At 37.9% G+C, this 72089-nt stretch overlaps 2 protein-coding genes and 4 pseudogenes across 2 annotated transcripts in view; all 6 read right to left on the bottom strand.

The window, feature by feature from the left end:
• Positions 1-13335: 13335 nt before the first annotated feature.
• On the bottom strand, positions 13336-19655 carry LOC139129281 (cholinesterase-like). Its single transcript, XM_070694920.1, has 8 exons — positions 18892-19655; positions 18332-18491; positions 17894-17971; positions 16919-17037; positions 15989-16162; positions 14841-15478; positions 13981-14150; positions 13336-13511 (listed from the first exon to the last, which is right to left on the bottom strand). The coding sequence occupies exons 1-8, from the start codon at positions 19375-19377 to the stop codon at positions 13411-13413; spliced, it is 1926 nt and encodes a 641-aa protein (XP_070551021.1). The 5' UTR covers positions 19378-19655; the 3' UTR covers positions 13336-13410.
• A 1217-nt stretch (positions 19656-20872) lies between these two features.
• Positions 20873-21670, bottom strand: LOC139129280 (sepiapterin reductase pseudogene; annotated as a pseudogene).
• A 13882-nt stretch (positions 21671-35552) lies between these two features.
• Positions 35553-36825, bottom strand: LOC139129279 (sepiapterin reductase pseudogene; annotated as a pseudogene).
• Positions 36826-53865: 17040 nt separating this feature from the next.
• On the bottom strand, positions 53866-54342 carry LOC139129278 (sepiapterin reductase pseudogene; annotated as a pseudogene).
• A 6246-nt stretch (positions 54343-60588) lies between these two features.
• Positions 60589-61572, bottom strand: LOC139126485 (sepiapterin reductase pseudogene; annotated as a pseudogene).
• Positions 61573-70021: 8449 nt separating this feature from the next.
• LOC139129954 (sepiapterin reductase-like) overlaps positions 70022-72089 on the bottom strand; it is a 2342-nt gene continuing 274 nt past the window's right edge. The window contains exon 1 of the mRNA XM_070695660.1: positions 70022-72089. This exon is cut by the window's right edge and continues 274 nt beyond it. Within this exon, the coding sequence (XP_070551761.1) occupies positions 71495-72089 (595 nt within the window). The 3' untranslated portion in view covers positions 70022-71494.

Genomic DNA, 72089 nt, shown 5'->3' with positions numbered 1-72089 from the left:
ATGAAGTATACAGGTTCCTTTGCTTGAATGTTTTCTCTTTCGTTTTTATGATGATGAAATTTAAACAATCCTTTCTAATTTTAGTTATAAAAGTAAAGATCTGTTTCAGTTATGTCTAAGTTTGATCTTGGGTAGATTTGACTGGTTAAGCTCTGGAAGAAATATTGTTGATTGCACTGTATATCGATTGTAATAGCCATACAAAGCAGAATCCATGAAAGTTTAATTTTTATCACTTTTTTCTATTTTCAGTATAAAATTTCTTATCAGAAACTAAACATCGGATTAAGTTGAAATTATTTTATTCGAAGGTTCACAGAAGTTTTGTGACACATGATATCTCTTAAGAATTTAATAAATGATATAAAAGTTTGAGACTAGCGAAATGTTATTTTGAGAAATGTGAGAACCTTGTAAATTCATTCGTTATCTGGTTTAAATAAATGCATTATCTGTACATAGAACCTACATACCAACAACTGTTGCAAAACATACTGAATTTTAAACCATTACTGCAAGAAAATTTGTACAGATACCTTCAAAAATCACAGAGACGAAAACTTAGAAATATATGGTAATTTGGCGAGATAAACCAGAAAAAAAATGAACTTCAAATGAGAAAATAACCATTATCTCTGATTCCCTTATTTGGTTTAAACATCAACAACGTAACTTACCATATTTGATGAATGGATGTGGCGGATCGCGCCTCCCAGCACTGCTGCTATCGGCTGCTATGATTAGAAAATCGACATTATAAGAACTAATGTGTCTGCATTCTGCGACAGTATGACTTAAACTAGCCAGCCACTGAACGCCCCAGAGAAAATGAGGTTCCGCATTTCGGAAACGCAGTTTTTCAAACGTCTCGGCGACTGTTTACACAAATCATTTTGCCAATGAGCGCCAGGTCGCGGATAGGTAAATTCACAAGGACCCTTTTGATCTTCTCAAGATTCAGTAACTGTCATTTTTTTTCGCAAAGTGGTCATCATCCATTCTCACTCATGCAGATGCACATAAACAGTTAACCTTTTCACTGGCTTTATCTTCTTACGTCGACTCTTCGTGTTTTACGGTTTATCTACCCTATACATTTAGTTGTCAAAAAAGAAACGCCCAATAAGCGGGTACAAACGTATGCATGGAAAATAAACGCTTAATGTAATCACAGACTAGAACAACATTTTATGGAAAGCAGTCAAAACATATAGCACTAACAAACTGGCTTGCCACTAATTCAGAATCGAAGCTACTTGCAATATGGAAGCCGACGAAATCACGATCACAGAAATGTTGTGTCAGCTGCATGACAAAATCAGAACACTGTATGGACGAAGTTTAAAACTTAAAGGACACGCCTTTTTTTAAGAATTCATATACCGTCTAGATAAGTGCTTACCACAGGGAGAAGTAGGAATTTCACATAGCCTCAGGTGATATCTGTTGTATGTCGAACAGCTCCATTGTAATTTTTTTGCAAACGGGAGTGCCACTTGCTTTTACTAACAACAAGAAGAGAGAGAGTCAACATTTTTTGCAAGTATATTTCGGAGAACTGGTTCAGTACCGGTCAGCTGAAGAGTCACAGTTCGGTTCTTAAGTTAGATTAATAACACCCTTAGCTCTAGCTTACAACATAGTCTGAATAAACTTGAAGTCATTTTAGGCTATTTAAAAATTGAGACTTTTCTTTGCCTAACAAATTAATTAAATTGCATCGTGAGTCCGCGTTACAAGCCACAAGGCCTATAACATTTAGCAAAAGTTATGATGATCAAGTTTATCGCTACTGAAATAAGAGCAATGGTGCAGTGAGAAACCCGAACTTCGCTCTTTTATATTTACTTTCACAAGCATTGTAATTTTTTTCAACCCTGCAGTGCGACCAGAAAATGCCGCAAGAAACTGCAAGTACCCTTCCTGTTTTCTTGCGGTTAGTAATGGCCAGCGGTACCACTGCACTAACACTTGGCCCAAGTCTGTGAATAAATTTTTTTCTGACTGCGACGAATAGGAGTTATCACTGGTTAAGGTTCATGTGATTCGGCAGAAACCATCTTTTGTTACTTCCATAGAGCATTTTACTGCCGATCAAATTCACTTCGCATATGCGCAAATACACTGCAACTTTAGATGTGGAGAGAGCGTAGTTCAGATTTTACTGTGACCAAATTTACTCAAAAGAGTTTCATACATCGAAAAGTATCATCAATGCGTTTTAAACTGCTGAAATGACTTTATTTAACATGATATCAGCAACTCGATCAAGTCAACATCAATATTGCACTGTAATGGAGGTAGAGAAAAACAGGAACATTTTTTTTCTCTGTAGAGAGGGGTTTAATGCATACAATTAACACCTAAAGCTTGTGGCAACTTTCTTAAAGAACACAAACGGACACCTGAAGCACTTCTCTGATAATACCACCAGTTCACGTTGGAGACATTTTTTCTCAAATGCATCCACTATATAGAATGGTGTGACAAATATCTATTTTCGGCCTGGTCACGTTTGTTCCAAATTTGATTGTATATTTATCTTAATGAACTGATATAACCAAAGCCAACTTGAACAGTTTGACGGCGATTTGTTGCAGTTCTGTGGCCCCTTACTCCCCCGACGATGTCCCTCAATTCTCGCCGCGAAACATCGGGGATTTTGTGCCGTAACGGCCAAGTAAATTTTTGCGTCATATTAAGGTGAAAACAAATGACCGAACTTCGGATTTTTCGACTGCTACACGGTGCAATATATTCAATGTTTCAACGTACATGAACGTTTAGTTCTACTCTATGTCATACAATTTCTGTATCGTTCACTGTCTTGTAGCGTCTAATCTAAATCCGTCTCTACAGTAGAACTCACTGAGAAGGAACTTGCCATGGCGTCTCAAACGACACTTTGTAGTAGTGTAGCAGCTTTTTTGTAGTTTACAACTTATTTATAGGCAACATGGTGTCAAACATGACCAGTGTATAGGACAAGGGGCCATTACAAATGCTGAAAAAAGCAATTTTATCCGAATACTTAGGCGTTCGTGAAAGGTGTCAAAATATTTGGCTCATCTACAGACCTTCCGTTAGGATTTTCAAACCTGCATAAGACTGTACGCAAATGTTTTTTTATTTGCGTAAAATGTATCAAAACGCGTACAACATGTAAGTTCCTATAAAGTAACTGTATGGGCGAAATCGAAAACCGGTTCAAAAGTCAATAAAAAAGTGTTCAATTAACATCAGCAGTGACAATGTATTTTCGTTTGTTAGTTTTACGCCCTTTTAATTCAGTTCTGTTCTGTTCTCTGTCAACGGTATTCATTTCGTTACTTTCTCTGTCTACTACTTTTAGACGATGTCTAAATTTGCTGCCTCAATTCTATCATTGGTGCTCTGAAGTCAAATTCGCAAAGTTTTGGCCCTTCCATGGTTATCACCATCAGATCATTTATCACATCTTAACTCAGACAACTACGTTTCGATGTTTTAATCCTGTTTTGGGTACAGAACCCACGTTCACATGGGACAGATGAGACGGAAACTTCGGCTGCAATTATGGCCCACTTTGTCGCCATGGAAACATGGAAACGTTGACACACCACTGCTGCTCGATGGCTGGCTACCTTCGCTGGTTTGCTTGATTGACGTCTCTTCTACTTTCACTTTTTTCGATGGTGCAAATAAACTGTCGATGGTCTTATGTTTTGACATATCTTGGAAGTACTGACTAAACCGTAGACAGCAATTGGAAAAACTACCGTACCACCCTGATCAAAAGTGTAGGCCTACATGTGTAAGCATCAGGCACAACGGAAAAAAGACTATTTTTTGAAATAATGACGAACTGTATTGAACATATTACATTTTATTGGTACAGCCTTGTAGGAAACAATTGATGCGACATTTGTATTGGTACAGCCTTGTAGGAAACAATTGATGCGACGTGATTTACAGGATGTAGGACAAAATGTTACAAAATTCATGAATATTTTTTATCAGGAAACATTTAATTCTCAGTCATGGATAAACTACGCATCGGAGGGAAACCAGGTGTGCTCATGTCTTTGTTACCGAAACTGCGTTTTTGTCAATGCGTATCGGATTACGCTGACGTCATTTTACTTTGCCTACTGCTTATGCGTGAAATGCGCAGGATTTAGCGTTAACGGAAGCTCTAATCTAGTATTACTAGTATTAGTGGATGTGTTTTAATCCAAACCAGGCCAGTTTCTATGAGGGGAAAAGTTGGAATCGATAAATTTAAGAGCAAAGGTTTTTTCACAAACTGTCGTGTGACCTCGATGATCTTTGACCTAGAATATGCACATTTGCCTATAAATCAGTAACCACAAGTTCTATACCCTACAAATTCGGTATGTTGGGGGACCTTATGGCGCCACATCCTGTACCTCATTAACTATGTGCATATCTAATTCTTGGCCAGCCAATAGCATTTGAGGTTTGATTTTGGTACAGAGGGATTAATACGGGAATGTAGTTTTTTGCCAAAATATCATGTGACCCTAATCAACATTGACCTCGGTTTTACAATAAATTAATGAATCAGTTACCACATATGCTAATGCCTTTATATTTGATGAGATGAACTACATATAGGCATCACATCAAAAACCTACTTAAATATTCACATAGCTAAATCTGGGCTAACCAAAGAACTAAAGGTCTGATTTTTGGTATACATGGATAAATTTGGGAACTAATTTTCTTGCCAACATCCTCAAGAGACCCAAACGATCTTTGACCTCGATTTTACAAATATTATTGATTATCATTCTGGTACCTTTTGCCAGTGTTTGCAATTATTTGGGTCCACTTGAAGCCGCTTGCAGCTTTTAATATCTCGTGTTTTTACTCAATTTTCTTCAAACAATTCTTTCGATGAAATTACTTGTCAAATGCATGCAGGAATCACATTTACTTCCGATCGAATTGCTAATTGTTCAAATTCATTGCTCTTCGTCAATTCAACATTTAAGCATTTTTCAATATATGTCCATGGAATGTAAAAAATGCATCTTTTTAACAAATCATATTAAATCATACGTATAATTACCATGCAAAAATGATTTATTGTAATCAATTGATTTTAACAGTGCTAAAAAGATGTGTTTTTTGATGTGTTGAGATTTTTCCTGTTGACAAACCTTGCCGAGAGATAGGTTTACACATTTCGCGATATTTCAAAAATTCTGTCTGATTTTTTTGTGATGTTGAAATCGTCCGATGCTGTTGTCAACTACTTGCGATGTTCAAAAAGTATGGACCGTGAATTTCGCCTGCTTTAAAATTGACGAGATGCAGAATAAGGAAGGCGGAGAGCGACGAAATGTCCTTCAATATGTACTTATGGTGAAGACGGTGTGAAAATATCGCCAACAAATCACGTTCGATTTGCCGACTGACAAATCCTATGGTAGTCAAAGAAGGACTCGGAAAATGTATCTACATCGCACAAAGTTAGATTTTGCGGTTCCGTAAAGCGCGTTTTAGTGCAACGGTTACACAAATCACTGCCACATTGCGAACACATTCGAAATAGCGCAAGATGTGCGATAAATTTGCGCCAAAGCACTTTTAATAAATAATATGGGTTCATATAAAGCGCACATATATCCACTATTTTTTATTCCCCCTGGTCACCGAATTTGATACTACTCAACTCCCTTGGGAGCAAATAACAGCTCACATGTGCAGTTAATCAGTGCAGCAGAGGTTAAACGCACACATTATTAACCACTGTCCAGTTACCCATCACTATTGGTCGGGGGAAAAGCAACGAGGAATAGAGTGTCTTGCTCAAGGACAAAACACCATTAGCCATGTCGGGGTTCGAACTCACCATCCTGAGATCTTGCTTCTACTGCTATAGCCACTGACCCATGATGTCTGCTTTAGGTCTGAATGTGATAAAGTTGTGTAAATTATCATTATTTAGTTGTTTACGACGCTTGAATTTCAATATTGTACACTGTACCTCTCCCTTCTCCTTCTTCTTTCGTAACTTTTTTGCTCACCTACAATTCAAAACTGATTGATGTATACTTCTAAAACATGCAAGACTGATGGGTACATACGAGAACTCGTGCAAGTTACCCAGACATGTCGATTGGCAGCATGACCTGGCGGCCACTGGCGGTCATATTGCATTTTCAAAAACCTAAAAATGGCTTCTCCAGATGAAATGGAGGTCAAGTTGATTTGGAATTGTTTGTATAGCAAGCATGGCCTAAGGTCTTTACATTTTGCAAATAAAATCGCGTGCGGTCAGGTGACCTTGTATTTTCAAAAAAAACACTATTTAAATCTTTAAAAATCTTCTTCCCCAGAACCAATACACCGATTGAACTGAAATTTTACACGTATCATCTATAGAGTGAGAAATTCCGAGGCATTTGGATCGGTCATGTGTTTTGGCTGCCATATTGGAATTTGCGACAATCAAATTTGAACTTAAAAATCTCCTCAAGAACCAACACATCATTTTATTAGAAATTTCACTTGTATCATCTTAAATGTGAGTACTATCAAGTTTGCGACATGCGTTTCCATCGGTCTTGGTCTGGCAGCCATATTGTTTCTGCAAAAAAACTGCGATACCACCTGAATAATATCAAAAATCTTCTTCAGAACCAACATACCGTTTGAACTAAAATGCGATCGTCATATTGATTTGTCACGTGCTATGGCAGCCATATTGGTTTCACAAAAACCTACAATAACCAACAGATGACAATCAAAATTCTTCTTTACAAGAACCTGACAACCATTTAAGCTCATATTTTGCTCATAGTATCATCAGTGCAAGTACTTTCAACCATGGCAACTACTTGGGCCCCGCCAAGGCTGCTTTCTCTTATCACTTTCTGAGGTTTTTTGTTTCCTTTGGCATTGAGCATTAAAACTGTAAAACATTCCTTCTTGTTTGTCTTTAGGAGTATTGTAAGAACGTTTCTATATGTATATTATACTTGTGCTTTAATTCAGTATTCATTCCCGTCTTATGTCCCTAATATGTAAAGTTTGCTAAATCTGAAGATTAATGACTTAGCTGATGTAAAAATGCTAATCTACCTTCATTAACGTTTCATCATGGTATATGTAAAGAACAGAGCAAGTTGTATCAACTGTGATCATGTGTATTCGGATATATATTTCTGCTTTCCAAAGTTCATTAAATATGCCAATTAGTTGTTCGTTTATCTCAAATACTACCAGATATGAACTGAATGTGCAAACGTGTTTTACAACAGGTTCATTTATAGTAGTACGCTTCACAGAATGTTGGATATCCGGTAAACAGACTAGAAAATTTTAGCATTTACTCAACAGAACAACTTGACCTGCTAATGTGACCCCCGAATGGAAGGAATGACGTGTTATATGCAAATGACTTATACAGATTTTGAGTTTGACAAAATTACAAACTTAGTTATCAAGCATTGAAATTGACTGCTGATGACTCGACATGTATTGACATTTATCAGACACTACTGGACGCATGAAATAATACAGTATGACATGAATTACTGCATACTTTTTGACTGTTATGAAGTTGTGTAAAACAATTGTACCTTTGACCTGTCTCATTTTAAAGTGACAAAACAACGAGCAAGGAGATGTTACACAACATTTGCAGACCTCAGGATAATCACTAACCAAAACACAAGAACAAAGACAGACATTGTATATTCTGACAGCAGTTCAATTGAGCACACGACGCAGAGTGGCAGACAGACTACTGATAAGACTAGACGTGTATACGGTCTACTGCCAGAGTAACTATCTCTGACGAGGATTTATTGTGTTATGTTTTTTCAATATTCCTGTCAATAAACCAAATTCATACCAATATAATCGACACCCGTGTGAGGCGTGTAACAAGAACAATCAGATATATGTTATATCATTATATGTAGCAGGTTTCATCAACTTTCGCACAGTACTCTCAGAGTTAAATCATTAATTACAAAACTTTATTTAATATGTAAATGAGCTAATTATTAACTTGACACGCCCAATGCTTCTCATAACATTTAAAAATTATCAGATAAATATCTGTAGCAAGTTTCATCAAATGTAATGCTGTAATTATGGAGCAATATCACTAATTACAAAGTTCATTAAATATGCAAATGAACCCTTAATTAACTCCTCACAACTAAATGCTTTACACCAAAATTAGATATCTGTCGGATCAGTATCTGCAGCAGATTTCATCACATTTGGTGCAGTTATTTCGGAGTTATATGACTAATTAAAAAACTTCATAAAATATGCAAATGAGCTATTTGTTAACTGCCAAATGCTTGTCAGTACAATTAGATATTTATCAGATCAATATCTGTACCAGATTTCACTGACTTTGGTGCCGTAATTTCAGAGTTATATACCTAATTACAAAGTTCATTAAATATGCAAATGAGCAGATAATTAACTAGACACTACTAGGTGCTTTACAACATTGTTAGATATCAGTAATATCAGTATCTGCAGCAGAATTCATCAAATTTGGTGCAGTTATATCTGAATTATATGACTAATTATAAAACTTCATAAAATATGCAAATGAGCTATTTATTAACTTGACACTGCCCAATGCTTCTAAGTATAATTAGATATATATCAGATCAATATTTGTTGCACGTATCATCAAGTTTGGTGTAGGAAATTCAGAGTTATGTCACTAATAACAAAAGTTTATTAAATATGCAAATGAGCAGATAATTGACATGACACTCACAGTATCATCAGAGTGTTCTGAGATTGTCATCTGTGAAAAGTTTCATGAAATGTTGCGCAGTATTTCTTGATATATGTCTACACTGTCATTACTGCCTCCTTAGGGAAACCATTGTACGGAAAAAAAATGATATTGCATAACTTCATTAATATGCAAACCAAACTAACCAAAATCTAATCAGTTCTTGCAAGTAGCATATGGTACCTGTGTACCCACTCTGACTCGAGTCTGTTCAGGCGTTTTGGAGGTATCGTGTAAACAGGTTGACAGACACACACACAAACTCACCACACACACACGAACAGACAGACAGACATCGCTGAGACATAAGCCCACGTGTGAACACGTGAGCTAAAAATGACTGGTATTAATTTTATATCTCAGTATCGCCAATGTGCATAGAAATTTTAGTGACCTTTAAGGGAGTATGTTAAGACATATTTCCCTAATTTGAGAAGTTCGTTAAATATGCAAAAGATTAATTAGCTGATCTCTAAATGGTAATCAACATTCAATGCACTAAAAAAATTCATCAACTTTTATTAGTCTATAGTATATTTTGCTATCTAGAAGGTTTGTAACAAATCTCATCAAGTCTAGTTTGGCCGTTATCAATGTGTTTTCGTTTTTCTAAATCATTAATTTTGCAAATAAGGATAATTATACAAGGAACAACCACCAAAATCTCACTTGTTCCGACCATTTTCAAACAAAATATATGTATCAGATTTTATTCCTATCAGCCGTTCTGGAGACATCGAACCAACAGGCAGACGGACGGACAGACCGGCACACAGACAAACAGACATCGGTGCGCATGGGAGCACGAGAAACTTTCCCGTGTGCACAAGAACCTTTCTCTTGGACACGAGAAAATATCTTGACATATGCTCGCGAGAGCACGCAATAGATAAATTACGGAATGTAGAACAATTAGGTGTTTGGGTTTGCTGAAAGTGGAATTTTGCCACCTAGTCCAAAAACAATAAAAGATGAAATTATATTTGCTGTACAAAATAGTTTCTCCTGCGCACGAGGCAGTTTCTTTTGCTCACGACAAACTGTCTCGTGTTCATGACATTATTTATTATTACATTATCAAATGTCCCTTACGGGACCCGGCTTTCATGGGTTTACTATTACACAATGTAAAAAACGTTAGTCACGGAATTAAATCGTCCAACAACTAGAGCTAGCTTAGTCTGTCGCGTGGCCTTATTTGACGAAGGGAATTGTCTCAATTTGTTTGCCCGACCGACACGACTTTACAACTTGCATTACTTTATGCATGTTCACACGCTTGAAAAAAATCCCAAATATCGGGTGTTCATGGGTTGTAACTTAGCCATAATTAACAAAAGAAATACGCCTCAAATTGTTTATACAATCGGTTACATGTAATTTGGTATCATATTCCAGCCGCGTCTTGCCGCTAACTTTGCTTCTCCTTCTCCCTTGTCTGGTCAGCAGCGGTTGCACAGCGCCCCTAATACTTAAGTTATTGATAAGGCAGAAATTAAAGTCAAATGAATGTGATCATCTGCGCCTTCAAGCCTTAGTTTTCATTTTTCGACTTGTCTGTTGCTTTCCACAGACACACAATATTTAAGGTCACCACATGCATCTCAACCATATTTCTTCATTATTTCAATATTTCTTCAATATTTCTTCACCATTAAACCTCTGTCAAATATATGTTAATTAAAAGCAGCGCTTTGTTTCTTTTTCATAATCTTATTTTTAAATATGTCCAAAAACACAGGTCATGTAAGAAAGATAATATTTATTGTAAATATTCCCTTTAACGGTACAGACAGATTGTGTTTTGGTGTCTTGAGATATTTCGTGGCAAAAACGTCGCCACGAGAGGAGTTGAGGCAGTCTAACGGGCAGTCTAACGGGCAGCTTGTGTGATTTCTATGTGGTTTTGAGTCCATCCAATGCTGTACACAGTACTCGTGATATCAAAACAACTCGGCCATGAAGTGCGCACACCGTAAAATTGTTCGTCGCAAAGGTGCAACTTAAAGAATACCTAAGTGTCATTCAGTATGCCGTTTTGATGTAGCAGGTGTACAATTATCACCGACATGACGAATTAGATTTGCCGCCTGACACATCTTAAAGAGAAATATCACGCACTGGATTTCAGAAGGTCACATATCACTTCTTTTTTTCTACAGATGCTCCACCATGAGCGCCATGCACAATCTCTCTCAAAACTTTGATATAATATAAGTTTAAAAACCAGACTGAGTGTGGTTTACATTAGGGTTTTCTGTATCGTTTGATGTTATCCGTGGTTTAAGAGGTTGAGCACGTATGATTCCTCACAGAAGCCTCAGGGCATCGCTTGTGTGTTGACAAATAGGTGCCAGATAATTAAATTCTGACCTGCATTGAGTAAGGGGACAACAGGTTGTCTTGCGTGTCACAAATGAGCAACTTATTTGCTGGAATGACTTCATTAATGGAAATTCTTCAAAATTATGTGCGATAGGTCAACCAGATGTGAACTGAATGTGCTCACGTGTTTTACAACAGGTTCATAATAGTTTAGACGCTGCACAGAACAATCAGAACAATGGTGCAGAAATTTCAGAGTTTTGTCACTAATTACAAATGTTTATAAAATATGCAAATGAGCAGATAATTGACAATCTGATTATGGAACTTGTAACAGCTACAGGGTTTGAATCCCTGAAAATCTGAAAAATGAATCTGAAATGAAAAATGAAAAATGAATCTGAAAAATGCGTATTTAAAACTAAAACTATTTTGAAAAATCCCTACCGACCTACCCTAATTTTGAAAAGCATGTTATTTGAACGGCACAATATATTGTATAGGCCTTTTAGTCTTTATAGTGCTAATACTGGGAGATACAGATAAAGCCGTCAAGCGCTTTAGAACCTCTACTTTTCATTAACAAACATGACGCAACATTAGAAAACCTTACTAGATAACACTGCGAAAAACACTGCGAAACTTTTCTATGTAAATGGCGTCACCGTGATTCTTGCATGTCAGTCGTGCAGCACATAACAAAAATGTCCACTACAATTGTGCATTTTGTGTCAAAAAAAGCATGAAATGCCAAAGTAGTGATTATTGTAATATAAATCAGAGTAAACTCTCACAGTTTGAACCTCGGCCATGTTTAAATATGGTGGTCTCAAGTCACAATACATTGCTGCTCTATGGATGATTATGTGGTGAAAGGTGGATGTGTTTCCATCATAATTGTCCGTAAGATACTATTGGCATCTTTGTTATTTTTCTAATATGTAACAGGTTTTACCTGAGAGCGAGTACAGCATGGCGTAAGTTTTTCACATTGATATTTTCACTATTTTAACCATAAGTATTACCACAATTAATCGTTTATATGTCAATCGCTATGTTTGCTGCATATTTTAGAGGTTGAAGAGCTGTCAATCATTTTCAAAAATAACCATATGTTTCGGCAATTTAACTTTAAAATGCCAAGCAATAAAGTTGACCATCTAAAATCAGTTAAAACAGGCAATTAGTCAGATCAGCTTTGAGTTAGCCCCGGGAACAGATGACGCCTAAGGTAAAAAAAAATCATTGTTACAGTCGTTGGTGGCGCCCGATTTTGATTCCCTTCTGAGTTTGCGGTTCATATTGCATGGACTTATGTAATTCTCGCTGGAGTTGGCTTAATTCGAAATTTATGGCGGCGCACAGCGATAACGGAACCCGGCTTCTAAAACCATTTTGAATTAAATTTCCCACTGCTTTTGGAGCTGACAGCTTCCCTTGTCAGAAAACCCCATTGCCGAGTACAATGTTTGGTAGATGACATCTTTTATTTGAAGCTATCCCTGACAAAATAGCCTGATGACCAACTCCGTGTATTCAAACTTTAAGTGTGCTCCTTTCAAACTTGTAGGTATAGCGATATCATTCAATTACAAAATATATTTTACACACATTATCTAAAGTGCTCGCTTCGCAAGTGGTCTTCGACAGCTCTCGCTGCACTCGCTATTATTTCCCTATAATTTAATTTTACCAGAATAGCTCATTCTCTTAAAAAGTTATAGGCAATATGGCTGCTAACAAGGTCGGAAGTGTGCTGCAATACTGAGTCAATGCATTGAGGATGTAAACACACAAAGACACACAGACTCATACTCATACACATACATACATACATACATACATACATACATACATACATACATACATACATACATACATACATACATACATACATATAGGCATGAATGTATCATATACGAATCACGGAATTAAGGGGCCTAATAATATTTTAACAGCAATTAAATCAGGTATATCCAGAATAGCCTTAAGTCATGTTGGCGTACAAAGGAAAAGGCAGGTATTTGGGCGACGTGGTCGGAGCTATATTTTGTACCTAAATACTGAGAAGTAAATACACAATTTCTAGGAGGAAAAGGTTGTTCTCCCTGACGCTGCTAGTGATTGTTGCTGGAAAACTTTGGTGAACACTAGCAAACCTAGTACAACCAAGCTATGAAGTTCTGAAAATAGACAGGGAGTCATCAAAGACCCAATCACTTTAGAAGGGCAGTAAAGTGAGTTTTTATTGTCGATAATGATGGTCAAAATTACTACAAGTTATGTTCATATCATGGTTTATGTCAGGCTCTACAGATAACCGATAGTACAGACACTGTTAACGCGATGACCAGCTTCGATGTAGTCGTGTCTTGGCTGCCGCTGGTGCAAGTATCGCAGCTCTCTGAAAGAGATATAGGTGAAATGTATCGTGTAGTATTAACGGCAATAGACGCATACTGGGCAATAGATGGAAAAACATGTTGTAAGTTTATGTACGGTTCAGAGCATACAAATGGCAAGAAATATGCCATATCATACTCAAATCATGATTTCATTTTCCATATTTTTCCACGTTTTTGACGTATGTACTGATGTTATTAGCCAAAACAATGCCAGACAACGTCGTAACAACCGTCGTGACTGTTAGAATCAGTTCCATCAACATTATTGTCGACACTATTATCATCTCCACCACCACCACAAACAACAACAACAACAACAACAACAATGAAAACAATATCAGCAGCAGCCATCAAGCAATCTAATTTTGGAAACGACCGCATAAAAAGAACTTAACACAGAGTGCAATCACGGAAGTATCGTATCACTGTAGGGTTGATACTTTTATTCCCACAAACACACACACACACCTGTCAGTTGAACAAGCTTCGGAATGTAATCGTTCCAGAATGCACATTCAGTGGCTTTGAGTGCCTGCTTACTTTCCATGTCCAACGATAATTCCTTGTACGCCAATCCCGGTATTTTGAAAGCCGGCCATTCGCCACCCTCCTCATGGCCATCGAGGGGAGATGGAGTTCTGGAAAATAACATTGATCTTATCCACATGGGCTTATATGCAAATTTAAGTTTAATTGTACAGCAATGGCTAAGGCTAGGGTATGTCCTATTCAAGTTGCCCAGGCCTTTAACCCTTTGACCGCTATAATTTTTCCCACCAAAATATTAATGCAATATTTTATCAATTTTTCTGAACTTTTGTGTAAGGTTTTTTTCATAATTTTGGACCAAATGGATATCACATTTCATCGGCTATAGTTTTTTATTAAAATTTTGGCAAAAATCAGAAAAAATTGACTGTGCTATATTTTTTTTTAAAGGTGATAAAAATAGACTGGCGCTCAAAGGGTTAAAAAACTGCACGTCATAAAACCTTATATAGAGTTTTTACTGAGAAACATCTCGTCAAAACTCAATAAGGTTTTGAATTTTAACATTCAGCTCTGATGAGCCACGTGATGATCATGTGGGAAGCAGGCATCCCTGTCACATGACTGATATATCATCGAGTTTGGTGAATGCAACAAACTCAATTTCCTAAGAAGACAAAATGTCCAGAATTGTACAAATTACATCGGGTTTTTTTTCAGTTCATACTATAACAGGTTTCCGATATTATAAATAAATTAACCTATTGCTTGTTCTTATCAATAATACCATGACGAAGTCACACAATAATGAAAACTATCACATTTTCTTTTCCACGTACCCAAATCTCGCAAAGTCGGTCCAATATTTTATCATTTTGAGAGTCATATTTACTTCTTCCCGGGGCAGAGCCCAGTTAAGGTCGCTCAAAAAGTGATAGCCAAATACGAATGGTATCTCTTCTCCATGGGCCGCTTTCATCCATGGGATTCGCCATAGAGACTTCGACGGAACGTGTGTCATGAAATAACGATACACTCGGGTTTCGCTCTCCGAGTAGCCACGCGCTGATACGTCCGACGGAGCGACAAACATCTGGTCGCCGACCATTTGCGAGAGCGCCTCCACGTAGTCGGCATCGGCCGAGTCGACAGTTTCCCAGTCTAGGTACATGAGTTTGACGGCGCCCCGAGCGACTGTGCTGGTCTTGGCGGGACCGGAGAGAAAAGCACTGAAGAGTTCTTCGTACTGCGATCTGTTCAGCCTAATCTCCGTTTCGTTCGCCAAGTGAGGGAAAGACGTTGCCAATGCGAACGTCCCCTCGTCAGCGTTGTTGCCGATCATAATGTCGACTTCCGTCCTGGTGAAGGCGTTGTCACGGAAGATGTCGACGGCTTTCGCCGTGATGAAGTGGCCGTCGAGGAATGGTGAGAATGGCGTTCCGTCTATCGCTTCTCCGATTTCTCCGGCAATAAGTCCCTGTAATGTGACACATTTCCTTTGTCATAAAAACTCACACTTAACAAAGATAATAATTTCACTATAGTTATTTACACACTGCACTGCATCGCTAGATTGAAAGATCCGTCGCTTGAGGACGCTTTCTACGCTCCCCTCCTTTGACTTGATTGACTGTAAGTGAGACGGAGGAGGGTAGAGTGCGCCCTCGAGCGACAGACCTTTCAGTCTACTGCAAAGCCTGCTACGGCCAAATATAAAGATACCTGTGTTTCAGGGAATCCGACCTAGTACCCTAGAAATGTATTCGCCAACCACGGACATTTTTTTCTCATTTTCCAAAACAATATACAAATTCTCCTTATTTACCTTATTTTATGGATCTCAGCAAACAAAAAGAAAAAATGATGAAATTTTCCTTCGGTCGGACATACCTATCCTAATTTTCGGAGCTATGTTGCTGGAAACACACAGTTTTGACTATTGTTTCTGAAGAGTGACTAAATTATTCAAGGAAGATTGTTCACTAACCGTAGCCGGATCGCTTGGATCTCTGAAAGCATCGGCTTGTACACCACGGAGACACTGAACTAATTCCTCGGAAGTGTCTCTCTCGCACCCGAGAACTTTACCGAGGCCGTGAGCTATCTTGTTCTGCAACGCAGCATCTGTTTCGGGGTAACTCTCTATGGTTGCCGTTCCACTCTGTAAATGTACGGCGGATGCTTGATTAAGATTTATATCAGTGCACATACTCTCATATACTCATGTACTCATGTTATACATAAGACAGACAGACAGATAGGCAGAAAGAGATAGGGACAAAGTGACAGACAAGCAGTAAGAGAGAAAACGAAATTAGTTGAGGAGTCTAAACATAAACTAGCTTCCTGTGCAGTACGGTAATTTAGAAAAATTTTTAACAGACAAACAGACGGGCATACAACGGGCATACAGACAGATAGTAAGAGAGAACGAAATTAGTTGAGGGAACAATAAATAATCTAGTTTTCGAGATATATATATATATATATATATATATATATATATATATATATATATATATATATATATATATGAGTGTGTGTGTGAGAGAGTGAGAGAGAGAGAGAGAGAGAGAGAGGAGAGAGAGAGAGAGAGAGAGAGAGAGAGAGAGAGAGAGAGAGAGAGTGCGTGTGTGTATCTGTGAGAGTACGGCAGCAAGGGAATTTAGCAAAATTTTCAACATAACGCGGAAGGCGGATTAAAACTTCTGTACGCTTTACAATCGACTCAGTTTGGCAAAAAGTTCTATACAATATTGTGAAACAAAATGGCGGCCTTTGGTGCCGCGGTGATTTTAACAAACGCTATTACTAAAGCTCACAGAATCTATCGGAATAGCGGGATACTGTATTTAGGGCTTTGTTGTCAGAGAGGGTTTCAGTCGAAATGTGTGAATTCGATAGCTGTAACAATTACCTGCAAGATAGCCCTGTGGAAGAGCCCATCAGTAAGAGGCGACAGCAGCAAAAAATCGACGCTGATTGCCCCTGCACTCTCGCCAAATATCGTGACCTTGTTTACATCTCCCGAGAACTCTGTGATGTAATCGGAGCAGAAAGTAAGCTAGATGTACCACACAGTACTGTAGATTCCTCATAATTCATTATTATTTGTATCCTCGGAGATTCCCCAGAGAAGTCTACCATGTGTCTCCCATGTGTAGACAAATTCATAGACTAGTTTTAAAAATTCTGAAAACGTACTTTTAAGGACACCATTCTTCTCAATTCTCATTTTAAATTATTTAGAAAATTATGCAAGATTGAGAGAGGAGATAGCATTTTTGTAAAATTTTCCACTGATTGTGTCTTCAGCAATACAGAATAATGTGATGGAAAGAAGGGAGACTAGTTGCACCTGATTTTTTGAAACAAAAGGACATTGATTTTTTCCAATGGAAATGACAAAAGAAATTTGCATTCTAAGTTTTCTCAGAGAATGACCCCTTCAGTTTGTCATAACTTGCTGCCTAAAATGTATGGCATTTGTAGTACCTACAGAACGTGACTTCTATGGTTATTTAATGGTTATTTAGAAACTTTAGCTGAAATTTCTAAACGTACTTTTACTTGATATTATTTATCAATTATTATGATGCTGCACATTATTGTTTGCATACAGAACTGAAAAAGTTATTAGAAAAGTAACCTTCAAGGATACAAATCAAAGAGAATTGTGGGTAATTTATTGTACTGTGATACCAGCCCATTGCTAGAAATAGCACATACTTCCATGATATGATGACCCTTTGTTGAAGGGAAGAATATTTGCCGTTATTTAAATGTAACATCAAACACAGCACCATGCTATTTCAGATGGCATCCCCGTCATGATGGTGATAGAATGAAAGATGTGAAATTCTAGCATGAATCTTATTTAGTTTCTACATACCAGCAATGTTGTCTTGCACCCACTGCAAAGCTGTCATCTGATCAAGTAATCCGTAGTTACCGCTGACTTCGTTATCACCTAGAAATTATTTTAAAATAATTAGAAAAACATCAAGATGAGAGGCAGACATTCATACAAACCAACAAACAAACAAACAAACAAATAAACAAACAAACAAACAAACACAGAGAGGCAGGGACAGTGAGACACATATCAGTGACGGAGAGATTGTCGTGTGTTTTTGTACGCCCACATGTAAATTTCCCCAAGTTAACGTCTTTGCGTCAACTTTCATGTGGTATGTTTGCTATCCTGTACTTCTGGAGAAACCCCGAAGGCGGGAGGCGGAGGACCGAAGTCTACACAACTGCTGTCTTGCTCCATGCCAGTGTCTTCCGAGCTAAATCGTATCATCCCTTCTTTCGTGTGTCGACTTACCGGTCAGGAAGAAGCCTAGCGCCCCCAGACGGTAGTTGATGGTGACCACAACGACGTTGCCGATTGCTGCCAGGGCCAAGCCATTGTAGTATTTGGCAGACCCTGATCCCGTAAAGAAGGCGCCACCATGAATCCACACCATCACAGGTAAATATTCGCCCTCAAATGACAGAGAAACAAACAAACATATCTTTCAATAACTATAAATCCAATAATCATAAACAATCAATTAATGCGTAACTCAATAGATAGTTCCATTAATAAATAATAAATTTGGAATTGTGTATATAGGTACGTAGGTAAGGAGGTAAAACATATAATTACGCATGTGTGTATTATGTGAGCAAGTTTGTTTGTTTGTCTGTTCGCATGACACTTGATTTGCCGGGACAGAAGCGGAATTGCATGTTACTTTGTTTTAATTATCCTACAATCAGTATCACGGTGCAATATGTCTTTAAAGAACGAAACCCTGCTGTTATTTTAGTGAGTTGACATCTAAAGTGATTTCACAACAAAATTGTGTCAGCCGTGCCCCGTAGAATGCCCATATCACTTACCTGTGTTGTCGGTGCGTACACATTCAAAAACAGACAGTCCTCATTCTCCGTCTCGTCGAGCGGCAGGTTGGGGTTGTACGGTTGTATACAGATTGGCCCGAAGTCCCTGGCGTCGTGAACTCCGTGCCAGGCAGTCTTACTTTGAGGCGGTCGAAATCGCAGGTTACCGACAGGTGGCTCCGCGTACGGTATCCCTCGGAAGACGTTCACGGTGCGATCGATATCGACGTCCGCGTGTGAGAATTCGACGGCCGTTCCTACTACCTTCCCTGTCTTTATTTCTACGAGCGGGTCGCCAGAGGCGACGTGGCTAATCAACGCAAGCGACACTGCGATTTCAAGGTATCCCATTTTGTTCTGGACAGAGTGCGACAATATCTTGAAGGCAGACTGGTGGTATGGACGATTGCACAACAACACAAGCCTCCGTACTTTGCCCCAAATATTGAAGGAAAACATTGACAGCCCACTTGACGAATCTATCATTCATCATGGTGCGATATGGCAGACGTCTCTCTTAGCCAATAGGGAGACAGAAATTCCTCGTTTAATTTATTCCACGACTTATATCCTGCACAACAAATTTTTAAATAAGATTGACCGAAAAAAGGCGAATATACAAATACCATGATCTATAAAAATCAGGTTTATGTTGGCTTTGAATATCTTTTTCACTGGATGCACGGGTCGTCATAAAATATTTCCATAAAATAAATTTAATCGTTCTCAAAAATATTGCTATATCTAAAGTTTACATGTATATCTGCAACAAATAAATAGAGAAATATGTAAAACAATAATTAACCGCGCCGCTGTGAGTCACCGGTAAGACTATTTTCTTTCCCTTTTTCTTGTTAGTCTTATATACTTGTTTAGTTCAAGATCAGCTGGAGTAGAGTGCTCAATACTAGAGTAGAGCTAAATACACAACTGAGTTGATCAGGATAATCTAAAAAATTACATTTCCACTACAAATTTGTTTCGTATAAGCTGCAGAGCCGCCTACACTCATCGGGTGGCTGTGATCGACTGAAACGTTTCGGCTGCAGCCCAAACTCAGTTTTGTATATATATATATATATATATATATATATATATATATATATATATATATATATATAACAAAATATGTTGACAAGTAGAACCTTAAGGTCGTACTGTTCTAAAGTCTTCCTTACTTCCAATCCCAAAGAGAACTTGTTTAAAGCAACGTTTCGATGTGGCTAGCACACATTCTTCAGGCTTAGCAGTTTACGCAATAAACAGAAACAAAACTTACTATCGTACGCATCTCCGAGATAAACGAAAGAGGATAATCACATGACAAAACGAGCGGGAAATGAACATGGTATGGAATTTTAGTCCTTGTCGTTCCCATTTTCTGTACCCACAAGCTTTCTAATTGTTTCATTGTTTCCGTGTTGGGATTAGGTAAACGACAGATGATCGTTGCCGTTAAATGAGGTTCAATATATGGGGATCTATCTTTTCTGTTCGTTTTGATATTGGAACGATGTCCGTACATTCTCTTATGAAAAGGTTGTGTGGTCTAGCCAATATATTGAATATTAAAGGTACGGCATGTTAGGGCGTATATTACGTCAGTAGATTTACAATTTGCATCATCTTTAATGCGAAAATATTTCTTTGTTACTGTGGAATGAACAAATTTCGTATTTTGTTTCAGAGCGCAGCAAGCACGCCTTGCGGTGTAGCAAGGTGTGCATCCCCAAATGACCTCAGTGCTCTGACTTTGCGTGTTTAAGTTTGTTCTAGTGTAGAATGCTGCCAATAGTGGCTGGCTTACGATACGCAATAATGGGTGGTTTTGGCATCACATGTTTCATACGCGTCGATGAGTGGAGGATGATTTGGTTTTCAGCGCTGATTGTCTTGAGATTAGGTTGACGTAGATCGGCATATTAATATCCGCTCCTAATATAATTTCACTCTTAATCTTACACGTTGGCACATTCAACTGTCACTTGAAGATATCGTAATAGTCAACATGGCTACCACTTTCGTAGTTATCTTCTTCAAGTACATTTGCCAGTACATTACACGTTGCCTCAACCGTTAAGAAAGTCCCCTTATCTCTCAGGTCAGCATACACTTTCCTGGTATGTGGGTCACCGATGTTTTCCGTCCACTCCGAATACATGTCCGTGTCTACAGGGCCAGGGCCGTAGTTTAAGGCCCGAACATCTGGCTCTTCGAGGGCCACAACTCCGAACAGCATATCTCTAGCGGCTTTCGCCGTGGCACATGCTGATGCATAGGGCACCGGCTTACACGCAGTAACCCCTGATATGTTGACGACCGTGCGTCTGAGGCCTGACGTCTTAGGGAATATCTTCATGAATTTCGAGGTCAAGGTTATCACTGAGGTGATGTTGAAACCGAAATACTCCTGCAGCTCATCGGGGTCGTCGAAGTCGCGAACCTTTTTCGTGATGTCACCAAGTGACCCTGCATTGTGAAACAGCATGGCATGTGAGAACGTTCCAGACGGTGGAATGTCAGTGAAGAAGCCGGAGAGAGTTGTCGACAGGGTGCCCATGTTACCCAGATCGCCTGTAACAGTGCGCACCTCGATTCCACTTCCACGCCGAGCGGCGACCAGGCTCTTGGTCTCTTGTAGTCCTGCTTCAGACCGGGCCGTCAATACAAACAGTGAATTGTCACCCACCTTCTCTGCGAGCTTGAGAGCAATTCCACGGCCTATACCCCGACTGGCCCCGGTAATCAGACAGAAAGACGGTACTCCGAACACTGCCATTGCATTGGTGTTGCTGGTGTCAACTAGGACCTGACGACTTACTGTCCCGACGTGACCTGAATCAGAACGTCACATGATAGCTCGACAAAGGGCCCGTCAACGCATAGATGCATGACACTATTGTGCCATCTTTGTAAATTCCATTTTCAGAGTTGCCCTTCTCTTCCCGACAGTATGGTGGGCGCCCTCCAGAGTGTCGACATAATAAACGAGTGTTCACTATTTCAGAGCAACGGCTTGAAGGAGGGCTATTATATTGTAAGACACACAAGCCATGTAAAGACAAATATGAAATTTATCACAAAGTGCGTCGTACTGTTACGTATCTCTAAATCAAATGTTTGGTTGGGGTGTCTGTCCTCAAGGATAGCCATTCAGGCTTTCAAACTTTCACAATTGTCTTTTGATACCACTTGTGGGAGCTCATGGTAATTCTCTCGCCGGAGAAAGAAAACTTTTCGAAATCCTCAGGTAAGTACAGCCATGTATTTTCGTGGTTAATACAGGGAAATACAGCCAGCATTTACCTGTATATGCACTATTGATATATGGGAAATACATCCACTGTACTTGCCTATATTTCCTGTATTTACGGGTGTTTCCAGCCAACGTGCTGGCAGCGCTAGCTTTCTGTGTATTTTCCAGGATTTACCTAAATTCAGGTTATCCAACATTACCATATAATGTTGGGTTTGAGCTTCTCAAACCTTAGATTGCTGGCAGTGAACAAAACCGGATTTTCATGGAATGCTTTTAGCCTTTGAATCAATGAAAGCCCATCGGGAGGCGTCTACAAGAAACATTATTTCATTTCACCAGCTTATGACAGTAATTTAGTTACTGCTTCAAATAAAAAACATTGCACCCGATTTTAGACTAGAGGATCACCATGATGATTTCATATTAAATCATGTGAGGACAAGAAATCATCTGGGTTAAAAGTTGTCTATATTTCAATAGACCTTTTACCAACATAATCACATGATATTTTCTCTTCTAATGACACTATATATAGCCAAAGGCAGCGACACTCATATCACAAACATTCAACAAACAATTTACAAAGCAAATATATGCAAGGAAAAATCTAAAAAAAATATTTTAAAACTAGATTTCAATCCGGGTCTTAAAAAATAAACACACAATAGAGTAAAAACAGTCACTGGAACTGTAAGCAATATTTCAAAAACAGTTGTATATTGCACAGGTTTTGGAAACACTGCACAGACCTTTTGGAATTTATTTCTTATCTACTGATGCATATATTCTTTTGTTTGGAATGTAAACAAGCAATGTTGCAACTGACAGAGCTCCAGTGTTATATTGGCTTACAATAAAACGCATATGCGGGGATATCAGAATGTACAAATTTCATCACAATGTGGATAAATGTTAGTCAGATCACCCGTGGGAACCTGCGTACCAAATTTCAAAGCAATCAGACGAGTGGTTTCTTAGAAGATATTTTTTTTCATTATAAAAAGGGCAAAAATTGCCTAAAATACAATTACATGCAAACTTCACCACCATAATTTGAACAAACGATGTAACGGCTGATCAAGCCCCGCTGTGTTATGTAGAGAATGACTATTAGTTACAAAAATGTTGATGGTGAAAATTTTTGATCGCTCATTTCAGGATTGCCTGACCATAAATGGCAAAAATACCTGCAAAAACACAAAATTGAAGATTTCATCTTAGTTTGAATATGTCACATTAAGATACTCCGTAAAAACATGTGTATCTAATATCAAAGCTATCAGACAAGCATTTTTAAGAAACAAATTTTTTGACCAAAAATGTCAAAACATGCCCTAAAAAGAAAAAAATTGCAGATTTCATCATAATTTAAATATATATCACGTTGAGATAATCCCTATGAACCCAAATATTAGTTAATTTGTCAATATTAAGTTAATCTATAGAACCTGTGTATCAAATTCCAAAGCTATCAGACAAGTAGTTTTTGACAAACGTTGGACCAAAAGTGCAAAAACTTGCCCCAAAATACAAATTTGTACATTTAGAACATGTAGAACCTGTATATCAAATTCAAAAGCTACCAGACAAGTAGCTTATAACAAACTTTGGACCAAAAGTGCCAAAAATTGCCCCCAAAATACAAAATTATACATTTCACCATAATTTCAATCTACCAGACAAGCTGTTTTGAAAAAAAGTCATCGTTGATGACACAGTCCCCACTTGTTAATGGGTACTTTGATTACATGTCCTCAGAGAGGATAGAGTCCTCTTCATTAATTAGGTCTGTGATAAAAATACTTTGATACAGATGGCGCTCAATGGCCAAGAATGAGTTCCATGGTGATGAAAACATAAAACCAATGTAGGCCACCATCCTAAAGTTCATAAAATGAGTCAACTAGGAATTAATCAACAGGATGTTGCAAAACTTTTTGCATACAATTCTAACACTTAACAGATTATCACTGGTACCATATTTCATAAAGTTTGATGCAGTATTTACAACACTATGAGATCAACATCTGTATCAAGTTTCATCACATTTGATGTTGTATTAATTTGTGGCTATATCACCCTAATTAGGAAAGTTCATTACTTATGCAATTACAAATTAATAAAAATGACACTGATAAATGTCTTTTTCAATGTTAAAGCAATGTGAGCTTAACATCAGTTAACATCTGTATAAAGTTTCATGAATTTGATGCAGTCCGTATTTCTTGACATATCAGCCTACTTACGAATCTTCAATAATTGACATGTTACTGCTACATGACGTGAAACAAATTGACGAGCATATGTATGAAATAGGTCAATGTCCTTGTACCAACTTTGAATAAATTTGCTTGATACATGTCTGAGTTATGGTTCCTGACATAGAAAAAAATGGCAACAAGGCAGCCATATTGGATCATATCATATAACAAACTGACATGCATATCTATGACATAGTCAATCTCCTTGTACCAACTTGAATAAAATCGGTTGAAACATGTCTGAGTTATGGCTCTATACATGAAAACATCGTAATAAAATGGCTGCCTAGCGGCCATATTGGATCGTATCACATAACAAATTGACGTACATATGTATGACATAGGTCAATGTCCTTGTAACAACTTTGAATAAAATTGGTTGAGATATGCCTGAGTTATGCCTCTGTATATGAAAAAATCGTAATAAAATGGCCACACAGCAGCCATATTGGATCGTACGACATAACAAATTGACGTGCATACCTATGACATTGGTCAATGTCCTTGTAACAACTTTGAATAAAATCGGTTGAAACATGTCTGAGTCATGGCTGCTCTGTATATGAAAAAATCGAAATAAAATGGCCGCCTGGCGGCCATATTGGATCGTATCACAAAACAAATTGACGTGCATATCTATGACATTGGTCAATGTCCTTGTACCAAATTTGAATAAAATCGGTTGAAACATGTCTGAGTTATGGCTCTGTACATGAAAAAAATCGTAATAAAAGGCCGCCTGGCGGCCATATTGGATCGTATCACAAAACAAATTGACGTGCATATCTATGACATTGGTCAATGTCCTTGTACCAACTTTGAATAAAATCGGTTGAAACATGTCTGAGTTATGGCTCTGTACATGAAAAAATCGTAATAAAATGGCCGCCTGGCGGCCATATTGGATCTATCTCAAAACAATCGACGTGCATCTGTATGACATATGAAGTAATCCTTGTACCAAGTTTGAATGAAATCGGTTCCTGCATCTCTAGATATCTGCGTGAACGAACGCACGCACGCACGCAACGCACGCACGCACGCACGCACACGCACGGACATGACCAAATCTATAAGCCCCCCGGACGGTGTCCGTGGGGACTAAAAATCGACCAAATATTTCAAAAGTTGCCTTAAATATACAAATTTGCAAAGTCCTGTACAATTTGAACAAATCTGAAATAGGTCAACCTCAGGGACCTATTTCCCCAATATCCAGGCGGTTTTTTTGAAGATTTTTTAAAAGATTTTTTGACTGACAACAGCAAAAATGCCCCCAAAAAAAAAATATGCAAATTTCAACACAATTTGAACAAACGTAACTGAGGTCACCCAAAGTTGTCTACATATCAAATGTCAAAGCAATCGGACAAGCGGTCTCTGAGCAGACGTTTTGACCAAAAACAGCAAAAATACAAATGATACAATTTTCGCCACAATATGAACAAATTTGAGGTCATCCCAAGTGAACTGCATATCAAATTTCTGAGCAATCAGATATGCAGTTTCAGAGGAGAAGGCAATGGTTGACGGACGACGGACAGACTATGATGAAAATCAGCTTGATAAGCTCAGCGTCGCTGACAGTGGGACTAGCAAATTATACATGCTTGTTTCGGCTTTAGGAACCTACCTACTAAATTGCAAAGCAAATTAACAAATGGTTTGAGAGAAGATTTCCTGTATACCAAAGTTCACAACACTATCGTCCTCTTAACACGCTTTTTTTGGAATACACTTTTTCTTTTAGACAGCCATCTTATGTACATAAAAGTTCATTCAACGGGTTTGCTCTTCAAGCAGGCGACCTCAAGATGACACATCTACCCTCTCTCTTCTTCATCCGACATCAGTTCAGGAGTAAATCCCGTCGATAGAGTCACTCAGCTGTGTTACTGAATTACAGCCTTATTTAATTCGTGTTTGCACAAATTATCTTTGAAAATTGCGTGATATTTTTATCTCTAGTTCTTCATTTTCAGCTCCTTAACAATGCTGACAAAGATGTTACGATTTGCTATACAACAATACTGCATTGGAATTGGCAAAAGGGAATTGCGTGAAACCACCAGAGCTAAAGAATCAAATTGACTTTTTCATGATGATCACATCAAAGGAAACCCAAATTTTTAGAATTGTGCAAAGTTTATGGCTTGGTGTGAAAAGTGTTCTCCCCGGGAATTTCTGATAGCAAAGTGGCTAATTTTCATAATATGTAGTTAATGGGATTAATTATTATGTTCATGATTTAAGAGTAGTGGCCATTGCTTCAGGGAGAACCCTGACTTGGCAACTTAGTGTGATGGACATGCATGTGCTTCTCACAGTGCTACCCAAACAGACTCCCAATCGAAGGGGGCTCTTTCCATCATGCAACCATAATGGTACATAAATTTGAGGTATAAGAATGAAGAGTCTTGTCGGATTAATCCAATAACCTCGCAACATGTTTATACAACGACTGCAATTTGAGAGGAAAACAAAGAACAGTAGCGCCTCATAATCTCCTCGATACTTTAGTTAATCTAGATCCCTGGCCTGTTCGAGCCGGGGTTTAACGAACATTCAACGTAAGAGTGCGCTCACAAAAATGGTGGGGATGGTCTGGAGAAATTGTCATTGAAATCTTCCTTTTTTCAGATCCACCTCAATACTCTCAAAAAATTTCAAGTCCTCCGTCTATATGCAGAATGCTGCATTGAATTGAATTTTGCAATATATTACCACGAGAATTTAAAAGCAACAGTAATTTGAACAATACCCTCTTAAGATCATGAGCGCACGTACAGGATTGAGCAATTGTGCACCAGGTGTGTCACGCGAATCGCAAGGGCTGAATGGGTCTTTGCCTCTATTTTCGGGGAACAGAAGGGCGCCCTCATACGATTGATGATGTATTCTTTTACTTATTTTCAACAGTAATTATTAGAAGTTAAGAAAGGAAGATTGACTCACGTCACTCACTCACCAAACCTCTAACTCAATCATCTACATACACTGAACAGTGAAAATGATGATTTAAATATCCCCGATGACGTAATCGATGATGAATAGCTTGGAAAATATGTTTTAATAAAATAGTAAATGCGAGTTAAGATCAAAGTTTAGTTTACCAGTATTTAGCATTATATTTTGGTGGTGATTATCCTGAGTTTTTTAGATCTCAATAACGTATACTTAGTCACAACTAACTGTGACAGCCCTTTAGAAATGCAGCAAGCTTTAGATCCCCAATAGCTGCGAACTTATGCTTTATTTTCATGGTTTTTATTTTCAAACCAAAGTTGGTTCGTGTAACTGCGCTAACTGAAGGACATGTATCGAAGTATCACTGCTCACTGATTTGGACCATGCCTATACGCGTATTAACAGGTCAAACAATAAACGGGTGCCGCACTCATAAAATGTCGCCCCCACGGGAAAGTACAAAAAATGCAGCACTTCCTGCACATACACATCGAAATTATGAAAGAAACAAGCATGATGCCATTTACTTGAATGCACAACACACGATGACCATCATTTTGTTGTTGTAATCTTTATTTTTTCTGTCATGTGATTATTTTTTGGAAAAAGCGGGAAATCTAAAATTATATAATTGTTAAAGGACATCGTATGCAAAAACAGTGTGGGAAAACAGAATTGGTCAGTGTGCCAGTTGGCAGCTGATATGGTCAAGCAAGGTGAAAAACATGACAATCAAGAAAATCGCTCAGTTTAATTTGTTTTTGCTGTATGACAAACTACCTCACAGATCAAATTTATTTAGATGGAAGAAGGAACCTTCTCCAATGTGTGAGCAATGTATTTCTCTTGAAGACTGTGAACATTTTCTTTTTGAATGTCCACGAGTAAAGCATTTTTGGGCGTCTGTTTTTCGGGCCCTTAACAAAACATATGATATCCAGTTGAACATGCGATGGAAACATGTTATATATGGTTATTTTCTAGGTATGCCTAAGTTTGAAGCCTTGAATATGATAATTATGGTTGGCACTTTTTCAGTATACAAGGCAAGAATTTTAAAACAAAACAACGTGACAAGTTTATTGATTGAGGAATTATATTACATGAATTATGCCAAGAGAAACAGAATTATTTCAGAGTTTATAAATCACCTGTAAATCACTAACGATCAGTTGTATGTTTAATGTCTGAAGAAATAAAGCCGATCTTATTAAAAAAAAAATTATATAATTGTTAAAACGTTTGCATTTACATGCCACTTTCAACACTTATGATAGTGTTATACACTTTTTCAGTCTTTAATGGATCTTATTCAAAGAAAACTATTAGAAAACAGGATATTTTGAGATCCGTTTATTGCACTTTCGCAGCTATGGGGGCTTTAAAGCCACTTATTAAGTGTTCTCTAATGCATACAATTTCTATGTCTAGCGTGCACGACAATGTGCATTGAGAACAAATGTTTAGACTCCAAAATTTGTATGGTATTTAAAATAACCAATAACTGCATTAAATAATGGCCGCTAAAACCTGTGTTAGTTCTCTGCTTTCACAAAAAAACGGTGGAACTTTTGTTTAATATTCTAATTTTAAAGAGAGGCTAAAAGAAACAGCAGACCAGAGTCTTCAGAAAATTTAAGCCTATAAACATCTGTCGCTGAGATGAAATTTTGTATTGCTCATTCACAGGTTTGAAAGTTGACTCTCGATTTTCATTTTTAATACGAAAGAGCGTGGTTTGGAGTTTAGCTGAGGAGGGTTTTGAGCATATAGGTTTAAATCGTTCATTTTCAGGCACTCACCACCCTACTTACTAAAGTCCGTCTGTGCTGGCAGTGTCGTCTTTAATTTGCAAGTGACACTTTAAACTAATGCTTACAAACATCATAAGAGCGGTGTACAAATTGTAGTGATTCAGAAGACTGTAAACTTTCATTACCTCTTCAGAAATTTGACCGGCTTGACCTGGCAATCATTCGATCATTTAGTGTGAAGGCCCTGGCTATTGTCTTACCGTCACCGCTCTCAGTGTCAGGTATGCCTGTCTGTCAGTCTGTTGGCGATAGATCTAAAGAACGAATTGTCGAATTGGATTCTGGTACGAAGATTCGGTTTTGGTATTGCAAGAGCTGATTAGTTTTGGGGGGTGAGACTTGCATAATACATACTAATTAGCATAATTATTTGTTCACTGAGAAATCAGATTTCCTCTGTATGGCAGTATCATTTGATTTCCTGAATCTTCTTACTGACTTTAATCAAGAAACCATTTATAGATTTCAAGATCATGTAGAAGTTCAGTGACGATAGCACTGCTCATAAACATTTTTTTTTATTTCATGTACTTTCCTTATTAGGGCTACATCTTGATTTTCTCGACCAAAGTCGATGTAATTTGGTATGTATATTGCAGATACTATAAGTTAAGATTAGTGAAAGTCGATTAGCATTTTAGATCACCCAATAACTAATTTGCATACTCAAAGAACTTTCCTAATGAGGGACAGGAAACTGGACGCACGGTCAACTTAATTGAAGACCAAAGCTGATGAAATGCGATATGTTGATGATATCAGAGTAGTGGCAGATAATAAACATTTGCACGTCGGCTATTTCTAATTTGCATGTTTAAAGACCTTTACCAATTAGTGAATTATGACTGGAAGGACTTGGCCAAAGAAGAGAATTTGCATATTTGATGAGCTTTCATACTTTGGCATATAAAAATTCAATAACCTGACCAAAGTCTGCTCAAACATGTCGATTTTAACAATTTTAACAATTTTAATGAAGTAGCGAATTCATGGCAGGAATGTCGGAGAAAAGTATCGATTTGGAGACAACTACAAAATATATGCATCTACTGAAACACGGGAGCACTTCTGGTTTAGGGTTGCTTGTTTGGATTGTCACGCATGTTATTTGGCATGTCAAGCCGGGGATGCAATGCGCGTGAGTGATACCCAATCGTGTTGTGAACAGCTTGTTGTTCAAAATGAAGTCAACTGTTCAAACATCAAACAGTGTTGTAATTAAAAGCAATTAAACATGTTCGGGGGGAGATGTTCAAATCACAACTTTGCAATCGTATTTTTTACTAGGCTTCCAAACGTTTTGTTCAGTAGTGGGGGTTCTGGTCGAAAATCACAATTTTCGCGTTGCGATGTCCAATGTTTTAATTATCTACAGGCCTGTCGATTTTTCCCTAAATATTTTGTAAGAGTAACTGCACTGGTTAGCAAGAGCTGGTGCCTGCACCAATTGTACGAAGTTATGTATACTTTTGCATATGCGATTGTCATGGAACCATGATATTTTATTAAAATTATTTCAAAAAAAGGCAGTTTAAACTTTTGCGTTCGCTCCAAACATCGAAAAATTAGTTTTAAATGAACAAATGGTACTTGGTCATTAAATTTAGAGGCCACAATACTGGATCAAAAGGTTAATTTTGGTAACATTTCGTGTCAGGTGTCTTATTTTTGATGCCATTTCCACATTTTTCAGCCGAGTGTCGATTGTGACCCCTCATTTTAAAGCTTAAGCTTACATGCTGTCCCCTCAAACTGTGTGACTTCTTATAATGGAACATTCCACATCAGCCTTGGGAGACAAGTTGGCACTTTTGTGTTTGGCCCGGCTCATTAGCAAAATGGCGGCCATGCTTATCAGTGGGGCAGTGTGTGGATTCGAGGCCAGTTTTCAAACTTTGTGAAGTCATTACTCAATCTTGGCTAAAATGTTTTGGATTAAACTTTTGACAGGTTATAGTATATTTACTATAGAAAGTCATGAGCTATTTATTTCTTTGTTATTTTATTTGATCATACTCAAAATACGGACAAATAAAAGTGATACAATTGTGTTTTTTGAACACATTTGTCACGTCACTGACCAGAGCTATTAGTCTCATCCTGAATGAGATTGTTCAAACAGGAGGAAACGCTTACATAATTTCCATTGGTCTTTTTACATGACTGTGCTTACAGAGAGGAGATCCAGTTAATGAATAACGGATAGACTGAATCCTATTGTGGGGCCTGAGTGTGTACGGAGAGCCAAGGAGAGCCCAAGGTGTTCGTGTCAATACCAGATTATCATCGACTGGATTACCGCCACCAGTGGTTGGAATACAAAATCCCCAGGGAGGATTGTCTGGAAGAGCTCTGTGTGTAAAGTAGCTTTCCTACTGGATAGACTGTCATCGTCATAGCAACAGGACGGACTCTAGACTGCCACCCAAGGCATTGGCCATTGTACGACTATATGAACCTCAGCTAAGCACAGGGGGCTGTCTACATGTCCGTCCCCAGGGGTGGGTAGGTGTTTCGTTATATCGCTAATAAAGATATATTCTACCAACCTTTGGTGTTTCGGTCTTAACTTAGCACTGCCCTTGACAATCTTGCGTATACGTTTTATCAACATGCTGCGTCTATTATCTGATGAGTTTGAGTGCCTCATTAGTCAAAGTAATCAAGGGTAAATTACTAATCTGTGGACGCTCTCACCAGATTATCACCGGATTAAATTTGACACAGTCAATAACGAACGCACCAGCAAGTCTTCAGTTATACCTTGCTGGTGCGTTCGTTATTGACTTTGTCATATTTAATCCGGTGATAATCTGGTGAGAGCGTCTACAGATTAGTAATTTACCCTTGATTACTTTGGCTAATTAGGCACTCAAACTCATCAGATAATAGACGCAGCATGTTGATAAAACGTATACGCAAGATTGTCAAGGGCAGTGCTAAGTTAAGACCGAACACCAAAGGTTGGTAGAATATATCTTTACTAGCGATATAACGAACGGACATGTAGACAGCCCCCTGTGAGCTAAGTGAATGGATCCTACGAAAAAAGCCATTGCATAATCACCTTCAACTTAATATAGTGGATGAACTTTAATTGTTTGCCTGGAAATCCGTTTCCAGTAACAAGACTATCAGTCTAATCAATGTAATCCAGTGTATTATTTTTTAGTTTCTTTATTATTTATTAAGTAGTAGAATTATCAGTTGTAGTGAAATAAACCTGATTATAAACTGCAACGCAAATTTCCTTTGTTGTTTGGATAATATGTACTATGGTCCGTATTTAGTCGGCTGGCTAAGTTAAATGACAGTCGAATTATCCGGGTTATATATATATATATATATATATATATATATATATATATATATATATATATATATATATATATATATATATATATATATATATATATATATATCTCGAAGTATACAGATGTCCTCGTGGGAAATTACAGTGCTCGATGCTAAAGCAGAGCGTTATAAATAAATAAATAAATTTATTTATTATACACCTACTGCCGTAACCTATGGGAGTTTGACCGTCCAATAACTTTCCGTATTTTGTATAGTACGCGGAGTCCCGAATACGGGAGACGCGCGACGCGCTTGTTTGACCTTTGACCTAGCGATTATCGGATGTAAACAAACTATATTACGGTGAGTTATAGACATAATAACAACTTCCACCAAAATGTATTCGTAGTATAAGGTTTAAAACACGCTAAACACAAAACTGAGTCTAAATGCAGTTGATTTTTATTTTAAAAAACTAATTAAATTGAAAACATTCAGCGACGTTCGCTTGTAGGCCACTGCTCTGGAAATTAATTGGCTTCGAGCCAATGCAACAATCGCGCGCGTTCCACTCATATCGCGAGTGCCGCATCCCTCAAAATTTACCATAGAATTAGTTTATACGGACGATTAATGGAGGGAGGTGTATAATAGTAGGGTTATACACAAAATACGGCCCTGTATGGACTCGGGCTCAGTGAGTGACGTATTGGACTCGCCTTCGGCTCGTCCAATAGGTCACTCACTGAGCCCTCGTCCATACAGGGCCGTATTTTGTGAATAACCCTATATTATTTATTAATTTGTATATTTAAATTTATGTATATATATATATATATATATATATATATATATATATATATATATATATACATATATATATATATATATATATATATATATATATATATATATATATATATATATATATATATATATATATATATATATATATAAATGGCAAAAATTGATAACATGATAACAAGTAGAAATTCGACCTCAGAGCGAAGTGTTTACTGATGACACATGACACACAGTAACTAAAGTCAGGTCGAAGATCACACAGTATTCGAGAATTCCAATAAAATATCGTGATTTGTATCATCAGAGATTCCTCGATGAAGTCTACCATGTCTCCTATGTGTACAAAAATTCCTAGAATAGTTTTGGAAATTCTGAAAACGTACACACCATTCTTCTCAATTCCCATTTTAAATGAGTTAGAAACTACGCTTGATTGAGAGAGGAGATAACACTTTCGTAAAATTTTCCGTTGAAGGGAGCGTTCAGTTATTATGGCCTAGCTGGGTGGGCCGGCAAATTCTTCCTACGCATCAGTCAAAATTGATGACCCCCCCTTTTAAGATGACAAAAATTTCATAACCCCCCCCCCCCATTGCTTGAGTAAAGCTTCACACACAAACACCTCGGGGGGGTATGGAGAGATAGAATCCAAAAAAAAGATCTTAGACTTTTTCAAATGACCTTCCTTAGGATTCTCAGAAAGTAGATTAGTGAAATCATTTAAGAAGTTCCATGGTAGATACGGAAACGTTGTATCCAATTATAACCTGTCTGTTTCTCAAATGATGAGTGACAGCATACCAAATATTGACTCACAAAAGTAATTTGGTGAATTCACCAAATAACAATGGATTTGTCACTTTGGGTCAATCTTGACGGGTGCGGCTAGCTGGCAGGGTATGCTTACCCATTCCGGACACCTGGTACCACCACTATTTCGTTGTTCAAGATGACCTCATAGCCTTTGTCATTTTCGATATATTCCTTGGACCTGGTAAATTTCATAGTTGCCTTGAATGATAATGATTATTGGGCCTGATTTGATGTCTATTACAAACTCACAAGGTGTTAATGCTTGCTATAATTTTGAAATTACCTTATACATCATATGGTAATGTATGAGGAAATTATGAAATACTTTTTAAATGCAAAACTATATCTATGCATTTGTAGATATTTGATAATTTACATAAATGTACTTAAATGAAATAGGGTTGTTACAACTGGCACGTGGACAAAAAGTTTGACCTTAGAATTTCACCAAAAATGTTCCTCCACTATACATGGGAGGCAATGATAAAATTGTGAATATTTTTTTTCCAATGAAAAACTTGCTATACTTGTGCATATACAGACGTTCAATAATTAACATTATTGTACTTGATCAGAATATGATGGTTAAAGGTGCATATTATGTGTAAAAGAAATCTGATTATGGAATTTCACTGAAAATGTTCATCCACTATACATGGGAGTCTATGAGGAAAGTATGAATAATTTTTTTCCAATACAAAAATAGGTAAACCTGTGTATTTATATACTCTCTGTTATTAATATTAATGTCTTGATTAGACTAGGGTGGTAAGAAATTGATGTGTTCGCCAGAAATTGGATTTTGGAATTTTACCAAAATGTATGTTTTGGAATTTCACTGAAATGTTGATTAACAATATATTGGAGTCTATGAGAAAACTATGAATAATTGTTTTACAATGCTAGACTAAATTAATTTGTGCTTTTATAGGTGTTTTGATAATTGATACAAAAGTACTTGATTCAAATAGGGTATTTGAAAGTTCAGATGATTATGATATTGGAATTTCACCTAAAAGTATCATTTCACTTTTCATGGTACTAGTAGTCTACAGGTAACTGTTAAATAATTTCCCTGACAAAACTTGCTATATCTCTAATATGTAAGAAATAGGAATTGTTCATTGCCCTCAGTGAGCTCGATTTACAATAAGACAAGCCTCAGAGTTGCCAAGTCAAGATGTTCACGTGACAGATAATTATACTTTTGTTCAGATTTACAGTTGAATAACTTCAGAGAATGAAATCATGCAACGCATCATTTTTATCTCCCAGAATATTTCTGAACGCTGGCAGTGATACTGCTTTTTGACGGGACGGATACTTATGAAAATTGAGTAACCCCCCCCCCCATGAGCTGTTTGAAAAATACATGACCCCCCCCCCCTTTGCAGTTTTCAAATTTGAGGTGACACCCCCCCCCCCTGGATTTTGCAGGCCCACACCCGGCCATAATAACTGAACGCTCCCTTAGGGAGTCTATTCGTATTATTTAATTATAACGGTTTGATCAAGCCAAGCAAATAAGGAAAGTCGGGAGACCAGTGCACCTGTTTCATGAAACAACAGGATATTGATTTTTTTCCAAGTACAAAGGAGAAGAAAAATTACATGCTGACTTTTCTCAGAGAAAAACCTTTTCAGAATGTTATAAGTTGCTTCTGAAAGCATGGCATTTGTAGTACCTGCAGAATGCGACTTTTGCGGCTAAGTTTCTTTGAAATTTATAGAGAAATATCTAAACGTGCTTTAATAGATATAATTAATCAATTATCTGCCATTATCGCTCTCATGCAGAACTGAAAAGAGTGATATGAAAACCAACGTCGTTGGTTTTCTCGAGGGTCTATTGTACATAGTACAAATCAAAAAGAATTGATTCTGGAAAAGTCACGTGTTCATTATATCCTCCTTTGGTATGTCACTTGCATATATCGTAATACTCAACATGGCTACCACTTTTGTAGTTGTCTTCTTCCAGTAACTTTGCCAGTACTTTGCACGTTGATTCCACCGTTAGAAAACTCCTCTTTTCTTTCATGTCAGCATACTCTTTCCTGGTATCCGGGTCACCGATGTTTTCCGTCCACTCCGAATACATGTCCGTGTCTACAGGGCCAGGGCCGTAGTTCAACACGCGAACATCTGGCTCTTCGAGGGCTACGACTCCGAACAGCATATCTCTGGCGGCTTTCGCCGAGGCAAACGCTGACAAATAGGGCACCGGCTTACACGCGTACGCCGATGATATGTTGACGACCGTGCGTCTGGGGACTGAATTCTTCGGGAACATTTCCATGAATTTCGAGGTCAAGGTGATCACTGAGGTGAGGTTGAAACCGAAATACTCCTGCAGCTCGTCGGGGTCGTCAAAGTAGCGAGCCTTTTTCGTGATGTCACCAAGTGACCCTGCATTGTGAAACAGCATGGCATGTGAGAACGTACCAGACGGTGGAATATCAGTGAAGAAGCCGGAGAGAGTTGTCGACAGGGTCTCCATATTACCCAGATCGCCTGTAACAGTTCGCACCTCGATTCCACTTCCACGCCGAGCGGCGACCAGCCTTTTCGTCTCCTGTAGTCCAGCTTCAGACCGGGCCGTCAATACAAGGAGTGAATTGTCGCCCACCTTGTCTGCGAGCTGGAGAGCAATTCCACGGCCGATACCCCGACTGGCCCCGGTAATCAGACAGAAACACGGTACGTCCGAACACTGCATGGTATTCGTGTTGTTGAGGGTAGGGCACAGGGGCTGTCTACATGTCCGTCCCCAGGGGTGGTAGGTGTTTCGTTATATCGCTAATAAGATATATTCTACAACCTTTGGTGTTTCGGTCTTAACTTAGCGCTGCCCTTGACAATCTTGCGTATACGTTTTATCACATGCTGCGTCTATTATCTGATGAGTTTGAGTGCCTCATTAGTCAAGTAATCAAGGGTAACTTACTAATCTGTAGACGCTCTCACCAGATTATCACCGGATTAAATTTGACACAGTCATTAACGAACGCACCAGCAAGGTATAATCTTCAGTTATACCTTGCTGGTGCGTTCGTTATTGACTTTGTCAAATTTAATCCGGTGATAATCTGGTGAGAGCGTCCACAGATTAGTAATTTACCCTTGATTACTTTGGCTAATTAGGCACTCAAACTCATCAGATAATAGACGCAGCATGTTGATAAAACGTATACGCAAGATTGTCAAGGGCAGTGCTAAGTTAAGACCGAAACACCAAAGGTTGGTAGAATATATCTTTACTAGCGATATAACGAACGGACATGTAGACAGCCCCCTGTGGGTAGGGCTGCAATGCGAAACGAGGAGTCAAGTCCATGACCTGATGACGTAATTGCATCCACGTGACCGCTATCAGACGTCATGCGATAGCTCGACAAAAGGCCCGTCAACGCGGCACAAATGCATGGCACGTCACTGGCTTGTCAGCTTTTTTGCTCACGTGTTTACACACGTGAGCATATGTCGCAGCGATGTCTGTCTGTCTGTCTGTCTGTCTGCCTGTCCGTCTGTCTGTCTGTCTGTCTGTCTGTCTGTCTGTTGGTCCGATATCTCAAAAACGGCTTATCAGATCAGAATCAAATCTGGTACATATATTCAGTTAGCAAATGGCAAGAACTGATTAGTTTTTTGGTGGGTGTAGCTTGCATACTTTTTGCTCATTTGCATAATTAATGATTTTAGAAAAAACGGATATATATTAAAACGACTACACACAATTTGATGAGATTTGCTACAAATGTTGATCACACCAAGATATATCAGCAGTGGGAACCATTAAGGGGTGACATGAAAGATAAATGATAATTTGCATATTTAATGAACTTTCCTAGCTAGAGATATATGTCTGATTTGACTTGATCAAAATTAACCAAACTTGGTATGTATATTAAAGATACTATGATTTAACATTATTGAAAGTCATTAAGCCTTTTAATTTCAGCCAATTCCAATTTGCATATTTCATGAACTTTGTTAATTAGGAATATATATTTTAAATGACTGGACCAAAGTTGATGAAACTTGCTACATGTATTGAAACATTTTTGAAAGTCATTAAACATTTTTACTTCAGCCAATTCCGATTTTGCATATTTAATGAACTTTCCCAATTAGGGATATATATCTGAATTAACTTGATTGTAGTTGTTGAAACTTGCTATATACATCAAAGATACTGTGATATAACATTATTGAAAGTCAAAAGACATTTTTACTTCAGCCAAAACCTAATTTTAATATTAAATGAATTTTAATAATTAGGGATATTTATCTGAATTGACTTGATCAAAATTGATTACTATGTACATTAAAGACACTATAATACAATATTATTGAAAGTCATTAAGCATTTTCTCTTCAGCCAATTCCTAATTTGCATATTTAATGATCTTTCCTAATTAGAGATATATGTCTGAATTGACTTGACCAAAGTTGACAAAATTTGCTACACATATTGCAGATACCATGATACAATATTATTGACAATCATTAAGCATTTTTACTTAAGCCAATTCCTAATTTACATATTTAATGAACTTTGCTTATTAGGGATATATACTGGGATTTACTTGATCAAAGTTGGCAAAACATGCTATGTACATTGATGATTATACCAGGTACTAGGTCAAAACAATATCGAAAGTCATTTCACATTTTTATGTCAGCTAATTTATAATTTGCATATCTAATGAGCTTTCACAGCTCGGCATATATGGCTTGAAGGACTTGGCCAACGGTAATTACACTTGCTATATAAAGTGGTGATACAATAAGAGCAGTCAAATAACTTTAATATTTTTATTTCAGCTAATTACATATTTGTATACTTCATGACCTTTTAGAATTAATCGGCGGTGATTATTGTTCATTATGTTGATCATAATAATTTCAATGAAGTTGCAAACATGTGGCAAAGCTTCAAATTTACACATAACTTCAATATATAATGAAACACGTGAGCATTTTCAGTTCATATCTCGTTACCTTCCATTTCTATGTTGCCCGAATTAAGTAGTTTCGATCGCCCTTCTTTTTTTTGAAGCAAAGTAAAATTTATTCACAAAGAGTGACTTTGATGGTAGATATGTTTACCATCAACACAAAGCGTCAAGTGTACATAACTGTCAATAAATAAAGCAAACGAAAAATGTACAAAGGATTGAATTATAACAAAGTTCATAGTGCAGTTTAACCGGGGAGGGGGGTTGAGGACAAACACAGTTAGTTTCGTTTACCGTGCGCATGTTTTAATTATCCACGACCCCTTACCACGCACGCTAAAGTCTCACCGACCCGAAGATATACTGTAAATTTAGCTGCATCATGATGATCTTCTTTACTCAATATTACACAACATTGCAAAGGGTGTCTTATCTGTTACGTAGGTGTGTTAGTTTTTGAACTTGAATTATCTGTTGCAATTTATTCGTTCACTGTATCATCCGACTCTGTCGAAAAAATATCAACTTCATCTTCTCAAAATACTTGATATGAGTTGAATGTCGTATCTCTCCGAAGTTTCCCTTTCTCATCGTGTCTTTGACAAATCTTCTTGATGCGGTAGTTTAAAGATCCATTAGCTGTAACTTTGGTCATTTTTTATTTTGTTTGTTCTGTGTATCATCTGCAGTTTCTGGTTTGAATCCCTGAACCATGGAGAAATTCCTAATATTTAGCTCATAAATATACCCTATGTGAGTATAATCTGCATTGTTATTGTTTAAATTTTGTATTCAGGTCCGGACTAGAATACATTTATCAACAATAACAATGGTCGTTTCACATATACAGGCCGTGTTGGCAAGCAGGATACCGGGCATTGGTCATGATGATCGGATTATAGTAAAATTCTGTAGTTGATACATTGAAACAGAGTAGTGAAAAATTTGTCAAAAGTTACAGCTAATGTCCCTTTAAGTGGCGTCAGTTCTGTCTGTTCATATCGTCTTTTAATCGGAGATACAACTGTTGTCTCGGCCAACATTTTATCAGGGTCGAAATTATCTAACATTATACTAGGACCTTCGATTGGGTCAAGATAATCTGTGTTCTTTGTTGACTCCTCCGAGTTCTTCAAATGATTTGTTGAATTTGCTGATATGTCGCTTTTTTCCTCTTTTCCACTTTTCCCGCCTTTTCGCGGCATCTTTCTTGTCGTTTCCTTTTATAGCTTCTAACCTTTCCACCGAAGTTTGCTTTGGTAACTACAGTTTCCTGTCACTTGCTGAGACCGTTGCTTCCATTGTGATCATTGCGTGGTTTTGTCAGTTTGTCTGCATCATTCGTGGTTCTTGCTCGTTGTGGGTGTGTCACCATGGTTTCTTTGTCGGTAGTCTTTTCGTAGATGTCCCTTTTTACCGCACGTTGTCATGTTTTTGCCTGTGTACTGTTTTGTCCACTATGGCCTGGAATATGACAGATATAATAGATGATTGGCGTATTTACCGTTGCCGGTTGATCCTGACTGACGCTTACGACTGAACCTTCAAGCTGATCGAATCTAACTTGCTTCGGAATATCTCTCCTTATCTGCATCCTTACTACCAATTTACCACTTTCGTCTATTTCATATTGCTTGGTTGCATCTCCGTCCACTTCTCCGAAGATGGTGAGAAATTCAATGATGGGTTGAACTTCCATTTCTGTATTCTAGTTACCTGAGACTACTTTCTTGGTATCAGAACCCAGATCGTCAGGATATAGCTTATCTCCGTTATCAACTGTTATTCCGTTCTCCAACAACGCCTCCTTTTATCGTGACTGAGTGACTCTTTATATTTGCTATGTAACATGTGCATTGACAATACATGTCGAGCTTGATGCAAAACGCGGATTCTAGAGCGGACCAATCACCGTTGAGTTAAATGGACCAATCAGGTTACATTACGTTAGTCAGTTTAGGACCAATCAGAGTGAAGCTGTAATCTTTGTAGCAATTTTCTGATGTTGTTTTGGCTACAATTTTTCCCGCCTGAGGGGCACTGTAGTTTTAGAGATTCGAGTTTGACTTTGGGGAGTTCAGAGTTCCAGTGTTGTCTGTCGTTTTTCTATGCAATAAAACCTAAGTGGTTTTCTATGCTTTACTTCTAACTGCAGGTGTCCGAGACTCGTGACTGCCATCAAAGAACCTGCTTCATCACTTCCCACACCTTTTCTTCAAGACTTTTCAAAGTAACGAACCATATTCTGGGTTCCCCACCAATTACCCCTTGACAGAGGCCGGCTATTTTTCCGTCTCCTTATTTCCTTGCTTACCATTTCCAATACTTGATCTCTTGTCACCCACATAGAGTTTTGAACTTGAACTTAACAGTTCTTCTTGGGCGAAACTTGAGTATCGCCAGATTTTGTATTTTAGCCACAACTTCATCCAAGTCAGCCCAGTCTGCTGTTTTTTCACTTCTGCTGTTCTCCGGTTTGGTGGTCGATTGGTCAGTTTCCATCACAGTTTCCAACACATTCGTCGACATACTGTTAAGGCCCCCAAAAAAGCTGTTCAACGGGCGGGATGACTTGAAAGTTGGTAGGTTGGTCGGATTTTTTTTTTGATTTTTTTAGGGGGTTTCTTAAACAGAACATATAATATAAACACTTTTGTGTGTTTCATGCTTTTTCTTAGTCACATAACATATGCTGGATATGTTGTTTAGTACGTTCATGATTTTTTCAATTTTTTGTTGACATGGTTGGTTGTCTCACAACAGCTTCTTTGCCTTCACTTCTGCAGTTCAATCTACAGGTTCCGCCAACTGGTAATTTCATGATTTTCTCAAAATCATCACAAAACCTGTTTTGAAAGCTGATATACCGATTTTTGTTATTTTTGACCCTGACCTAAAATTTGGAGGGGAAAGTGAAAACTGTTCGTAACTGCCCTCCCATTGGTATACATTGAAAATGTGCCCTCCCACTGAATTTTGATGCCCACTGCCCTCCGGTATCTACAGTCTGCCCGCTCCCCACTCCCCACAACAATTCAAGCTCCCCGCTGCCCTCTCCCCACTACTGAATTCCCCATTGCTAACTAGATGCCCACTAGGCAACCCAGATCAACACAAACCATGCAAGCAGTTAGCAGTATACCTTGGAACATTGCTCCCCTCTAAGTTAGGTTCTATTAAGCACGCCGCTTTCCCCTCCCTTTACGTATTTTCCGGTGCCCACTGTCAAAATGTTCTCCCCGCCCGCTGAAAGTAATGAAATTTCTTTCTTCCCCGCCCACAGTAAATATCAATATTTTCTCCCCGCCCGCTGATTAGTTTTGAAATCTGCCCGCCCGCTGAAAACTTCGCACAAACACCTTTTTGCACGAACAGCTTCGTTGGTGGCACCTGAATCTAACGGAGCTAATTTCTGTGTTGGTGCCACCAGCCATATGAGCACGGTGCATTCCAACCAAACTCGCGACTCAGAAACTGACGGGTCAGCCCTGGGGATGTCCGGGGTGACGTCGTCGAGCGAGGGAGCAAAATTAGACCATTCGTCCTGTGTCCAAGTCAAACAAATGTCACAAGGTTGACTCCTTGTGCATTCTCGACAACAGAAACACAAATCATGTCCGTCCTGCAGTGAGAACTGCTGCTTACAATCACACGTTCGATAGGAGAAAGCCATGACGAAAATCGGAACAAGTGATGACTCAAAGAACAATAAAGAATTTTCAAGGAACACTGAAAATAGGAACACTAGAAAATATAGACTGTACAACAACTCGGACGTGAAATAAACGCCGGTGAAACAATACAGTACAGAGTGTCTAAGCTATACGGAACACGTGGCGTAATAGTTTATTTTCCATGGCGTATTAACCCTGCCCTTCACCTTGACCAAATGTTTGTGATGCGCTTCCACCTTTACTCTTCAAATCATTGCCTGTATCAATCTCACTCAAGTCAATGTCATCGAAAATGAGAAGGTAATTCATCTTACAGGCGGATGTTCACTGAATAAAATCTCCGCGTTTCTTCAGATTCGTAAAGATTTCGGGAAAAAAAAAGAAAAATGTGGAGTGGTCCAAATATGGGTCGGTCGGGCCCGTTGAACAGATATTTTTTTTTCTCGCCTAAGGGGCAATTTTCTTTCCCTTTGTGGAGACAGGGCTCGTCAGCGCGACATGCCATGCCTCTCTCCCCTGTCACACAGCTCTTCGATTGCCCTTTTTTTTTTTAAAAAAAGATAAATTTATTTCAACAAAGTCGAAAATAAAACAAATCTACATAACTGTGAATGTGGCAAAATTACGATGAAATTTTTCTGGAAAAATACCCCAAAAATCAGTCATTTAACTAAAAGATCATCATATAAATGCATTCAGGATGCATTCTTCTCCTTCAAGTCTTACAAGGCTTGAAAACTGTGATAAAATCCTCAGCTTAGTTCATCAAATTATAAATGACATACTGATTACCTTCGTTTTTTTCGTTTTTTTTCTCAACAGCACCCATAGTGGGCGCCCTCTAGAGTGTCAACATAATATACGGGTATGTGTCCACCATCGGGGCAAAGGCGTGGAGGGGGCTGTTTGAAGCATATCAAGGAGAGAGGATGAAATCGATAAAGATTTGAAAATACTGCATTGAAAATTGAATTCATATAGAATTGATGCCATAGAGTAACCCCCTCATACTATATAGTTTTGTAAAACCGTAGAGAATCTAAAGTTTGGTATTGTAGCAATAGTTTCCTCGAAGGATGAAGGCATGTATATTTGGGGTAAACACCTCAATTTTAGTATTAATGATATAATTTATTCAAGTCAAAAACTTGATACTATTTATGAAATGTAATATTTCACTTGAAAAAAGGGTATATGTAGAAGAAAAAACGACTATTTTATTTTGCATTATCTATACTCATTCTAATGTGGCACGGGTTGAAAGACCGACACTTAGCAAAATTAAAATTCCTCTTATTCAAAATGTAAGAACTTTATTGCCAAACAAAATAGTCATTTTCTTATATAGCATTTACAGAACATTATATGAAATTTCAAAAATGTGTCCGGGCCTGTACTGAGTTCACTTTTTTTTTAATCTTCTAATTTGGAGAAAAGAGAAGCCAGGAAGTCGGGTGGTTTGCATTCATTTGCATTGATTAACACTTCGTTATAACCCAACGTAGGACTGCTTGACATGCTAAAAGGTGAACCGAACAAAATATTTTAATCTTAGGATATCAATTAATTAAAATTCAATGAATATTTGCAAGAAGGTGATTTTGTGTTGGGTACAGCGCTAGCGCCCCGTTAAATCGTCGTTCATTAACACACAACTTAATAAAGATAACTGTGAAATTTATCACAATCCGTCGTACCGTTACGTACATATCACCAAATCAAATGTTTGGTTAAAGTATCTGTCTAGGACAGATATTCAGACGCTCCAACTCTCACAACTGTCTTTTGATCTAGCACTTGTGGGAGTTAAAGCTGTCGGAGAAAGAAAACGTTTTGCCGTCTTTGTTTTTCGGAAATCGAAAATTTTCTTTTTCTAAATAGAGTTAACACAGAGATGGCGGCCATTTTGATTTCCAAATATTATTAAATTTTAGCTTATATTTGTTTCTCTTGTACAAACATTTGCACGTCGGCCACTGCTCTAGATTCTGTGAGAGAAAAGTTGAAAGTGACACTGAGAAAAGTTTGAGCCAAAGTTTCTTTCATTTTCGAGGCGCATTTTACCTTAAAGCGCTGTAGATATACACTACGAAATCGGCGCAAAGTTCGATCAGTGAAATAAAGTGTCCGAAGTGTGGAACAGTCTATGTTGAAGATAGAAATGTCTCTGCTCTTTCTTTATTTGGAAATTTAGATGAGGTTCCCACCTAAGTTCATCAGTTTTGGCCGGAAAAAGTCTATGTCATTTTGTTGTTGTAATCTTTATTTCTCTCCTCACATGATTAGTTTTGGAAGAGGGCGGGAAATCTAAAACGGTGTTAAATTTTTGAATTTGCATTCCACGTTCGACAGTGGTATATACTTTTTCAGTCATTCATGTGTCTTATTCAGAGAAGACTCTTGGAAAACTTAGGATATTTTGAGATCGGTTTATTACGCATTCGCAGTTATTGAGGCTTTAAAATATTGTCTCAGCTGATATAGAATATCTGGTTGTCCCAGAGCTGAAATCTAAGACTCAGTGTTGTCAAAGTATCTTGTAAGAAAAAATATATATATATACATACATATATATATATATATATATATATACATACATATATATATATATATATATATATATATATTATATACATATATTATATATATATATAGATATATATATATATATATATATATATATATATATATATATATATATATATATATATATAATGCTAATTGTGGTGATGTGTTATACAAGAATATATCTCCTGACACGATAACTGAACAAAAAACAAAATATGCTTAAAATTATGCATCATTCGTCTATTTCACTGTTACACCATGCATTCACCATTGTCATAATAGTCGTCATCATCCTAATCATCATCATCATCATCATCATCATCATCATCATCATCATCACTATCGCCACTATCATTGCTCATTGCTATCAATATTCATGCACTGCTTATCATATGATGAGTAAAATGCCATACCGTTTTACTGCTCGCTAACCCAAATTGTGGTTTTCCCTCCTTTTTCTAAGAATAACACCCGTTTTACATCTATATCGTTTAATTTGCTGACGCCATTCGAGTAAATATCTTGATCAAATAACGCTGTTATGATTGTAATATTTTCTCCATTAAACCAATATGCCCCTTTCCCCGGTAATTTAGCAAGTCTCTTGTTTTGTTTTTTATTTGTTGCTTTTGTCTTTCATCTTGTGAGTAGCAAAATCATGGTATTTTCGAGTTCCTGTCACTCGACTTTGTTTATGGCTTCTTTATTTATTAATTTTTTAATAGTTTTATTTGTCATAGTTAATTTGTTTACAGCATTGTTATAACCCTTTTATCAAATTGTTATAATTTGATTGGTTCATAGATAATTTATTCATTCGTGTATTTATACATTTGGCAAAATGCTTGATATACATACACATATACTGATTCTGTACATGTGTCAAATACGTTAAGTATACACGTACGTATACTAATAAAATGCAAAACTACAGTGTACACTTAGTGTGCAAAGATCTGCATTACGTATACTCATGATCTGCATAGAAATACGCTACGCATATCAACGTATTGGAATGTTCCATATACAAAGATATACGTTGCGTATGCAATTAATATTGTGTTCCATATACGTCAATATACGTAAATATGCTAAGCGCATATCAAGCATTTTGTCCAGTTTTATCTATTTATCTATCAATCTATCTCTCTATCTATATATATTTTATTTATATATCTAACTATTTATTTACCTATTGATTATATTTGATTTTATTGATTTATTTATTTGGTTACTTATAGTTTTTTCTGTAGTTTTTTGCTTATAATTTCATTCGTTTATAGATTATTTGATTATCTGGTACGTCAATTAAGGGAGGGGTCGTCGAAAATGTCCAGTGTACGTCCAGTGTACGTTAGCGATTTGATGTTGCAGTCATGTTTACGTAATGCATGTAGACATCGTGCATGAAATCTATTGGTTGTAAATAAAAAAGTTGCACCGGCGCAGAGGCGACGACCTCCACCCTCTGCAACTTTTGACATTGTTTTCATGATTTTATATTTAGATTAAAGTTAGTTCATAGACGTGTTCTTACTCAGAGACGTTTACTCAAGTATAATTATCCACTGAGTGGGATGCATGCATTATGGGAGGTTTCAGTAAGAAAAATGATAAACGGGTGCCGCACCCTCTCCATACAACTACATGATAAACAACGTAAATGGTGCATGTACATTCACATTTAAATCTTTACAAATACAACATGGTGCGACCCATTGAAAGGACGGGAAAGGGATTCACTCCACCGAAAATTCTCCGTTTTTCTGCAAAATTTTGAAAATGGCGGGAAATTGAAAATCAATAATACTGTTAAATTTTTTGCCTATTCTGCCATAAGGAAATTAAGTTCAGGCATAGTTAATGACTATGTCGTTCAATTTATAGATTGCAATGAATATCTGAGGAAGTTCGAGGTAACTTGAGGTTGGACAAATTTGGCAGAGTTACCGCTCATGGGCCTTTAAGGTAAAACATCCAGTATCAATTTGCGGGGTACACTGTAAACAGTATTGTTTGTGTACACTGCTGAGTGCAATTGTACTCATCTGCCTCAGTCGAAAGAGCAATTTCCTGCATCCACCCTTTCGATGATTTTTATCAAACAATTTTGATAATACAGAGGAATTTCTTTTGTACGATCTAAATCGAATGAAAATTACAGAGGTGTATACCTCTGCTCAATCAAGCAATGAATCTCCTTGGAGATTCTTCAGATTGCTTACCAGATATTGATACATATGTTACTGGTTTGATAAAAGCTTTCTAATTAGCAGGGGAAATGACATGAAGTGTGTAGAGTCTGGTTTAAACAACGTTATTAACCTGGTTGGTTCGACACAAACGGTGTTTGTGTATAAGTAATTTAAAAGAATTGAGATAAGCAAATACACACATGTCATGGTTTCAATGAACTCCATTTCAGTACTGTAAATTATTGTGCAAATTATCTGGAAAATGGATGTATATACAAGTGACAGCATGCAATTTTATTTCTCATTACCTGGACAGTAAGAATTACCTCTGGCTATTATGATGAATTCTACAATGACTAATTTTCGAAAGTAGAAGGTATTTTTATCTAAATCATTGTTTGTCCTCTAAAATATCCGAAACCCAAATACGTGTGCGACTGTTTATTTTAGTCCGTGATGACACTACTGTACTGGCAGTACTAGTCATAAAGAAAATGTTTAAAAACAAACATATAGCTCTGAATTTATTTCAGCCGACTAAAACAGCAAAGTGAAATACAACCCGATGCGGGGTTTTCTTTCAATTATGAAAAGCGAGGATCCTCTTATTAAAGGTCCAGTTTGGCCTCTGATAACTTGAATTTTTCTATAACATTTGCAAAGCTAACTTACAATTTAATAACTTACAATACCTGAATTACCTACAATTTCTCTCATAATGGAAACCTAATCGGTATATCTATATCCCTTAACCTATATAATTTCAATAGTAATCCTTCAATGCTAGCGCAAACCATTGTCAAAAGAGTGATAAGTTGCTCGCACAAAGAGGCCACCCGCATGGAATGTCTCTACATATGTCCACTGTCAAGGCAAAGGTGGACAAGGACAGTACAATAATACAATTAACATACACTTAACTACATGAAAACCAAAGCAAAATGACGATTACACATAGACAATCTTTATCTATCTATCTATCTATCTATCTATCTATCTATCTATCTATCTATCTATCTATCTATGATGTATCCCTCTCTAATATATATATGTGTATATATGCATATATAAATATATATATATATATATATATATATATATATATATATATATATATATATATATTGTATATATATATGAACAAAGTTTAACTTCGTTATGAAATAAGGAAGACCCTTCTCTTCTGACAACATACTCAAGTATATATGTGTGTGTAAATGTATGATATATATATATATATATATATATATATATATATATATATATATATATATATATATATATATATATATATATATATATATAAATCGATATCATATTACAATATATTATATCATGCCTGTATATTGCTGGTGCAATGACAGCGAACTGATTGGTCGAGACGCGAAAAGAACTGTCGTATATTGGCGATATACCACAGCTGGCATACGCGCGAGCTCTATTTTTTGAGCAAAAATCAGTTTTTTGATGTACAACGCCAGAATTTCAATATACTCTTATGATATTATATTATATTATGTTATTATAATATATTATATCATATCATATCATATCATATCATATCATATCATATCATATCATATCATATCATATCATATTATATTATATTATATTATATTATATTATATTATATTATATTATATTATATTATATTATATTATATTATATTATATTATATTATATTATATTATATTATATTATATTTCATCACATGAACTGGCCCGAATTCCCACCTGTGTGACGTAAACAGGACGGATAAGAAATCCGAATTACCCCTGTTGTACGTCATCAACCGGAACTTTTTTCTTGCATGGTACCCTTCATGCGGGTCGCGACGTGAAAATAGACCTATTTGTCGTGATCGATGCCATGTGCCATGCTCTAATGACACTTTTTCAAAAAAGGTGACCCGATAAATCCACACATGGAAACATAGAAGGCATGTCCAGCGAAATTTCGAGTCGCTAAAACTATAGCTGTTCCCGGGAATCGAATGGGGATACCGCCGATCCAGTCGAGTCGCCTCGTAAGGCTCAATGTGGACGTCGTACCCCCGGGGGGGTAACTCCCATAGATGGCTATACGGGGAGGGTCCGCGCGAAAGGGGTCGTTTTTTTGCGCTGTTTGGTATCAGAAAGGGTATACTTTTCACGAGGTGTTGGTATGAGAAAGGGTCCGGTTTTAAACACAAACTGACATTTGTTAAAAAATCATGCTGTCAACACTGGAAACCCATGTATCTACATCCCAGATCTACCATCAATATTTCCGATCTGACGGTTTGACTGTTGGTACCCTGGTACGCAAGGCGAGTGAGTCGTATCTGTATACGTATGGTATTGTATGGTATCAGATAGGGCGCCGTAAAATAAATTCTTTGTTTGCCGTCCGCGTGCGGGTAGGTTTTGGACGAAATATGAAAAACAAACACAGATCGTATGCTCGAAAATACGACGCGTTGTGTCCTTCCTTTGTTGGCAATGACGCAGCAACTTACTCAAATGTCTCAAAAACGCAAATGTCGTACGATCGTTTCGATACAAATCAGATTACCTATCGTAAAGGGGTACATCAACCGCTGTACGTAAAGTGTACATGTGCACCTACTGTTGTAGTGGACTGCAGTATACCGTAAGTGAAGATCGATCGACCGTTTCTCAAGTTTATTTCTCCCTGAAAGTTTCCAAATCGGCGGAAGTGCGCTGTATTGGCTTGGTCTCCATACAAACGGATCGAAAACAAGTCGACTGGTTTAGCTTCGAATAAGGAATGGAACTGAATTTCCATCAGCTTCTGCGCGATCCGCGATTGATCACGAGGGGGCAAGCAGCCCGGTGATGGGGCAAGCAGTTACCGCCGGTGAAATGTTCGTTGTTGAATGCTCCAAATAGTTCGTACGCAGTATAAGTTGCTCTTACTTTGAACATTGTTTTTGTGCTAAAAACGATGTGGTCATTTTATAAGTCCGGATTAGAATTCAGTTTTCAAAAATAGCAATGGCCATTCGGCATTGCTGTCTTGACAAACAGAATATTCTATATAGCGCTGATCACTTAACGTCATTTTTCTTTCATTAATGTGCAAAAATTTGTCCGCATTTTCGGCAAGAACGATGAAATCAAAACCTGCTAGCGTCATAATGCATACAGAAAATCACACTAATTCATATGAATTTATGGCTCAGACTACAAGTTGCAACAACGACCGCGCATGCAGTAACACAATTTGTCCGATTTTCAGGCAGCGGTGTTCGAAGTCGCGCGCGCAGCTATATATAGTAACAAACCTGACACCGAGATCAGCGCTATTAGAATTCGGGAAAAAGACTAGTTGATACACAAAATTCAGAATAAATAGCCTTTAAAGTTACAGCTAATGGAGCATTTAACTCAACAGAAACAGTGCTCAGGGCTTGTATTTATTTGACACTTAAAAAGGAGGATTTGTACTCGAGTCTGTTATGATTTGCTCAGCTACCCACTCTTCTTACTGCAAAAATTCTAATTGTATGCACAGTCCCTCTATCCACTATGGATAGAGTGACTGTGTTGTATGGAAGAGACAGTAGTTTCACCTTTTACCAAGATGTTTAGCATTTGTTTTCTGAGTGACATCTATACTTTGTTATACTCAGTAACTTTTGCAGTTTAATATGTGGAATGTTCAGGTTTTGCAAGAACACCTTTTTGTTGTAAGCTTACCCCAACATTTCGAAATAGTGTTTCGTTGGTACTAATAGACTTTACTTCTCGGTAGACAGCTTGACAGGTGCCGTCCAAGCTACGCTTCTCCAATTGTCTAAATGCCCTGGACTACTCTTTGGTCGTTGTGTCCTCCTGCCCTGTCTGTTGTATTTTTCTCTCTTGTCCTTTCCCGTATTATTTTAGAATGGGATTTTAAACTAAGTTTAAAGCTTGGTTTTGATCATGATAGAGATAAAAATATACGGCCAATCGTAAACATCAATACAGGTCTCGATCTTAAATTTACGTGTTATAACTAATATACAAATGTCACTTAGACACGTTGCAAAATTGAACCCATTACGTGAAATTCTTAGGTTCCTTCATTAGGTGTTAATTCAAATATATTTTGTTTTCTTCAAAACTTTGTAAACATCCTCGTATACGTAAGTTGCATTTGTCGCAAATATGCTTTTTATTCATATTTGAGATCTTGTTATTTTAATTAATAGTTTTACTGGCACCTATGACCATCCTGTGCATAAATGTCCGTCAGAGACAATCTGTAGATCTTCGTAACACAACCAGTTGATTACTATCACACTGTACATGTTGTACATTATGTACTGGTATAGTGTTTATTGCCATTGTTTATTATGGAATTTTTGTTCAGACTCAGAGTCACCTAACTCTAAGTATGCTTGTTGTATTTACACAAGTATAACCTTTGTTTCCACGCATTGTTTTCAGCGTGCTAATGAAGAGCATAAGAAACACTGCATTGTAAATGTAACAGATGATTTTTTCATACTTGTGACCCATAAACCGATGGGAAAGTTAGAGTTTATGCGATTGATCTGTGTTGTGTTTTTTTTCTGTGTTTGTTTTTTTTTGCTGGCTGGCTGGTAGGTTTTTCAAAAATCCAAGGACGGCAAACAAAGAATTTTATTTACACGGCCTAGCTGTGGAAACGCAGCTATCTGTTGGCGGGGTAGCGTGAGTTGCTATGCGGGTCAAAGGTCAACCCCGCCACTCACATAGCAACTCACGCTACCCCGCCAAGAGATAGCTGCGTTTCCACAACTAGGTATCAGAAAGGGTAGGTTTTTTTTGCTCAAAACTGGTATCACAACAGTTTGGGTTTCCATGTTCGTGCGGAGCCCCCCCCGTACTATTAGCCATGGAGTTACCCCCCCCCCCGGGGTCGTACCTGGCGATCCCGGTTGGCGATAAACCTAAAATCTTCACCTCAACGGAAGTTCAACTGAATAAATGAGTACAGTATAATCTTCGGGAAAGCGACATACAGGCACAAGCATAAAGTCATTCGACTAACAACGATAATTTTCCTTCATCATACAAAAAATTCCGTAAATTCTTGCTCGGAATCAAACCTGTAGCGGCGTAAGGTTGTAGCGCTAGCGAAGACATCAACTGTTGAGCTGTAGGCTATATGCATTGCAGCGCTGTGGAATCCGATGTACTTCGAAAGTTGACTCAGACAACACTCAAAACAGAGTTTCCGTCAAGTAAAATTAGGATGTATCTACGGGTGAGATATATGTCACTGCAAACATCAAAGTCCTTAAGACGAAAACATTGACGACCGAGATCGGGATTAACGAGTTGACACCGGCATGGCAGAGACCGGTGACGGCAGCGTTGTGGGCGTAAACATGCAATGAGGTACACTCTGTGTGTCATTGAACGGAATCTTTCGCGCTCGCCACGGTCGTAAACTTGTGTGATATTTTGAAAAGCCACGGAATCTCTGAGAATGAGAATTACTGTTTCGATCGTGTCGTTGCATTTACTTCATAAATCTATTTGTAAATATTCTGAATAACTCTGAATACTATGGCTATCCGTCGCTAGCACGATGAAAATTATGTCCAATGTACCGATGGCCGACTTGCCTTGCTTGGCATTGGTACAGCGCGAGACAATGATTGACAGATTCACGTGACAGAATCCGTATGTCTGGTTGGTAAGGATACTATTTGATGTAGCAAATTTCAGCTTGATGGGATTTATGAATGAAAGTATCTCTTGGGTGACGGGCCGCTTTACTCTTTAAATGAAAGTAATCCGCGTAAGTAAAACACAAATCGCGACGAAATTCATGCAATTTGTTACAATAATTTTGATCCATCTACGTCAAAAGAAAAATAAGAAGCCTGTTCATGTGATAAATAATCCCATTTTTCTCTGTTTGACGTCATCGTATAGTCGTGTTTTTCGCGGAGCCGCACAACTTCTCGCCTTGGGCTTGAAGCTGTATGGCTCCGCGAAAAACAGTCGTATACGGTGATGTCAAACAGAAAAAAATACCATTGGATTATATATAAATATATATTATATAATATTATATATATATTATTATTATATATATATTATATTATATTATATTACATTGCATAACATTACATTATATTATATTATATTATATCATATATATTATTACTTTAAAACGAAAAGTTCAGTAATGAAGCTCATGACAAAATGACATACAGTGATAATGTCAGGTCGAAGATCTGAAACTTTATGGAAAAGTCACGTGTTCACTCTTTCCTCCTTTGGTGATCACTTGTCACTATCGCTATACTCAACATGGCTACCACTTGTGTAGTTGTCTTCTTCGAGTAACATTGCCAGTTCTTTGCACGTTGATTCCACTGTTAAATACTCCCGGTTTCTCTCATGTCAGTGTGCTTTTTCCTGGTTAGTGGGTCAACAATATTTTCCGTCCACTCCGAGTAAATGTCCGTGTCTACGGCGCCGGGTGCGTAATTCAACACGCGAACATCTGGCTCTTCAAGGGCCACGACTCCGAACAGCATATCTCTAGCGGCTCTCGCCGTGGCATATGCAGACAAATAGGGCTGCGGCTTACATGCGTACGTCGAGGATACGTTGACGACCGTACGTCTGAGGCCTGACTTCTTCGAGAACATTTGCATGAACTTTGAGGTCAAGGTGATCACTGAGGTGATGTTGAAACCAAAATACTCCTGCAGCTCATTAGGATCATTGAAGTTGCGAACTTTTTTCGTGATGTCACCAAGTGAGCCAGCGTTGTGAAACAACGTTCCAGCCGGTGGAATGTCAGAGAAGAAGTCGGAGACGGTAGTCGACAAGGCGTCCATATTACCCATATCGCCTGTAACAGGACGCACCTCGATTCCACTCCACGCCGAGCAGCGACTAGACTCTTAGTCCCCCGTAGTCCTGCTTCAGACCGGGCTGTCAATACAAGAGTGAATTGTCTCCCACCTTCTCTGCGAGCTGTAGAGCAATACCACGGCCTATACCCCGACTGGCCCCGGTAATCAGACAGAAACACGGTAACCCAAACACTGGCACTGCGTACGAGTTGTGGGTATCAACCATGGCTCAGTTTAAGGATAGAATAGAGCAAAAATGTGGGAAAGTTTGCGTTCTTCGAAAATGGTGTCGATTATCAGCGCTATAGTGTGAGTCGTTCTCTTCACCCTTTAGCGTCGTTGTGCTGAATGGGGTTGTGAACATTTTTAATAGACAAAAAAAAGTTTAATGTACCATAATGCAATTCCGTACTCATAACCGTAGAGATGATCAATGCAAAGGGCCCTACGGCACTATGAGTCATAGCAAGATAGTAAAAAACTAGTACATTTATGATTATGAATACAGTCGATAAAAATTGAATATTTCTGTCATTATTGATAAACTTACAAATTTAGTACCCTACTACACTCGAATATTGAATGATGACCAGTTTTCATCAAAAAAATCGCGCAGTTGTAGTACAGACCTGTTGTTAATGAATTTATTATTACGAGTATTCTTGGTAAAAATCGATATTTCTGTCATCGTTGTGGACTCATAAGAGTACCCTACAGCACATCGAATCCTAAATGATGATCAGTATTTATGCCAAATTCACGCAGTTGTAGCGCACACCCTCAGAAATATGGTCAATATAGTTACATTGCAGCAGCATTGCGCAGTATAAACTTGATGCGCAGTCACGGTACTGCCATGGCAGACACTCGTAACAGTAAATAATAGGAATGGAGCCGACTATGACCATCCAAAGCAGTGCACAGGCCTTCAAATAACTCATGTTTTCTTCACTGCTACTTGTTGCCTTCCGAAATTTCTACGCACAGGGGCAAGTCCATCGGCCAGACTTCGAACTGGTCTGGATTTAGACCCTCGGCCGTGCGACATGTAAAGCCTTGGTCATCGAGAAATGATGCGTCATTGAGGATTCAGGCCATTTGCACTGCAATACCACTCAACAGGCAACGTATCTGATTTGCATAGATTCAAAACTGGCGCATCACACTTGCATGACGTCGGTGAGGGGTGGATTGATCATTAGCATTTGTTAGGTATGCCGACATCATTGATAGAACGGCCAATAACTGCCGCTGAATCGTTTGGCCAACTTTTGTATTCTGTACAATAATGACAGAAATATTAATTTTATCAAGGATATTTATAGTCAAAAATTAATATTATACAGGGCTCAGCCCTTGGTGTCGCGCCAGGGGTTAAGATTGGCAATGTTATTTGTATTGATTCATGATAAAATAGAATTAATTGTTACTTCTTATACATTTGTATGACCACTATGCCCAGTTTCCCTCTGATGAAAGCAGTTCACGTACGTAGGTGACGACGTCAAACCCTGTAGCAGTGCAGGTATAGATTTTCTGTAATGTGTAAAAGTGTTGGACAAAAATGGGCAATTTTTACCATGATAACAGCCTATTGTGTCAAACAAGGGACGAATTATGCCACCATTATCATTGCAAAAAACCGCACTGCCCACCTTCCACTTGCAAGCTGAAACGCGTTCCGTCTAAAAACGGGCTATTTGTGTATCTAATTATTGACACAGGGGACGCTTTTCTAAAATTCCATCCCAGCATTCTTTTGCGCATGCCTCCGTTCATATGCACGACGTTTTTCTCCCTTTTTTCTATTTTTTATGCGTGATATTAACGATATTTTGTATCATCGACAAGGTGGATAATAACACTTACTAGCCAATAAAAGAGATATATTTTATAAATGGCATGTTATGATAATAATAATTTGCACGTTTCGCATTTGTTTATTTACGAGCACTCAAAAAAACATGGCGGCGCCCATGAAAAGTAGGGTACACTTCCGGTTACTTGCATAGTATATTATGAATCTGCGCATGCGTAGTCAGTAAGCCGCTGGCGCGACTATTAAAGAGGCACTCCCACTTGGTAACATTTTTAAAACACATTTTTTTAATGCCAACGGTCGATATTTGACGTGGCGACTGCGCGCGGATCGCGAGATATCGATAAAAACATGTCATTTCCCGAGCGTATTTTTCACATCCCGAAGTTTTACGATCGTTTCTGATTTTGACCCGAAATCCCCCGAAGGTTTGTTGTCGTGCTGGAGTCTACAATAAGTTCGAACGTCGCAATTAATTTATTTCCCACTGCAAAGACTTTATATACAGCATTATGCCATTACCTCAGGTAAGTTTTGTAAAACTTCTCCTTAGTTTTTGTCGTTTTCATTATTCTAAATCAGTTGTACTGTATTTTTAACCAATACCACATAAACATCAGTTTTTACGTGTCAAATATTAGCCGCCTCTGATGACTACATTTGTTATCTGCCAAACAGTACGCCGCGCGCGAGGTATGCGTCTATGCATACCACTCGTCTATGCATACCACTTGGCGGCCGCTATGTATCAACCGCACGTAACTGTGCTAGTCACCTATAAGAATTCTGGTGGAATCAAACTTTGTTTTCCGTTTTTTCTAAGAGTCAGTAAGACTCGACTTTCCCCAGGGGCATTACCGATCACCGACGCTGAATTTAGGTGGGCCACCGGAATTCAAACTTTACTTTTTTGAGGACATGTTTTTATCGATATCTTGCGATCCGCGCGCAGTCGCCACGTCAAATATCGACCGTTGGCATTAAAAAAATGTGCTTTAAAAAGTTACCGAGTGGGAGTGCCTCTTTAATAACGGCGTCTGTACTACATCTGCGTGAAAATGTCATGGCATATGATCATCATTCAAGGTTCGAGTGCAGTAGGGTACTTTTGTCCGTGTACAACAATGACAGAAATATTTAATTTTTATCAAAAGTATTCATTATCATAAATTGATTCACTTTCTGCGCTCTTGCTATGACTGCTAATGCCTTATGGCCCTATGGTCCCTGACCTGATTATGAACTGCCCTGACGTGACCGCCGTCACACTCGTCAAGTGATAGCTCGACTGAGACCCGTGAACGCACTGACGCATGACGCTATCATGCCAGGTTATAAGTACCTTCCATTTCTAGGTGGCCAAATTAAAAAGTAGTTTCGATTACCCTTCTGTTCCTACAGTACCCATGGTAGGCGTCCCTCAGAGTGTGGGAGCGCAATATACGGAGTTCCACTATTTCAGTGCACCCGTCTGGAGGAGGTCTATTTCGTTGGAGGAATTCACCATGGAGAGCCTCTCCAGAGTTGATGAAAACTATATAATAAATTTAAAAATATTGCATTGAAAATGATTTCATAGAAGGTATACCATAGGAGTGTTTGAGATTATAATTTACTGCAGAACGTATAGAGTGGCACGCTTTTTGACGTGTATGTCACAAATATTCCTCATTTAAATGTAATCCGTTGTTTATTAACAACATGAGACTGGAAAGGGAATAGGAATTATGGGGATGTATGTACAGGTCTGACAAAGCAGCAGTCGGGAAATAATTACTTTATCACTAGTGCTAAAAATAGACTCGCTTCAAATTTATATTATTACACTAAGGAAAGATACACAACAATATCGGCTAGGAGTCCAGTGAAATGGACTTTCCGAAGGTGAAACAGTCTCTGTTGACGATAGAAATGTCTCTGCTCTTCCTGATTTTCGAAGGCGAGATTGCCCCGTTAGTTTATTTGTTTTATAGTTTGATTTGTTTATAGATAATTTATTATTCATTAGTGTATATTTTTGTACAATGATATCTATTTTTTATTGATTTATTGGTTTATTTGCTAGTTGTCATGGCGACTTCTGTACAATATTGTATGTTAGCTGCCTTGCCAAGGCAGTCTGACCGATATTTATTGAAATTTTCACGAAGTTTTCACCGTTATTGCTCACTAGGCATTTTTAGTAACGTTGACTTCATTTGAATTAATACTAATTTACAGGTGACATGTATCTTCCAGAAATATACAGGAAATGTTCAGCAATTTTCATTTTTTTTCCGATTGGACCAGGGATTGGCATTTAAAAAAGACAAGCAAAACGTGGTCACAGTTTCTAGATCTAAACCCTAAAACTTGTTTTAAACACAACATATAGATAATTTTTTTGTAAAACAGTATGTCAACTGCACTGGTTAATATTAACAATAAAATACTTATGTCTTGCAATTCGCTCATATTTATCCAAATTTCATCAATATTTCGACATATGGTAATATCTTAGGAACTTAAATTCAAATTTGATGCCTGGTATCTGACATGTGATTCCTGAAACAAGACATTTGACCAACAATCGGGAGAAAAAAATCAAAAATACATACATACCATTTTTTTTCTTTTTACCTAAATGTCGCATACATTGTCCCCCTAATATAATAAAGTAATAACGACTCTCTTGACAAGATATCAATTGCAGATTATCAAAAATCATATATTTCTCATTGTTACCTATCTACCTACAACCTACCTACCTACACACCTAGACACCTACCTACACACATACATATAAATTAGATGCTCAAGATAAGCTCTCCTTTGATTTACCAAATGAGAGCTTAAAACAAAAAATAACATCGCCGTCAATACTTTAGTCTTTATAACAAAATACAATCCGTACAATCCATAAACCGAACCGAAGACATTCTAGCTTCCCTATTTGAACAACAAACTTCAGTGGAACAACATGTTAACACAAGCAATCAATCAATCAATCATTCAACACATTTCACCAATCAAAATTAATTTTTAGAAGCGACTGATAAGAAAAGTCTGTTTTCGAAAGATCGCAGTGTCACATTAGTCTCTCCGCTCCAGTGCAGGTCAACATCAAGACACGTAGATTACGGGTACATCTCACCATGGCTAATCAACTTTTACATAAAACACCCTAACATAATATACGCTTATAATCTACACAATAGCATACACAGAACGCAAACAACTCACATATGAACGATGTGTTGAGTTGATTTCCCTTTTTTTACATCCAGACAATTGAATACGCACATACGCACATGTACTGCTTCAAAATTATATGATAATCTGCAACTTTCCATACAGAACAAGTAGATCTGATCGTCGGTGATTTTTTTTGTCAACAGTGTTTTAGTGCAACTCTAATTTTAGCTTAGAAAAGTGAAGTATCGTACAAACTGAAACGTCGGTGGTTTGACTTCACTTCTCTTACGTCATTCAGAGTGTGCACCTAAAATATAGTTGACCATTATTTTGTGTTTTCTACATAGATTTTAGTGGTTTTCAGTACTTGAAAAATTCCAGTTTTTATACTTCCATTTGGTTTTTGATTAAAGTTGACTTTTTATATAATATTTGTAGATGCAACTTACAATTTAACTTACAATAACTGAATAACTGACAATTTTCACTCATTATGTAAACCTAATCGCTGTATACCAGTATTATTTCAAAAGTAATCCTTCCACGTTAGTGCAAACAAGTGTCAACGGATTGATGAGTTAAGAAGTAACACAAAGAGACGAGCTGGCATTCAGTGAGGCCACCTACATGGAATGGTAAAGGCATTTGTCAAGGCACAGGTGTTCAAAGGCACTACAATAAAACAATTAACATTCACTTAAGGTAGAACGCACCTCGGGGACAGACATTCGGACTCTCAAACTTTTACAATTCTCTTCTGATATACCACATGTAGGGATTCATTTTAAAGCTCTTGGTGAAAGAAAACTTTTCACCGGCTTAGTTTTTCGAAATTCGAAAATTTGTATTTTTCTCCATAGAGTTAACAAAGGGATATATCGGATAATCTTGGGTAATTTGTTTCTCTAGTACCAAAATTTGCACGGTGACCCCCTATTTTTATTCTTGATTTTGAAAGAGAATGATTGAAAGATTCCTTGAGGAAAGTTAGAGCAAAAGTTTAAGTCTTTCACTTTCGAGGTGCATATTACCTTAACTAAATAAATCCAAAACAAAGACAATTACACATCAACAATAGTTTTATATATATATATATAATATATATATATATATATATATATATATATATATATATATATATATATATATATATACAATTACATATTAACAATAGTGTTTATATATATATATATATATATATATATATATATATATATATATATATATATATATATATAACGCTGATAAAGCTGTTGACAGTCGCAATGTCAGGTCGAGATTCAGGGACTTATGGAACAGTCACGTGTTCACTATCTCCTCCTTTGGCTTTGGTATCTCACTTGCAAATATCGTAATAATTAATATGGCTACCACTTTTGTAGTTATCTTCTTCCAGTAATTTTGTCAGTACTATGCATGTGGATTCCACCGTTAAAAATATCCTTTTTTCTCTCATTACAGTGAGCCTTTTCCTCGTTAGTGGGTCACCAATATTTTCCATCCACTGCGAAGACATTTCGGTGTCTACTGAGCCGGGTGCGTAGTTCAACACGCGAACATCTGGTTCTTCGAGGCCACGACTCCGAACAGCATATCTCTAGCGGCTTTCGCCATGGCAAATGCCGACACATAGGCAACGGCTGACATGCGTACTTCGATGATATGTTGACGACCGTGCGTCTGAGGCCTGACTTCTTCGGGAACATTTGCATGAACTTCGACGTTAATGTGATCACCGAGGTGATGTTGAAACCGAAATACTCCTGCAGCTCATTAGGATCATCGAAGTCGCGAACTTTTTTCGTGATGTCACCAAGTGACCCTGCATTGTGAAACAGCATGGCATGTGAGAACGTTCCAGACGGTGGAATGTTAGAGAACAAACTGGTGAGGGCTGTCGACAGCGCGGCAATGTTACCCATATCGCCTGTAACAGCACGCACATCGATTCCACTTCCACGCCGAGCCGCGACCAGCCTTTTCGTCTCCTGTAGTCCTGCTTCAGACCGGGCCGTCAATACAAAGCGTGAATTGTCTCCCACCTTCTCTGCGAGCTGGATAGCAATTCCACGGCCTATACCCCGACTGGCCCCGGTAATCAGACAGAAAGACGGTACTCCGAACACTGTCATTGCATTCGAGTTGTGGATGTCAACGATGGTTCAGTTTAAGAATAGAATAGCCCAAAAAAGTGTGGGACAGTTTGTGTTCTTCAAAAATGGCGTCGATCAGCACCATTACAATGTGATTGAACTCACCTCCCCGGGGGGTAACTCCCATAGATGGCTATACGGGGATTGGTCCGCGCGAAAGGGGTCGTTTTTTGCTCTGTTTGGTATCAGAAAGGGTATACTTTTCACGAGGTGTTGGTATCAGAAAGGGTCCGGTTTTAAACACAAACTGACATTTGTTAAAAAATCATGCTGTCAACACTGGAAACCCATGTATCTACATCCCAGATCTACCATCAAAATTTCCGATCTGTCGGTTGACTGTTGGTACCCCTGGTACGCAAGGCGAGTGAGTCGTATCTGTGTACGTAAGATAAACGTTCCATTTGTAAGCAGAGGAAAACGCCCTCAAGTAGTCTCGCGGTATTCTGTGAGATTTTACATGTAAGATTTGACCAATTGCAGTAATGATGAGTCACAGATTTTAAATGATACATCGAAATGTTTGACGGACTTAGCAAGCATTGAAGATCCAGATGATGTACCTGTAGAAATGTGAATACAATACACGTTTTAAACTGTACAACAGTCCAACAAATTTCTATCAAACCACATGATTGTTTAAATCTGATGATTCTCAGTTCAGATATTTTTAGCAGACTGGGCCCTCCTCTATTAAATTTTAATCAGGTAACTTTTATTAAGGCAAATTTTCCAAATGACCTTTCTGTTAAAGTGATACACACGAGAAGGTTCAGTCTCCTTAAAGCAACTGAGAGAAATTGGATTCCCAGATTCATTATGTGGCTGTTTGATTCGCTCCGTGTTAATATAACTATACAAACATTAATAAGATCCATGTTAACATCAATATGTTTATGGTACCTACATTGATAAAAGATGCAGACTGCCATAAAAAAGCCACCTTCTTTTCCATGTTTTATCAGGTCATTTTTCGATGACGCCTCATGTCAGTACTCTTGCCACTGGTCTTTACTATTGGCACTGTCAATTAATGAACAGTATTTCCGAAATACTTACACGTTTCTGTAGTTGTGGAAGTATACTATTTTTCTGTTCCATTTTTGGAAAAAAATGTGTGCAAAGCTGTGTTTTTGTTACAATGACACTGAAATTCTTTGTTCTGAGTACCATCACTTTTCCAGTCTTTGAACTTTGAGGGACTTTCCACACTAAACAGTCTGTCTCTTTTTGTCTTTCTTATTTCAGCCCTGCAGTTCAAAAAGTTTGTCCAACTCTAGATGTACCCAACCATGGGCAACAATACAAAAACACCCTCGTCTCCCTGCTAAATAAAAATCCAAAGTTATCAAGTGATAGGCTAATTAGGGTCAGACAGGTACAAAAATCCCTTGATTGTCCGAACATTTCATGTCAAGAGACAGCCTGTATTTCCCTATTTGAGGACTATGCCATTTATCAGAAAGGAAACACATCTGATGAGGATTGTTTTACAGTTGGTAAACTTCAGCGTATGATCAAGAAAGGTAGACGGGGTTTTATTGAGTACCGGGATGCTATCAAGTTTGACAGTGAATTGGTTAATGAAGTTGATGGAGTTCTTCAGTTATACCAAACTACTAGTGTTGAGAGAGAGTATACAGCAGGTGGAAACATTGTTACCAGAAAGCTGAGTACACTTCTCTGCCAAGTAAATCTGGAGTATTTTCAGGAGCATAATGTCTTCAGAATGCCTCTGGCAGAACAGACCATTTTGGATGACTTGGTGCAGGGAAAACGTCCAAAACGTCAAGTTGGACAAGAGACAGTCACTAATAATATTGATCATATTGCTGATGGTGCCTGGGGTGATGATGGTATCATCCGGTTGACAGTGCCTCTCAACAACACAATGACAGTAGTGGAAGTGGACTGAGACGATCACACAGAATAAGAACAGTCCGACTGTTCTCAGACTGATTAGATTATTATATTGTATGGTATCAGAAAGGGTAGGTTTTTTTGCTCAAAACTGGTATCACAACAGTTTGGGTTTCCATGTTCGTGAGGAGCCCCACCCCCGTACTATTAGCCATGGAGTTACCCCCCCCCCCGGACTCACTCACAGCGTTGACTGCGAAACCTCATTCGATGATGGTCAAGGAGGTAATTGTCTCATGTTTACGTCATTAAATGAGTGCGCGCCCTCCCGATAAATAATCGCAAATTCACACGTATGTGCGGCGACTATCTCACACCAAATTTAACTGAAAATGCTCACGTGTTTCATTATATATATTGCAATTATGTGTAAAGTTTCAACTTTTGCCACGTGTTTGCAATTTCATTCACCACTGATTAATCCTAAAGATCATTAAGTATACAAATATGCAATTAGCTGAAATAAAAGTACTAGAATTTATTTGACTGCTGTCATTGTATCCCCTCTTCGTATAGCAAGTGTATTGCCCTTTGTCAAGTCCTTCAAGCTATGTATGCCAAACTATGAAAGCGCATCAAATGTGCAAATTATAGATTAGCTAAAATGAAAATGCGAAATGACGTTCAATATCGTTTGAAACTCGTATCATCAATGTATATGGCATGTTTCACCAGCATTGATCAAGAGAATCCTGGTATATATCCCTGATTAGGAAAGTTCAAATATGCAAATTAAGAATTGACTGAAGTAATAATGCTTAAAACCTTTCCATGATGCTGTATAATAGTATCTTCAATGTACATAGCAAGTTTCGTCAACTTTGGTCAAGTCAATTCAAATACATACCCCTAATTAGGAAAGTTCATTAAATATGCAAATTTAGAATTGGCTGAAGTAAAAATACTTATGACTTCATAAAAATACAAAATGAAGTAAACAAGCAAGAACATTATAGTAATGACCAATTGACATCAAAGACTTGTTGACATTTTGCATTCAACTATCTTCGAAGGCAATATAGATCTAAATAATGTAAAACGAAATACACAATGCCAGACAAGGACAGCGGTTACCAGTGCTTTATTGCAAATATACTTGCTGAAGCAAAACTGCCCAATGACTTTCAATAATGTTAAATCATAGTATCTTCAATATACAAGTTTCGTCAACTTTGGTTCAGTGAAATAAGATTATATCCCTAATTTGGAAAGTTCATTAAATATGCAAATTAGGAATTGGCTAAAGTATTGATGCTTATTGACTTTCAACAATGTTAAATCATAGTCTCTCCAATGTACATAGCATGTTTCGTCAACTTTGGTCGAGTCAGTTCAGATATATATCCCTCATTTGGAAAGTTCATTAAATATGCAAACTGAGAATTGGCTGAAGTAAAGATGCCTTATAACTTTCATAACGTTAAATTATTCTCCAATGTACACACACATAGTAAGTTTCGTCAATTTTGGTTGAGTCAATTCAGACATATCCCAAATTAGGAAAGCTCATTAAAAATGAAAATTAGGCATTGGCTGAAGTAAAAATGTTTAATGACTTTCAACAATGTCAGATCTTCAATATACATACCAAGTTTCGTCAACTTTGATTCAGTCAAATCAGATATATATACCCTAATTAGGAAGTTCATTAAATATACAAATAAGCAGTTATCTTTCATGTCATCCCTTAATACCTTTCACAGCTGATATATCTTGGTGTGATCAGCATTTGTAGCATATTAAATCAAATTGTGTGCAGTCGTTCTCAATGTATACCCGTTTTTTTCTAAAATCATTAACTATGCAAATGGGCGAAAATATGCACGCGACACCCACGAAAAACTAATCAGTTCTTGCCATTTGTAAACTGAATCGATGTAGCAGATTTGATTCTGATCTGATATGCCATTTTTGAGATACAGTCCAACAGACACACAGACACACAGACACACAGACACAGACAGATATCGCAGCGACATTGTGTGTGAGCACGTGAGCTAAATACGTGCTTTTTACCAATAGCCTAGAGAGTCACTCAGCCAGCGCACTTCTCCGCCGTCATACATGTATCACAGGGGAACACACACCTTCGTTACAGTACATGTACACGGGTGTGCCAATTTAACGTTTATACGAAGCATTATGTTGCTGCAAACTACTCTCAAATTATTTAATTAATTATCTTTTTAATTATGGTTCTTCTCCAGCCTTGTTCACTGAAGTTGAGATAGCTGGATAGCATGTAGGTGCTTTTTGATCATCCATATTTTTATTTGCTATGTTGACTCACTTCATGATGACAAACTTTTCTGCCACCCTTGAACATGATTGCTAGTTTCCTAGGAAACTAATAATAGAATATTAAATGAGGACTATTTGTTTCTTGAATTCTTAATAGTATACAAATCTACTTGTTCCTGTCATTTTAAGGCAGAAAGCGCCAGAGGACAGATATCCTGACTGACGCACTTTTTATATTATCTTTTTGGATAATATAGAAATGCTATCACGGCAAAAACTTTCCAGAGTATTGAAAGCTGGGTCTTCAGATTTTTGCTCAACTCTAAACTCCTCCTGCGTGAACCACAGACGGTATAATGCAAATAGTTTTAGTTTAATGAATGGTAAGAATGTTTAGAGCATTGTGGTGATAACGAGACTAGTGAAAATAATCGTACGTATACCGTCAAAAGAGTTTTAAACTGCGTCACTCGTCAGTATGCAAGACAATGATGATTTGAAGAAGAGTTTTATGAATGCCAGGAAATCTCTTTGAGTCTGAAAAGATTAAAATCATGTAAATCACCAGGTGTCGATGGTATACCTGGTGAGTTTTTTTAATTTTGCGAGATGTTATCATCCCCTTTCTACATTCTATTTTTGAATCCTGTTATTTTCCGGAATGGGCAATTGGCGTTATTGTCCCTTTATCTAAAAAGGTAACGCGAATGATGTCAGTAACTATATGGAAATTCCTCTTTTAAACATTTTTGGTAAGATTTTAACTTTAATTCTGGATAGGCGTTTGACTGCATGGTTTGAATATAAAAGGGCTCAGATAGAATTGTCGAGCAGGGTTCCGAAAAAATAAGGTACGGTATTAACATTGCTTATATACAAAAATGTTTGAGCGTGAGGAAGGTATTTTTATTGCCTTTGTGTGCATTTTTCAAAAGCATTTAACAAAGTAAAAATCATTCTTTACTACTTTATAACAAACTTCCCGTCCTTGGTGTTTCAAGTAAAATGTGTAAAATCCGTGTCAAAACTTTTGAACTATTTCGTTTTGTCTTTCCGGTTGGCCTAAGACTAGGTTGCAAGCTATAAAGTCCTGTACAATTTATTACTTTCTCCATTAAAGAGTTTAATGACATGTTAATTAATTCTGAAAATAATAGAATTCAGTTTACTCAGGATATTTATAATGTATTTGCATTGTTGTATGTTTATGGTGTCAAAGTTTTTGCTGACTCAGTTTTGATCAACGTTTTAGTGGAATTCTGTAAAAAAAACCATAGGAAATGAGTGTAAATGTTGATAAGACAAAAGCAATGGTATTCCGGAACGGAGGTCATGGAGTATGGTCGGTAAAAAAGGTTGTAAATGGTGGAAATATAGACGTTGATGTTTATTGTAAATATCAGGGCCTTGTGTTGTCATCAGGAAAAAGGTTGGGTAGAGCGGTATCCACATTTGCAGAGCAAACTAATAAAGCTTAAGCGGTTTTATCCGCTGCCAGTAAAACGGTTTGGGGTTTTGCATTTTTAATACAACAAGCTTGCCAATAATGTTTTACGCTTTTGTAATTTGGGGCTCCCAGCCGAATTTGAAAAACTGAAATAATTGGAAAGAAAATGGTGCAGGTTTTTTTAGGTTTACCATCAAGTACAACAAACGAAACAATAATAAGAGCATGTGGCAGACTGTCAATATTTGTATTTTCTTTGAAATAGTGCGGGTAGACATCATACTACACTACCGCGTCAAGCGTTACCCTACATTTTCAGCTTGATTTATCAGTAAACAATTGTGATATATCGGTTAAGTGCATATCTTGTACTCGTTATGGTTTTGGTTTTGTGTTGGCTGGCGCAGGAAGTTGGAAATAAGGAAAGATTTCTAATTGAACGTGAGCTCAGAGTAAGCAATGTTAGCGAACAACAATGGCGGGGGAACTCTCTAAAAGACCGAAAATGCGAAAGTGCATTGGCTTTAAAAGTCGTTTTAACCAGAAAATAATTTGAATTTTAATTGCAAAGTTTAAATGTTTTCCAGCGGTTGCTTGTTTTAGCTGTTCAAGCCTTTTATTGAATATAGAAAAGGACAGGCATGATGGGATTGTGTTAAATGAAAAATTTTGCCAACTGTGTAAGTCTCACAAAGTTGAAGATTTATTTCATTTCCTCTGGGAATGCCCTGCGAACCATGAGCTGAGATCAATATACATATCTAAAGATATCTACTTTTCATCTAAATCTATGTAAATTTCTGCATCTATTACGTTCTCCTGATGAGTGTACTATACGTAAATTGTGCACATTTCTTTTTAAGGCTTGTCAGATTCGAAATGAATCATTTACATCAAAATGTCACCATTCCTGTACTTTTTCTCTCTTACAATTATTATGTTAATTTTCTTACCTGTACCTTTTTTGCATATGGGCCAGAGGCCTTGAAATGCAATGAACCAATTTGTCAACGCATCCTGAATGTTAAAGCCAGCAAAATTATGATTGACACCAGGTCTTCTCAGAGCCCTTCGTGGCTCCACGATAGTAGTTTATCAGTTCTATACCCTATACGGTGACGCGCCCTCAACGGCCAACCCACCAAGTTGGTTGCCCGTCTAGAACCGGCGGGGGCTTTCAGTCGATGAAAACGTAAACTGAGGTATCGACAGCGACACTGCCCATTGAATATACCGTACAGGCTGTCCTGACAATATGACAAAAAAAGGAATTTCACTAGGGAACATGGAAAGAATACTGCTTCATTGTCATTACCAAGGTTACAGGAAGTTCAGCAATATATGTGCAAGCAGTCAGAAGAGGGTTACAGTTTTTTTCAGGCAGTCAGTTTATGAAAACAACCCCAAGATCACCCTACACTCTACTGCACTTCACTGCGCGTGGTCACCAGGTGGCCTATACACGCTGACGTCATGACCGACGCGTATTACCTGGCACACAGTACTCTTCAAAGGTGCACTGTATTCCTGAACAGCTTGAAAAAGTAATCTAAACGTTAATGTATACAATACTTTATAAAGGCAGAATCTAGGTGTGTGGGCCAAGGTCATACATTTAGTTTGCTCTCTCCGTTAAATATCGACTATGGTGACTCAGCAACTAAAAAAATGAACAACACCAGCCCAAAATAGATGAACTGGCTCTAAAATAGATTCGAATTAAATGTTTCTATTTTCATGATACTTACAAACGCAAATACCTACAAGGTAGGTAAATACCTACAACTCAAGATGAAGACTCCTTGGTCTATGTACAAACTGTACGGTTTGTTTTTGCTTGTAGGCAAGCATCCACTGTGTTGAGAAGTCAGTCGGTAATAATGTGAACCTTGTCATAGTTTGAATTAAGGAACGAGCAGAGGGGCCGGAGGAGAAAATCGGGAGGGGGGGGGGGGGGCAACGAAAAAACCTGGGTGTTCAAGAAGGCCATGAAAATTCCAAAGTACGATATGGGACTCAGGCCTCCAACTTTTCACTCTATGCAAATCATACCGAGAAATCACCGTCTCTGAACAGGGCAGAAAACTTCCTTATTATCCAGTTTTCTGAGGTTATCCAATGAAAAAGCTGTGTTTCAATTGTTACAGAGGTCATTGACTTTTGACGTAAATCCTGCGTAAAGGTCAATATCATCTTTGTTGCACACTTCTTATCACCTTATTCCAGAGGATTAAATTGAAGTCAATTGTCATGTGAATGCACTACAGGAAACAAATTTTCTACAGTTTGTACCGTAGAATACAGTGTAAAGTGAAATGACACTTTCAGGCCAGATTCAGAAACAAATTTCTTGATTGCAAACGCCCTTCTAATCATTATATCTTATTGAAGTTCTGTAAAACAGGTCTTTTTAGCTACCATCCTTTTTAGCGAATTTAACTAAGTCTGTCAATTCACTTATTTAAGGTGCCGCTGATGTAAACTTTTCCCAAATTTACCATGGTTTGGACGTTGTTTTAGATAAATTAAGGTAGAATGCGCTTCTGGCGCGGATATTCGGACTCTCAAACTTTGACAATCCTTTTCTGATCTGCCACTTGTGGGGGGGCTCATTATAAAGCTCTTCGTGTAAGAAAATCTTTCACCTTCTTGATTTTTCGAACATCCAAAAAAAATTTTCTCCATAGAGTTAATACGGGGTCGGTGGCCATTTTGAATTTCAATATCGGCAAATCTTGGGCAATTTGTTTCTCTAGTGCCAAGATATGCACAGTGACACCCGATTTTTATTATATATTTGAAAGAGAACGGTGGGGTTTAAATTTGAGCGACAGTTTAAGTCTTTCACTTTCGAGGCGCATACTACCTTAAAAGCCTGCTGATTGCCATGAGAATCCGAAAACACTCAAGACACAATGCAGCTCATTCAAAGCGTTTTACTGTCAGTACATTCATATCAGTTTCCAAAGTTACATATCATCACAGATTATGCTTGTTTTTCTACAGGAAAAATGTTCACAGTTTGCACCATAGACAACCATGTATATTGAAATGACACTTTTGGATGAAATTACGAAATCAAGTTTCTTGTTCATATTACACACTTCTAATCACCCTATCCTAGTGAAGCTTGAAGTACATTCGTATCAGTTTTCAATGACACATAAATGCACAGATATAACCAGTTTTGTATAGGAAGAACATGTCTATGGTTTGGACCATAGACAACCATGTATATAAATGACATTTTGGGGGAAATGAAATGTCTTGTACACAATTGCCCTCTTTAATAACAATATTCTAATGAAGAACTTGAACGTTCATATTAGTTTTCCAAGATACATAAATGCACACATATTGCCAATTGTGTACACGAAAAAAAATTCATAGTTTGCGCCATAGACAACCATGTATTGTGAAATGGCACTTTTTGGGTGAAATTCCAAAATCGATTGCCCTCTTAATCATAAACCCTAAAAACGGACCCGTTTTGGGGGGTCTATAACATTTTCTCGTCAAGTACGCTTACAACCCATTACCGCCGATGAGCCATGAAAAAGGAGGGGGCAGGTCGGCGTCCTATACCACGACAGGTTGGGATAGACAGGCCGTAGACTGTGCATATCACCGTACATACCACAGATCGCAAATGACGTCACATTTTGCTCTCATTGATATGCATAAATAAATAAATATCCGTCCGCATTTCCGCATAAACGACGACAATAAAACCTGCTAGTTGTTACAATGGCAACTAAAAGTTACACTTATTCGTATGAATTGATGGCTCAGACTACAAGATGCAACAACAGCTGCGCATGCAACGACAAAATTTGTCCGAATTTCAGGCATATTTGTCCGAAAGTCGCAAGCGTGCAGCTATATTTAGTAACAAACCTGAAATCGCGATCAACGCTATTGACGAGAGCTGTATGCAAACATAGACCCTAAAAAAGGATGCAACGTGTTAAATGCCGCCAGCGCAACGGCTAGGAGTTGGCCTGTTATAAGCAGGCCAACTCCTACGCTCAAGGCGTGGCTGTAGCCCCTCATGTTCGACGCGGTACCTAGATCTAAATTTATCACTTTTGGAGAGGCGGGCTTTCTCAAAAAAATCCCTCACGCTAAGAAAGAAGTCATCGACCTCAAACTTTGTACCGAGCGGCCTGCGCGTGACCTGCTATCTATTGTTTTGATTCTTGTCTTTGTGCTCTTGTCACAGATCAGAGTGAAGCCATTCAGTCATGTATGTCACGTGACACGCCTACTGACGACACGTTCAAATAACATGAAGGCGCTGCCATGCCACTTCACAATACAGGAAAACAGGAATTGTCCGTATGACGTAATATCCGCAGTCGTTCACATAATTTCAACACCACCGTGATTCTACTTGCAGACATCGTAATAATCAACATGACTACCGCTCTTGTAGGTGTCTTCCTCGAGTATCTTGACCAGTACTTTACAGGTTGCCTCGACAGACAGAAGTTTCCCCTGTGCTTTCATGTCGTTGTACATTTTCCTCATTTCCGGGTCACCCAAGTTCGCCCTCAAGTCTGCCTGCATGTCAGTGTCTATGGGGCCAGGTGCGTAATTCAACACCCGTACGTCTGGTTCTTCTAGGGCCATAACTTGAAACAGCATATTTCTTGCTGCCTTCGACGTGCAGTACACTGAATTGTACGGGAACGGCTGAATTCCACACAACGTCGTGATGTTGACCACGGTACGTCTGCGGCCGGCTACCTCGGGGAACCTTTGAATGAATTGCGCGGTCAAACATATCGCGGAGGTCACATTGAGGCCGAAGTAGTCCTGAAGCACGGAAGGGTCGGTCAGGTCGCGCACAGCTTGGCTGGTGTCGCCAAGTGACCCTGCATTGTTAACAAGGATCGCGTGCTTGAATTTCGTCGGATCGACGCCGTCAAATAGGTCAGATACGGTAGTCGACAAGGCGTCCATATTACCCATATCGCCAGTA

This window comes from Ptychodera flava, chromosome 3 (assembly GCF_041260155.1).
Source record: "Ptychodera flava strain L36383 chromosome 3, AS_Pfla_20210202, whole genome shotgun sequence".
Lineage (NCBI taxonomy): Eukaryota > Metazoa > Hemichordata > Enteropneusta > Ptychoderidae > Ptychodera > Ptychodera flava.
This window is presented reverse-complemented; position numbering and strand designations above follow the sequence as displayed.

What these genes read in the sequence shown, in the direction of transcription:
- LOC139129281 (XM_070694920.1), bottom strand. Translation starts at nt 19,377, where the DNA reads ATGATAGATTCGTCAAGTGGGCTGTCAATGTTTTCCTTCAATATTTGG. An exon ending in ATCCAAGCGATCCGGCTACG is followed by an intron (nt 15,479 to 15,988) that starts GTTAGTGAACAA and finishes GTCACATTACAG; the next exon opens with GGACTTATTGCCGGAGAAAT. An exon ending in GAAGCTTGTTCAACTGACAG is followed by an intron (nt 13,512 to 13,980) that starts GTGTGTGTGTGT and finishes TATCTCTTTCAG; the next exon opens with AGAGCTGCGATACTTGCACC.